Consider the following 72089-nt stretch of genomic DNA (forward strand, 5'->3'; position numbering starts at 1 on the left):
AACTGTCAAATATACTTCTTTTGAAATCATGAAAAGTCATAAAGGAATTAAACCTCTTGTACCACTGTCTTGGTGACTGTTTCAAACCGTAAAGAGATTTTTTTAACAAGCAAACATAGTATTTTTTTCTGAGACTGTAATACCCTTTAGTTGTTGCATGTAAATATCCTCTTCAAGTTCTTTATGCAAAAATGTAGTTTTTCATCTAACTGCTCAAGCTCCAAATCATGCATGGCCATAAGACCAAGTAAAAATCAAATTGAACTATACTTCACAACTGGGGAGAACACATCTGTGAAGTCCACTCTTGGAATTTGACTGTAACTCTTTGTAACAAGCCTTGCTTTTTATCTAAGTTCTTCAACTTCTAGAGTTCCTTCTTTCTTTTAAACACCCATTTACAACGAACAACCTTTTTACCTTCAAGAAGTTTCATAAGATCCCATGTTCTATTTTTGTGGAGTGATTTCATCTCCTTTTGCATGGCAAACATCCACTTTAACCGCCTTAAAATAATTAGATGGCTTTTGGTTTGCATCTATATCTTCAACTACATTTAAGGCATAAGCAAGTAGATCAACCTCGACATACTTCTTTGGAGGTTTAATTTCTCTTCTAGTTCTGTTTTTGGCGATAAAATATTATGGTGAAAAAGCAACTCTATTCTGAATTTTTGTACTGGCTTGATGAGTCGACTCTGTTGTAGATTCTGGATTAATTTGATGCTTTACCTACTTTTGATTTTATTTATTAGAAGAGTCTTTAAGAGATAAGTTAGGTAGCATAGTAGTTTCATCAAAAACAACATCTCTGCTAATTACAACTTTTCTATTTTTAGGACACCATAACTTATACCCTTTTACACCAGCTTTGTAACCAAGAAAAATACCTTTAATAGATCTTGGTTCCAATTTTCCATTATTAACATGAGCATACGTAGGACACCCATAGATATTTAAATCAAAATAGTCAGTAGGATTACCAGACCATAACTCTTGTGAAGTTTTTTTCTCAATAGCAAGGGATGGAGATTGGTTGATCAAACAACATGCAGTAGAGGTTGCTTCGGCCCAAAATGACTTCAGTAAGTTAGCATTTGACAACATACATCGAATGATCGTTCTGTTCATTCGTTTTGCAACGTCGTTTTGTTGTGGAGTATGTCGAACTATCAAGTGTGTCACGATCTCTTTTGACTTGCATAGTTCATTAAACTCATCAGAACAGAACTCTAAGCCATTGTCTGTGCGGAGGTATTTTATTTATTTTTCCGTCTGTTTTTCAATCATATTTTTCCAAGACTTATATGCGAAAAACACATCGCTTTTCTGATTCAGGAAGAACACGCAAACTTTTCTAGAAAAATCATCAATAAAAGTTAGCATATAATTAGCTCTACCTCTCGAAGGCACTCTGGATGGCCCTCACAGATCAGAATGAATATACTCCAACGTTCCTTTTGTGTTATGGATTCCTTTGGTGAATCGAACTCTCTTTTGCTTCCCAAAAATACAGTGCTTACAGAATTTTAGTTTGCGAATTCCTTGCCCATCAATAAGTCCTCTTTTGTTCAATTCTGCCATGTCATTCTCACTCATATGCCTTAGGCACATATGCCAAAATTTAGTAATATCATCATCTGACAAGGAAGAGGAAGTGACAACTGCATCACCAGTAACAGTAGAACCCTGTAAAATATATAACTTGGCAATCTTTTTCTGCCCTTTCATCACAACAAGAGACCCTTTGGAAATCTTTAAAACCCTACTTTCAGCCGTGTATCTGTACCCTTTTGAATCAAGAGTACTCAACGAAATTAAATTTCTTTTCAATTCTGGAACATGTCGTACGTCACTAAGTGTTCTGACAACTCCATCAAACATCTTAACTTTAATTGTTCTAACACCTGCGATTTTACACGGAGCATTATTTCCCATCAAAACAACACCTTCAGACACTGTTTCATAAATTGTAAACCAATCCTGATTGGGACTCATGTGGAAGGTGCAACTGAATCAAGTATCCACTCGCCACTTTAGAATCATTGATGAGCGACTAGAAGTTCATCATTGTTGTAGTCTTCTACAACATCAGCTTCACCAGAATTTTCTAGTTGTTTTCCCTTTTGATTCGCAGCCTCCCTTTTAATCTTATTCTGTAGCTTGTAGCACTCAGATTTAATGTGCCCTTTCTTCTTGCAAAAGTTGCAAGTTTTACCTCTATTTGAAGACTTTGATCTACCCTTAGATTTATCGCGAGGATTCCGTTTCTGTGTCCTTCCACGATCATCATCAGCATTCCAATCTTATCTCCCACGAACAATGAGACCCTCTCCTTGAGAGTCGGGTTTAACCACAAGATGCTTTATTTTATCATACGAGGTCAAAGAATCATAGACCTCATCAACTGTGAGAGACTCGCAGCTATATAAAATCGTGTCTCTAAAGGTTGAATAAGACGGGGGCAACGAACAAAGTAAAATCAACCCTAGATCTTCCTTATCATACTGAACCTCCATGGCCTCCAAGTTTGAGAGAATTTCTTTAAACACTGTTAAGTGTTCGTGTACAGACGCACCTTCTTTCAAATGATGAGCATAAAGACGTTGCTTCATATGCAACTTGTTTGTTAGAGTTTTCGACATACATATTTGTTCTAGCCTCTTCTATAATGCAGCGGCGGTCTTCTCCTTCATCACATCCTGCAAAATTTCGATGAACAAATGTAGATGTAATTGTGTTAATGCCTTTCGATCCTTACGCTTCTTCTCTTCATCCGTTAATGTTGAAGGCATCTTATCTATCCTTAGCAAGGCATCCTGTAGATTCATCTGCGAAAGAACTGCTTGCATCTTAATCTGCCACAACGCAAATCTGGTGTTGCGATCCAACAATGAAATTTCATACTTCAAAGACGTCATTACCGTGATTGAGATGAACAACCCGTAAGCTCAGATACCAATTTGTAAAAATAATATAATGTCGATAATGACAATATATTGCAAAGAAAAGAGAAATAAAAATAAAGAACACACAGATTTTTACGTGGAAACCCTTTTGGGAAAAAATCACGGGCAGAGGAAAAGAAAATTCACTATGTTGAATTCGAATGATTACAAGAGAACTAGACTATGTCTATTTATAGGTCGTAAAACCATATTCTAATAAAAGTGTAGTAAGATTGAAACACATTATTCTAATCTGTATAAAATAGATGGAGTTTAATAAGTTTTAAAAAACCTTATTCTAAAATAATAAAAAAAGAAGTGTAGTTCTATATGGATTTTACTTTTATTTTATTTTACCACTGTATTTTATTTAAATAAAATTCGGGTCACTTAGTTCTAACATGGTTAATGGTAATAGTGGTCATAGATGCTAAAATTTGAGTTTGGCATCAAGGTTTAAAGGTTTGATTTTTTTAGAATTAAAATTAAAATAATAAAATATATAAACATCGAAGGTTAAATGTGTTATTATATCAATTAAAATTAAATATAATTAACGAAAGATATTAATATTGTGATTAATTGTCCTTAATTGGTTATTTTCAAAATTATAAACGATTAAATTGCTCTGGTTTTTCTAGATGAACTAATTTGCTTAATTTTGAAATTATAAGAGATTAAAGAGATATTTTACCGTATAAATACACTCAAGTCCAATTCCTAAGGGCCCCTCCCAAAGACTAGTTAAAAAAGTTGACAATAATTGTGATCAATCCAGCTATTTGAGGGCCCTTTGTGTTCCTTGTCTCTTTGCTCTGCATTTTCTCATCTCTGTTTAAGATTCCCACTGCAACCCTTCTCACCATCTTTTTTTCTCTACAGGAAATATTAAAATCTTTTCTCTTCTTTAATTTCTACTTAATTTCTCACATTTCCTTCACTTTGATTTCCACTCTCCTTTTAACAGAAAAAGAAGAAGCTACCTCCTATTTTCTTTTTCTTGAATCCCATTCTCTTTTATTTGCCCAAAAAAAAACCTGCTTTTACTTTGTGTTTTTGCTTCTGTTGAAATTCCATTTATTTTAAAGTAGCAGCAGCAGCAGCTCTGCCGTGGTGTCTCTTTTTTGAAAAAAAAAAAACCTGCTTTTACTTTCTGTCTTTGCTTCAGTTGAAGTTCCATTTATTTTAAAGTAGTAGCAGCAGCAGCTCATAAACAGTGATGATTTATTGTAATTGAGGTAAGTTTGGAGACACGAATCTCTTCCTGATTCTGAATAATACTGCTTTTGGTTTAGCTATTAAACTCAATTAAAACAGTGAGTGTTGATAAAAATATAAGGTGAAAAAGAGATTGGTATTGCCAACTAATTCCTTATTTGTTGGATCATTTTTTGTGTTTCCAGTTTAATCACATTTAGCTTTAATGAATAAAATATAAATAATGTATCAAAGCTTCAGTTGAGATCCCTTCCACTATCCATTACAAAATAAGAATAATATGCAATAACAATTACGAGATAGTATTAAATCCGAAAAAGGGATAATTTCATTGAAGGCTCTTATACTAATATTTAAAAAGAGATATTTCTTCCTTATACACTTCTACTTCCTTTTCTCTCGAGAAAATTAGTAATTATTATAGTAAACAAAAATTAATTAAAATTAAATGTACTATATTAGTGAGAGAAAATCTAACATGATTGGGACGAAAGAAAAAGAGAAAAAAAAAATGGTCCTCTCTGCACTGTGTTTTTTTTGAAAAAAATAAACATAAGAAAAATAAAATAAAATAAAAAGATTCTGCTGAATTTGAATTTGTTTGGCGTCCGCTGACACATACAACACACAAAACATAAACAAAACATAATTTTGGTTTGCCAGTTTGCCCTTTATATTCCCTTATATTACAACTTTGCCATGGTTCTTCTCGGGTTGACGTGGCTTTCAGTATTGATTCCAGGATTGTTGGTGTGAACAGGTTTCGAAATAATTCTGAGAGAATCTAATCAGGATGCGGCGTTGAACATCGGACGGCTGCTTTTAGAGTAGACGTGTAGATTTTGGTTAACGGAGTAGAGGTGCTAGATGAGAATGAGCACAGGTGATTTATCTATGCTTTTTGTATCTGTATTTGTCTGCAAAAGTGATTGGATTCAGCTGCTCTCTTTCCTGGGATATGTTTAGTATCAGCGTCCATGAAATTGGATTGGATAATCACTGGTGAAATTTTAAATATTTTACTTTTAAACATAAAAATATACAAAATTATTTTAAAAATATATATTTCTTCCCCAAATTATATAAATTGAAAATTTTCCTTTTTTCAGTTTTTATTTAATATTTTCTTATTCTTTTATTTTTCAAAATTAAGTAAAGCATAACAAAAATTATTTACTTATCAAAATGAACAAAAGGAATTCGAAAAAATATTTACCCAAAAATTCATCAACGAAAAAACTTCCGTTAACCTAAAAATTAGTACCCAAAAAATCATCATTTACTAAAAAAAATTAATTCAACCTTTTATGTGACAATGATTTCAGTGTGGATCAGTTTGGTTCGCGTTACAAGGAAACATTTGAAGTGTTGGAGTGTATATCTCTTGCACATTATTTTATATATTTAAGTTTATTAAATTATATAATTTTATTTAATGTAAAATAATATTATTTAAAATAATAATACTTAAAAATATTGATATATTAATTTAAATATTTCTTTAAACTCATGTTTATATATATATTTTATTACATAGATTATTTTAAAAAACAAAGTTTGAAGTTACCGAAGGTACAAATAAGAAAAATTATTTCATATATCATGTGTAGATTGTTTTAAACTCTACAAGCAAGTTGAGGATTTGAGAAGTATATTTTAAGGTGTAATAAAAATAAAAATATATAAATAAATGTAGCATTTGTAATACTCTTAATCCACTTGTGAAGTTTAAAATTTTTACAAATAGTGTATCAAATAATTACCCTACAAACAAACATAAGCTTGACTTCATCGTTACATTTTTAAATATAAAAATTATCATAATCTTTTATCTCTTTGTATAGCCTTATAGCATATATAAAAAATTATTATATCTCTTTGCATAGCCTTATAGCACTGATTTTTCAATTGCATCGATATCCTTTCCAGATTGCCCCTTAGGTTCGTGACCCAATTCAAATCTCTTTCCAAGAATTGGGCTTACCTCACCTCGACCCCAATTTTCGTCATCAACCATCTCTGTCGCTTTTCTTCTGATCCATCTCTCATCCTCCTTTGCTACAACACCCAGTTCAATTTCGACTTTGGGATCTTGCTAATCATTGACTCGACCCAAAATTTCACTTGTCGGCATTTGGCTGTCCCTTTAGAGGAACCACTTTCCTTTGTTCCTGAAAATCGTTGGTTCAATCGGTTGTTTGGTTTGTCTTAATGTTCCCATTGTTTTGCTTCTAACTTTATTTTATGCAACTTGATAATGTTGGCAATGGAGTTAGTGTTGTTTAGTTTAATCGACAACCCTTTTGTTTATACCATATCAATCCTAGACTTGCTAATGTTGCTTTGAAGGATTTTCTTCTCACCGATTTGGTTGTGGGGACTAATAGTTTGACCCCAAATTGTCTCCAATCCCATTTCGATATGGTTTTTTCAGAGTTAATGCCTTTGGGCAGCAGAAAAAGAGAGTCGGATCCCAATGGTGGTGGCTCATCTATTGGGTGGGTTGAAAAAGAAAAAAAAGGATAGAGTGGTGGTTTGGAGGTCAATGATGGTGACGTCAAAGATGGTTGTAGCGAAGGTGTCGATAGCGAGATTCTTGGGATGGAGAAGAAGAAGTATAAACATATTGTAATGGCCTAAATTCAAGGTTATCGGAACAATGGTTTCGTAACCATAGATCTGATTTAAAGAGAAATTTATTTCAATATTTTTGCTTGAAAATTGATATGATAGGAAAATCGTATGAAAATATTGATAGAAAAATTTTACCAATTTAGTGATTAGATAGAAAAAGAAATTATTGAAGAAATTGGGTAAAAACAAGGTATCGAGACCTCTATCTCGTAAAACCGAGTCAAAAATAATTTCATAAATATTTATGAAATGTTATTAGTGTGGTATTAAAATTTCGTTAGGAAATTTTAATGTTTGGGTAGTCAATTAAATAAAAAGAACTAAATTGTAATAGGTGTAAAAGTTGCTAGAGTGATTAAATAGCTTAAGAGTCTAATGAGAAAGGATTTAAAAGGAAATTAGACCCAAAATTTATTTGGGCTGGATGGCAAGGGTATGAAATCAACAGAAAAATTGATAAATTAAGGGTAAAATTAGAATATTGCAAAATTAACTAAATAAAACTAGGACTAAATAGGAAATATCTAGATTTCTCTTCATTTCTCTTCAATTCCAGCAGCTAAAAAAGCCATAGGAGGGTTCTCTAAGCTGGTATTTCATAATTTTTGCACCAAGTGAGTTAATCCTTGCCTTTTTCTTCTAATTTTTGTGTTTCTAAGACTTTTACAACTAGGTCCTACTATTAAATTCATTAGTTTTTGATTTCATGGATGAAATTGAAAGTCACCATGGTTGAGTGATGTAAGTTTATGATGAAATAGAATGAAATTAAAGCTTTAATTTGTTTATGAGATGATTTTATTAGGCAATTTCAATGGAAATTGATTTTTAGGACCTAATTGTGAAAATGTTTGGAATTAAAGTCTATTGCTGAAATTATGATTCCTAAAGGTTGTAAACTAGTTTAAGGTGATAGAATGAAACGTTAATTGAGAAAAATCAGCTCAATTGAAAGGCTAATTGAGTAGGGATGAAATTATCATTTATTAAAAGCTTAGGGGAAAAATGGTAATAAACAGCTTGCACTAAAACAGTTTGGACAGCAGCAGTAAACTAACTTTGAAAAATCACCAAAAATTGTAGGAATCGAATTAGAAGATGAACAAAATATGAAATTAAAGCTTATTGAGTCTAGTTTCTCATAGAAGAAATATTGTAAGCAATGGATTTGTAAATTTTGAGATATAATGAATTTTTTGAGACAAGGTCAGAATGAATTCGGGTTCTCCTGTTTTGACTTTGAAAAATTATAAAAAATTTGAATAAAAATAATTAGGGACTTAAATTTATATGTCTAGAATTTTTAATGAGTCTATTTTTAATAGAAACAAACGAGAACATCATTTGAATTTTGTATAAAGAGATAATTTATTTTTAGTGAAGATGGGTCGAACTGTTAGACAACGAATAGGGGTGACTTTGAAGAATAAATCTGTCTTGATTGGCTAAACCAAAATTCTGAAAACTTTATGGTAAAAATATATATGAGTCTAGTTTCAGGAAAATTAACGGATCTTAATTTGGAGTTTCAGTAGCTCAAGTTATAAATAATTTAGTGACTATGACTCAAGTAGACACTTTGAATGAACTATAAATAATAGTTGAATTATAGAGAATGTTGCATATGAACATGAAATGTATTAAATTGATAATTAAATTTATTTATTTAGATCCGGAAGATTCAAATGCGAAGCTAAATCGAGGAAAGGAAAAGTTCGGGATTAGTAGATTTTCTGTTTACAAACAAGTATCAAGGTAAGTTCGTAACTTGAATTATATTCTTAAATGCTTGAGATTGTATGTTATTGATGTGAATATGATTTGAGTGTTCATTGTATGAAAATTAATGAAACATTGATATAGTTGATAAAATGGGAAGAAATCCGATTGAATGAAAGGAAAATTGATGGATCTCTAAAAGGAATTGACGGTAAAAGGATCTAGCAGGACGGGTGATCCTATCTGATATAGCCCTCCAAGAATATATGTAAAATGGATTTAGCTCGGACGGTAATCAATTAGGGTCAATTTAGCTTTGACTGTAATTGGATCCAAGCTCATTAGAGTAATTGTCGTTGCAGGATTTAGCTCGACCGGTAATCACGACAATACTCTATGAGTTTATATTGCATGGGATTTAGCCTGGACTGGTAATCCCGCTGCAAGGTTAAGGTTCGCGGGAGTGTGCTTTCTGAAATTGAAATGTGCGCACATGAATATGAATTGACGGACCCGGAATTGTACACTAAAAGTGTACCTCTGAAAATCCATTGAAATTCCGATAAATTCAACGGGATAAATATGGAAAAATAACAAGGAAATGGAAATCATGGTATTGACGAGCTCATCAATCATGGTATATATGTTATTGATACATGGAAATTATTGTACTAACTTGAATGTTGAGTTTGTGCATGTTAGGGTAATAATGCATTGAATGGATATATGAATGTTTATTATATTGTATTGAAAATATTAGGTAAGTATAATTCTTGTTACATGAGCTTACTAAGCACAAAGTGCTTACCCCGTTTTCTTTTTCCTTGTTTTATAGTGTTAAGAGCTCGGAGCTCGGATTTGGTGGGAGACACATCACAATCATCAACCTCGTGGATTTCTAGTATATAAAGAAACTTTATTTTGGAAATCAATGGCATGTATAAGCTAACAAAGTAAATGTTAATGTGAAATGAATGTAAAGTTAGCCATTAGTATGGTTAACAAACACAGTTATAGATATGTGATGACGTTATCTTATATAAATGCATGAATCTATCATGAAAATATGTTGAATTGATTTGGTTGATGTGGATTGGTCTCGATTTAATATTACGAGGAAGGTTAGATATTTATAAAAGGGCTATATTGAATATAAAAAAAAATTTAATTCGTAAACTCCGGTAATGCCTCGTACCCTATTCTGATAATGAATACGGGTAGGGGTATTACATTATTGGTATCAGAGCTACGGTTTAGCCGGTTCTAGGACTGATGTAGCAAATACGGGATTAGCTATACATGCCATTTAAATTATTATTGATAGTGTGATATCTCCTGACCATTTAAAATGTGTTTTTCTTATAGTAATGTCATCCGACCGAGCTCAATCTGAGGAAGCTGGGAGTCATGTTCCGGCTTTAGTACAAAGAGAAGAAACTAGCAATAGAAGGCCCGAGACAGAGGGTCGAGGGGAGGAGGCAAAAATAGCCTTCTTTCAAATTATGAATGAATGGTTTAATCAATACTTAAGAACTAACCCTATAGTGCAGCAAGTTCAAGTTCCCCCTCCTGCTCCTCCACCGGTTCCCGAGATCCCACAAGGTGCAGTCTTGAATCATCGGAAAAGGAAAGCTCCAGAGATAAAATTGAAAATATGGGGTAAGAATTTCGAGCAAAGATTGATGATGATTCCGAGCAGGGTGAATTACGGTTAGAAAACACTACTCGGGTTCGGAAGAATTATCTTGTACACCGAAGAATGTCTAAAATGTGCCATCTCACCGCTAAAAGATACTGACTTACCATTGGTGGAATACTAAAGCTTCAGTTGTTCCGAAGAAGAAATTACATGGGAATTCTTTCGCATCGAGTTCGAAAAAATATATCGACCAGAGGTTCCTTGACGAAAAGAAAAGAATTTCTTGAATGAAACAGACAATAGATCGATGTCTGAATATGAAAGAGAATTTGTTCGATTGAGTAAATATGCTCGAGAATGGGTACAATCGGTCAAATGTGCAAACGATTCAAGAAGGGTTGAATGAAGACATTAAGTTCTTGATCGAAATTCTTGAAATTCGAGAGTTTGCTACATTGGCAGAGAGAGCTTATAAAGCAGAAGAATTGAACAAAGAAAAGAAACAGGCTGAGAGAGAAGCTCGAATTTTTAGTAAAAGACCGATGGGAAAATCCCGTTACGCTTCAAAGAAATTGAAGAAATATCGGATCGTTCTACTTGACCATTGGGTATTCGGGCAAAGAGCGAAGTTCTCAACGCACTAATCCAAGGCCTTCTACTCCATCAGTGACCAGTGTTGGCAGTGTTGGCACTCCTAAACCGAGATGCCAGTACTGTAATAAAGCTCATTTTGGTGAATGCCGATTTAAGAGTGAGGCTTGTTACCGATGTGGTTCTTTTGACTATTTCCTCAGAGATTGTCCAGAAAGGGGTGAAAAAGAAGCTGAACAGATATCGAAGTTGAGTAATCCAGTTTCGAGAGGTAGACCACCTCGACCATCCGGTAATGTCAGTGGTTGTCGAGGAGCTACAAAAGATACTGCAGGTAGGCCTGAGGCACGAGCACCTGCTAGGACATATGCCATTCGTGCCAGAGAAGATGCCTCAGCACCCGATGTTATTACTGGTACATTTTCTTTACTTGATACTGATATTACTGCATTGATTGATCCTGGTTCTACGCATTCATATATATGTGTTAAACTTGCAATTGTTAAAAATTTATCTGTTGAACCTATTGAATTTGTGGTTAAAGTCTCGAACCCCCTAGGCCAGTCTGTGTTAGGGGATAAAATTTGTAAAAATTGTCCACTGATGGTAAGAGGTTATTGTTTCTCGGCTGATTTGATGTTACTGCCATTTGATGAATTTGACGTGATATTAGGCATGAATTGGTTAACCCAGCATGATGCGGTAATAAATTGTAGACAAAAATATATTGTGCTAAAATGTCAGAATGGTGAGTTCTCCGGGTTAAATCTGATCAGACAGAGGGGTTATCTAATATGATTTCAGTAATGGCAGCACAGAGGTATGTCAAAAAGGGGTATGATGCTTACTTGGTTTATGTACTCGACACCAAGGTATCTGAGTCAAAGATACAGGCAGTTCCAGTGGTATGTGAATTTTCCGATGTGTTTCTAAAAGAATTACCAGGATTGCCACCAGAAAGAGAAGTGGAATTTTCTATAGATTTGATTCCGGGAACTACTCCGATCTCCATAGCTCCGTACCGGATGGCTCCTATAGAATTAAAAGAGTTAAAGACACAGTTGCAAAAGCTTGTTGACAGGGGTTTTGTCTGACCGAGTCATTCACCTTGGGGTGCTCCGGTTCTGTTTGTGAAAAAGAAAGATGGGTCTTTGAGATTGTGTATCGACTACCGGCAGCTTAATAAAGTAACCATAAAGAATAAGTACCCATTACCTCGGATTGATGATTTATTTGATCAGCTGAAAGGTGCTACTATGTTTTCAAAGATTGATCTTGATCGAGTTATTATCGATTCTGGGTAAAGGAGTCGATGTGCCAAAAACCTTTTAGAACCGTGTATCGGCATTATGAGTTTCTAGTTATGCCGTTTGGGCTAACTAATGCACCCGATATTCATGGATTTGATGAACCGGATATTCGACCGTACTTAGATAGATTTGTAGTAGTATTCATTGATGATATTTTGGTTTATTCTCGGGATGAAGAAGAACATGCGAACATTTGAGAATTGTGTTGCAAATTCTACGAGAGAAGCGGTTGTATGCTAAATTCAAGAAATGTGAATTTTGGCTTGAGAAGTGGGTTTTCTTGGACACATTGTATCTGCCAAGGCATCGGGTAGATCCAAGTAAAATCTCATTATTGTCAATTGAGTCCACCGAAGAATGTATCTGAAGTTAGAAGTTTCTTGGGTTTAGTTCGTTATTATCGGAGGTTTGTACAGGGATTCTCTATGATAGCTTCTCTAATGACTCGATTATTACAGAAAGATGTAAAGTTCGAGTGGACTGATGAATGTCAACAAAGTTTCAACCGATTGAAAGACCTATTAACGAAAGCACCTATATTAGTGCAGCCTGAACCGGGTAAGGAATTTGTTATTTACAGTGATGCCTCATTAAATGGTTTAGGTTGTGTTTTGATACAAGAAGGTAAAGTAATAGCCTATGCTTCAAGACAACTTAAACCACATGAAAGAAATTACCTAGTACATGATCTTGAATTAGCTGCTATTGTATTTGCGCTGAAGATATGGCGGCATTACTTGTATGGTGAGAAATGTCATATTTATCTTGATCATAAAAGCTTGAAATATTTGATGACACGAAATATTTGAATTTGAGACAGTAGCAGTGGCTTGAACGATAAAGGACTATGATTTGATTATTGATTACCATCCGGTAAGGCTAATGTTGTAGGTGATGCTTTGAGTGGAAATCTCTGTTTGCTTTTACTGAGCTATGAATACCGGTTATCATTGATGATGATGGTTCAATCTAAATTGAATTGAGAGCTAAACCAAAATTTTACAAAAATATGTGAAGCTCGGAAGAATGATGAGAAGTTACAAGTTAAACGGAGCACGATGTGAGTCGGTAATGATTACGAATTTGATTGGTTCGATAGTTGTTTATTATTCGAGGTAGGGTATGTGTACCTCGAATTCGAGCTCATCTGAAGATTCTACGCGACGCTCACAATGTATTATGTCTGTACATCCGGGAGTAATAAAATGTATAATGATCTCAAAAAGATGTCTTGGTGGTCGGGAATGAAACGTGATATCTCGAGTTTGTATCAAGGTGTTTAATATGTCAACAAATTAAAGTTTGAACATCGGTACCTTGAGGTTACTTGACCAATCACTATACCGGAATGGAAATGGGAAAGAATCACTATGGATTTTGTATCGGGCTACCTTTGTCTCAGGAAAAAGATGCTATTTGGGTGATTGTTGATCGATTAACAAAGTCAGTTCACTTTATTCCGGTACGTATGGATTATTCTTTAGATAAACTAGCTGAACTGTACATATCTGAGATTGTTAGGTTACATGGAGTACTTGTCTCCATTATATCAGATAGAGATCCCCGATTTACGTTTCGTTTCTGGGACAAATTGCAAGAAGCTTTGGGTGCTCAATTGTATTTCAGCACAGCATTTCATCCTCAGACAGATGGTCAATTTGAGCGTGTAATTCAAGTATTGGAAGATATGCTCCGATGTTGTATACTAGAGTTTGAAGGTAATTGGGAGAGGTATCTACCTTTGATTGAATTTGCTTACAATAATAGTTATCAGTCTAGTATTAAAATGGCTCCATATGAAGCTTTGTATGGTAGAAAATGTAGAACACCGTTATATTGGACAGAGCTCAGTGAAAGGAAGATACATGGGGTTGATTTGATCCGGAAATGAAGAAAAGTAAAGGTTATTCGAGATAGTCTAAAAGTAGCTTCCGATCGTCAAAAATCATATGCCGACCTTAAGCGAAAAGAGATTGAATTTCAAGTCGGTGACAAGGTATTTCTGAAAGTGTCTCCTTGGAAGAAAGTTTTTCGATTCGGTCAAAAGGGTAAATTGAGTCCAAGATTTATCGGGCCTAATGAAATCATAGAAAGAATTGGACCGATTGCTTATCGATTGGCATTACCACCTAACTTGATAGAATCCATAATGTTTTTCATGTATCTATGTTACGACGATATCGATCGGATCCTTCACATGTTATTTCTCCAATAGAAGTAGAGATTCAACCGGATATGACTTACGGTGAAGAACCGGTCAAGATATTGTACACGGAGACAAAAGAGCTTAGAAATAAAAAGATAAATTTGGTGAAAGTATTGTGGCAAAAGTGCGGGATTGAGGAAGCAACATGGGAACCGGAGGAGGCAATGAGGAAACAATACCCAAACCTCTTTCTTGGTAAGATTTTCGAGACGAAAATCCTTAAAAGGGGAGAGTTGTAATGGCCTAAATTCAATGTTATCGAACAATGGTTTCAGTAACCATAGATCCGATTTAAAGAGAAATTTATTTCAATATTTTTGCTTGAAAATTGATATGATAGGAAAATCGTATGAAAATATTGATAGAAAAATTTTACCAATTTAGTGATTAGATAGAAAAAGAAATTATTGAAGAAATTATTGAAGAAATTGGGTAAAAACAAGGTATCGAGACCTCTATCTCGTAAAAGCGAGTCAAAAATAATTTCATAAATATTTATGAAATGTTATTAGTGTGGTATTAAAATTTAGTTAGGAAATTTTAATGTTTGAGTAATCAATTAAATAAAAGGACTAAATTGTAATAGGTGTAAAAGTTGCTAGAGTGATTAAATAGCTTAAGAGTCTAATGAGAAAGGATTTAAAAGGCAATTAGACCCAAAATTTATTTGGGCTGGACGGCAAGGGTATGAAATCAGCAGAAAAATTGATAAATTAAGGGTAAAATTGGAATATTGTAAAATTAACTAAATAAAACTAGGACTAAATAGGAAATATCTAGATTTCTCTTCATTTCTCTTCAATTCCAGCAGCTAAAAACGCCATAGGAGGGTTCTCTAAGCTGGTATTTCATAATTTTTGCACCAAGTGAGTTAATCCTTGCCTTTTTCTTGTAATTTTTGTGTTTCTAAGACTTTTACAACTAGGTCCTACTATTAAATTCATTAGTTTTTGATTTCATGGATGAAATTGAAAGTCACCATGGTTGAGTGCTATAAGTTTATGATGAAATAGAAAGAAATTAAAGCTTTAATTTGTTTATGAGATGATTTTATTAGGCAATTTCAATGGAAATTGATTTTTAGGATCTAATTGTGAAAATGTTTGGAATTAAAGTCTATTGCTGAAATTATGATTCCTAAAGGTTGTAAACTAGTTTAAGGTGATAGAATAAAACGTTAATTGAGAAAAATCAGCTCAATTGAGAGGCTAATTGAGTAGGGACGAAATTATCATTTATTAAAAGCTTAGGGGAAGAATGGTAATAAACAGCTTGCACTAAAACAGTTTGGACAGCAGCAGTAGACTAATTTTGAAAAATCACCAAAAATTGTAGGAATCGAATTAGAAGATGAACAAAATATGAAATTAAAGCTTATTGAGTCTAGTTTCTCATAGAAGAAATATTGTAAGCAATGGATTTGTAAATTTTGAGATATAATGAATTTTGTGAGACAAGGTCGAATGAATTCAGGTTCCCTATTCGAATTTGAAAAATTATAAAAAATTGAATAAAAATAATTAGGGACTTAAATTTATATGTCTAGAATTTTGAATGAGTCTATTTTAATAGAAACAAACGAGAACATCATTTGAATTACGTATAAAGAGATAATTTATTTTTAGTGAAGAAGGGTCGAATCGTTGAACAACGAGCGAGGGTGAATTTGAAGAATAAAGCTGTCTTGATTGGTGAACCAAAAATTCTGAAAACTTTATGGTAAAAGTATATATGAGTCTAGTTTCAGGAAAATTAACGGATCTTAATTTGGAGTTCCGTAGCTCAAGTTATAAATAATTTAGTGACTATGACTCAAGTAGACACTTTGAATGAACTATAAATAATAGTTGAATTATAGAGAATGTTGCATATGAACATGAAATGTATTAAATTGATAATTAAATTTATTTAATTAGATCCGAAGATTCAAATCTGAAGCTAGATCGAGGAAAGGAAAAGTTCGGGATTAGTAGATTTTTACTGTTTACAAACAAGTATCAAGGTAAGTTCGTGTAACTTGAATTATATTCTTAAATGCTTGAGATTGTATGTTATTGATGTGAATATGATTTGAGTGTTCATTGTATGAAAATTAATGAAACATTGATATATTTGATAAAATGGGAAGAAATCCGATTGAATGAAAGGAAAATTCGATGGATCTCTAAAAGGAATTGACGGTAAAAAGGATCTAGCAGGACGGGTGATCCTATCTGTTATAGCCCTCCAAGAATATGTGTAAAATGGATTTAGCCTGACGGTAATCCGAATTAGGTCTCAATTTAGCTTTGGTGGTAATTGAGATCCAAGCTCATTAGAGTAATTGTCGTTGCTGAGGATTTAGCTTTGACCGGTAATCCCGACAATACTCTATGAGTTTATATTGCAGGATTTAGCTCGACCGGTAATCCCATTGCAAGGTTGAGGTTCATGAGTGTGCTCTCTAAAATGGAAATGTGCACACATGAATATGAATTGACAGACCTTAATTGTACACTAAAAGTGTACCTCGAAAATCCATCGAAATTTCGATAAATTCAACGGATAAATATGGAAAAATAACAAGGAAATGGAAATCATGGTATTGACGAGCTCATCAATCATGGTATATATATTATTGATACATGGAAATTATTGTACTAACTTGAATGTTGAGTTTGTGCATGTTAGGGTAATAATGCATTGAATGGATATATGAATGTTTATTATATTGTATTGAAAATATTAGGTAAGTATAATTCTTATTACATGAGCTTACTAAGCACAAAGTGCTTACCCCGTTTCCTTTTTCCCTGTTTTATAGTGTTCAGAGCTCGGAGGTCGGATTTGGTCGGAGACACATCACACTGTCAACCTCAGGATTTCGGTATATAAAGAAACTTTATTTTGGAAATCAATGGCATGTATAAGCTAACAAAGTAAATGTTAACGTGAAATGAATGTAAAGTTAGCCATTAGTATGGTTAACAAACCTGGTTATAGATATGTGATGACGTTATCTTATATAAATGCATGAATCTATCATGAAAATATGTTGAATTGATTTGGTTGATGTGGATTGGTATCGATTTAATATTACAGGGAAGGTTAGATATTTATAAAAGGGCTATATTGAATATAAAAAAAATAATTTAATTCGTAAACTCCGGTAATGCCTCGTACCCTATTCCGATAATGAATACGGGTAGGGGTATTACACATATTGGGCCATGTACGTCAAAAGTAAAAAATATTGGGTCATTTATTAAAAATAGAAAAGGAAGGACAAAAAAAAAACAGTTACTTAACTTTGCCTCGTCTAACATGGCAAGTTAGCTGGCCAAGTTAGCGGTTCAGTTAAGCCTGTGAGGGAAAATGTTAATGGGTGACTGATTTGTCACTTTTTGATAACGTTAGTGACAGATTAGTTATTTTTCGAAAGTTGAGTAATTGAATTGAAATTAGAGTGACTACTTTGTTAGCTACATCAAAATTGAGTAATTGTTGGTGTAATTTACCCTTATTATTATTATTAAGGATGTGGTAACATGGTTCAAACTCATGCCAAACAAATGTTTAACAAGAGCTTTAACTATCAGTCCAGTCAAGTCAAGTCAAGAAATTATTATTTGTTGATATAATGTTCAATAGGGAGGAGAACAATGAGGAAGGTGTGGTGGTTTGATGGAGGTCAGTTAACCTAAAGAGGCATGACAGGCTACCTAGGGGGCACCCATGACCAACTCTCCGACTCCACTCGGAGGTCCTAGCGGTCAATAGTCAGCCTTTACGAAACCTTGCTATTCATCTAGCCCCTATTCTCAACAGAGGAGCCCAACTAATTACTCCCTTCTGATAAACATGGACCTCTTGTTGCCATAGACAATTCACCCGCTTAGCTGACATTCTTGAAAGGCACCCACTTTTTAGGTTTGAACACATCCTTGAAGACCATAGGTCGCATCTAAGCATAACAACCTCTACTGATTAAATTGAATAATAAAATGGGTCTCATTATGCCTATCTTTTATGCACCTCATGGCGATGATCACTTATCTTGCCATGTCACATTAGTAGACAAGATGATCTCCCGTATAAATGCCCTCACGACGATGAATAAGGGATCGACCTTTTTGAACCCTTAAGCAACCTTTTGAACACTTATCCTCCTCAGCTCTCTCTTTATCTTTTTATCTTTTTTTGCTCTTCGCCTCTTTAGATAAACCAGCCTCCATTGAGCCACTACACCCTGCTCCTTATTAAATATTTTAGCAACATTATTATTATTGTAAAAATTATTTTGTATTTTATGTTTATTGAATTTTATTTCTAGGGTCACTTTAACCCAGGTTAAACTCTTAAATTAAATTACAAAATGTAACAAAAAAAAATATGTATTACTCCATCAGCACTTTATTGCAAATTTGGAAATTTGATTCACAACTTCAATTGTTTTGGTTTCAGATTTAAAGTTGGAGCATTTTGTGTGAAGCAAGGAGACCTACCTTTCAACTCTGCTTTTTTAAAACATTCCCTATATTATATCTTCATCTTCATCTCAAGTGGTAAGCTTCAACTTTTTCGTCACCATCTTTCATTTCTTTTTGTGGTTCCCGTGAACTGTATATTGTCTACCATTTTGCTTAAGCTTAGCAGAATTGTTGTTTCAATTCAGATTCACGACAATGGCGGGAGAGTTCTTCTCGGGTGCTGCTTCTAATGCCATAGGAACACTGATGGTTGACTATTTGGTGAAGCCAATAGAACGTCGTCTTCGCTACTTATTTCGTTTCCATAAGTTAATTGATGACCTCCACCAACAGCAAAACAATCTGAATAGAGAACAAACTCGAGTTGAAGAAGACGTTAAGGAGGCAAAATTGCAGATTCAAACTCAAGTAATTGAGGACTATATAGGTGAATGGTTGACAAATGTAGAAAACGCCTTGAAAGATGTACAGAATTTGGACAGCAGAGTTGAAGAAAATAAGAGATGCTTCAGTTTGTGTCCTAATTGGTGTTGGCGATATCAATTAGGCAAGGAGATTGAGAAGAAGATAGTGTATATCAGCAAACTTGTAGAGGACTCCCATTTTAAAAGAATCGGCCATCGTGCGGAGCTTCCTGGTTTAGAATTCTTCACATCTAAAGATATTTTGGCTTCCAAATCTTCAACTAATGCATTCAACAAGATCAGGGAAGCATTAGAGGATGACAAAGTTAACATGATCGGAGTGTGGGGGATGGGAGGGGTGGGCAAAACCACCTTAGTCAAAGAAGTCGGTAAAAAAACCAAAGAATCAGGATGTTTTCGTAAAGTTATTGAAGTTGTTGTGTCCCAAAATTCAATCATTGAAAATATTCAAGATAAAATAGCAGATTTCTTGGACTCACAGTTCGAGAAAAAAACTAAAGAAGGGAGAGCAGGGGAATTATGGCTTCAATTGGAAAAAGAAGAAAAGGTCCTCATAATCCTTGATGATATGTGGAATGAGGTCCACTTGAAAGAGATAGGCATTCCGCTAAATGAAAATGGGAAGGGATGTAAAATCATTTTGACAACACGTCGCAAGACAGTATGCGAATCCATGGAATGTCAAGTTATTATTCCGATGGATGTTTTGGAAAGTGATGAAGCATGGGCTCTATTTAGAATGAAAGCTAAGCTTAATGAAAGAGTTCCAAGGGATATTCTTCAGGAGGCTCAGAAAGTTGCAAAAGAATGCAAGGGTCTACCGGTAGCGATTGTAACGCTAGCAGCGGCTCTAAAAAGTACAAAGACAAGTAAAGGATGGGAAGTGGCCGGCAAGAAACTTGAACGCAGTAAATTAGTGGAAATCGGTAACATTGGAGAAGAAGAAAAAAATGCCTACTTGTGTATCAAGATGAGTTATGAATACTTGAAGAAGGAGACGAACAAGAAATGCTTCTTTTTGTGTGGTTTATATCCAGAGGATCATTCAATTAAAGTGGAAGATTTGGTGCGATATGCTTGGGGTTTGGAGTTATTTGGCAAGGCTGACTTAATTGGAGAAGTGAGGATTCAAGTTTTGGAAGCCATTGATTACCTCAAAGATTCTTGCTTGCTGTTAGAAGATGAAGTTGAAGATGAAGATGGAGATGGTGGAAGGTATGGTCCTTAAACTCTAGAGCTTATTCCTCTTGATTAATTGATATTTTTGTAGAATTAGGAGTAGAATTGTCTTTAGAAGTCCAGCAGCTCAGCCAAACAAAACAATCTTTAGACTGAATTGGAGAATTATTATTTGTTTATAAATAATATCATTTACATATAAGTGTGAACTTCAAATTAACAACTGTAAGTCATCGATGAAAATACTTTTAAGTTCTTCAAATAAAAATATTAATAGAATATTGACAAGTAAATTGATATAATCGTCATGTTCACAATGAATTATTGATGATGGATCAAATTTTAATAAAATTTTAAACATACATAACTTGTCATATTTTTAATCTTTTCATACTATTATATTATTATTTATTTTATGTGATTTATATTTCATAATTTATAAAAATAAAATAAAATTATAATACAAATGTATTCTCTTTTATTTTGGCTTGATTAGGTACGTTAAGTTACATGACATAGTTCGTGATGTTACTCTATGGATTGCATCAGAAGAAAAAAGTGATTTTATGATCAAATCTAGATTGGAGTTACTAAATAAAAGCTCTGAATCTTGTGAAGGAATCTCATTGTTGGACAGTGAAGAGAAAAATTTTCCTGATAGATTGATTCTTTCGAAGCTTGAGATCCTATTGCTTAAGAATTGTAATGTATAAGGTACATGTTTTCTAGGAATGAGAGAACTGAAAGTTTTAAGTCTTACAGTTGCATATGATTATACGGGGGTTATTTCCTTATATGCTCTTTCGTCCTTGAAAAAACTTCGTGCTCTACATTTGGAGAATTTTGAGGACTTTTCGTTCCTTGGAAACTTAAGGACACTTGAGATTCTAAGTTTGCGTGGTTCAAAATTAAATAGTTTGGCAGATGAATTAGGGAGCTTGAAAGATCTAAAGATGTTGGATCTAACCGATTGTGTAGTTTCCTCAAGCTTTCCCCTTAATTTCATTCGAAGGTTATCTCAGCTAGAGAAGTTGTACCTACCAAAATCAAACATGACAAATGATATCTTTCTCGTGATAAAATTTTTGACCAGATTAACGAGACTATATCTTTGCGTATCCTCTCTACATTTTCCACCAAACTTTGAGTTTCCTGAATTAGAAAAATACAAAATCTACATAAACAATAATACAAGCTTCAATGGTATTTTTGGCGCTACAGGATACTTGGAAATTGCGGAAGTGTTTCCTTATAATGCAGTTTCCCAATTACTTGGGAATTTAGAGTCTCTTCAAGTGAAACGTATTAAGGATGAGTGCGTAAAATGCTTGACTAATAAAACACAACAAAAGGTGTCGGTATCAACGATCTTACAAAACCTAAAACTAGTGAGAATTGACGACTGCAGGAATCTAAAAGTGGTATTTCAAATGGATGAGGTGGAAGAAAATGAAGGTCCGCAGTGTCCGCTCATTTCAAATTTAAAGATTTTACATCTTGAATGATTGCCAGATTTGAGTTCCATATGGGAATTGCCAACCCAACATGTAAGACTTGTAAGCTTAGTTGAATTGATTATAGATCAGTGCCCACGTTTGAAATCACTCTTTTCACTTTCTCTTGCTCAAAGTCTCGTACTCTTGGAAGAACTTCATATAAGCTTCTGTGATGAGTTGAAGCAAATAGTGACAGAATTAGAAGGTGACGAGGAAGAAATATCGTCCGCCATCAATTCTCGTACTTCTTTGTGTTTCCCAAAGTTAACACAGCTCTGCGTAACTCGTTGTGATGGTTTGGAGTATATTTTTCCGATGTCGCTATCACCACAAGGGCTTCAGGGTTTGACTTACCATAGGGTATTGCCCTCAATTAAAACAAGTGTTCAGAGTTGCCAATGACAATATGCTCAAACATGAGCAGTTTTTGAGATCGTTATCGTCCTTTTTAGTGTATGGTTGCCCTCTATTAACTGATTCGGGTGTTCATTTAGAAGCTGAGAGAGCTGCCGTATGGGTACATTCTTTTTCTCCCTTTCTAATTACATTATTGAATTTCATTTATTTATGATTTTCATAACTCAGTTTTCATATTGATTTTACAGCAAAATGTTTAAGATATTTTAACCATACTACAATTGACACTGTTATGTATGTGGAAGTAAATAATACAAAAATAATAATTATTGGCGGTTCAAAAATATCATTAGTTTTTTTATATAAGATATTTTACACTTATTTATTTATTTATAATTTTACTGAGTTTTACTCTTTTTTGGTTGTGAATAAGAAAGTAGAATGAATCTCATTCTTTTAACTTTCAGTGAAAACAAAGTTAAAATATAAAAGAGAGTTAAGCATATCCATATGCACAATTATATATTTATTTGTATTCCACAAATGCATTATTTTATTACACAAATAACACTTTTATGAGTTTGATTACTTTAGCTTTTCATTTTTAAGGAAGCTATATTTTTACGTTTTCATTAAATGACATTACTCTAATTGATATATCTATAATTTGTGTTTTAATGATGAATGATCAATGTGAATTATACAATCAGGATGTTCGATTGTCAGCATTCAAGGATTCTTTCAAAACTTCCAAACAACTTCAACTAAAATCAATTGAGGATCATAATCTGGTTCCAGAAGCTAAGGAAGATGGACTAAATGGAGTAACTTCACTTGAACTTCTGAATTGCAAGGATCTTGAATGCTTGGTTGATACCACCACTACTGCAACAAAGAATGGGCCAACTTCAGCATTCACTCATTTGGAGACATTATATATGGAAAAAATGGATGGGTTGGAAGCCTTATGCAAGGGTCAGCCTCCACAAGGTTTCCTAAAAAACTTGAAACATCTGAATCTCATCCGATTTCCAGAATTGAGATGGATATTCAAAGGCTCACCCCACTCTTTCACCCTCCAAAGTCTTAAGGTTGTAAAGATATATGAATGCGGAAAATTGAAATCCCTTTTTTCATCTTCCCTTATTCAAAGCCTAGTGCTTTTAGAACAACTCAAGATAGAATGCTGCGACGAATTGGAAACTCTTTTCGCTGATCCGGAAAATGATGGTGAAATAGAATCAAAGCATTCTTCCCTTCCTCTCCACTTGCCCAAATTGAATACTCTTTGCATCAAAAAGTGTTCAAAACTGGAATATGTTGTCCCACAAAACTATATTGTCAAAGCACCATCTTTGAAAAGAATGAAAGTTAAGGATTGTTCCAAAGTGATGAACCTTCCCATTCAACAAGCCAACAATCAGCTGGAGTTAACGTTATAGGTACACTTTTCTTACTTTTTTTTCCTTCTCTGGATTTTCTATTTGATTTTTCTAATTATTAAACTTTTTCATACCATGCCCCTCCCAACCTTAAAGTTGAGCTTAAAAAATATATAAAAATAGTTGTATTCGCTGTGTATAATTATCATATATCTTGTTGGTAACTATTATGCCAATCTGTTGTTATATATATTTTTTACGAGACCAATGTGTTATTATATTAATCTAATATTTTATTTATTCTCTCATTAATTAATGATTTGTTTTCATTTATGTGATGAATTACGATTAGGGGATTGGATTATCGGCATTTAAGGAATTGTTATGCAATACAAATGATCTTATTCTCAAAGATTTTGGAGATCACAAAAATCTTGTCCCAGATCTTGTAGAGATGGAACATTTAGACGGATTAACTTCCCTCTCTATTAACAATTGGAGGGGTGGTGAATGCTTGGTTGATATATCACAAGCAATGATGGATTTCAAGTACAATGACCAATCTCCCAAGTGTTTCTTGCAAAATCTCAAAATTTTGAGAGTTGTTGATTGTGGAAATTTTTCAAAGATATTTCAAATGGATGATGGAATAGAATCAAACGCACATTACTTGCCGAACTTGGAAATTGTGAAGATTAAGGATGCTCGAGTTTAGAATATGTCTTCCCACATGCTTCAGTTGGAGTTTTTTCTCATCTACGAAAGATAAAACTTGTTGGATTGAGAAACTTGAGGAGTATTGTTGGAGGAAACAACTTTTTGGAAGCACCAATTTTGGAAATTTTACGTTTTCTAAAGAAGTTAAGAAGTGTGTTTCTTTAAAGGTATTTTTCGTTTTCACTTTATTTATTTATTTATTTATTTTTAAAAGAAGTTTTGTCTTTCATTTTATTAAAATCTAATTTCCTTAGAAAAGTGGAAAGTCTCTAATGCACAATCTGTCAATTCATGTAATTAAAAGTTAAAAAGAAGACCAAATATGAGAGTGCAATACTTACTTGGTTGATATTGAAAAAACTTCAAAGAATAACACTATCCTGTGCTTTTGTGCAGGAGTTGAGCTTCTCTATGGAAGATATAGATGGTGAAGATGTCAAGTCATGCAATATGATAAACACTCAGTTGAGACAAAAATCACCAGATTTCGAATATATAACTTTGGAGACTTTTGAACCATTGTTTCAACTTCAAGATGGATACATGATCTCAAGTCTAGAGAAATTGCATCTTTTTAATGTGATTAGGTTGCGAGATATATGGAAGGGTCCCATCCAGGTTGCAACCAATCTCAGAGAACTAAGGGTTTGCCGCTGTAATAATTTGACATACATCTTTCCAGTTACACTCATTCCACATTTACCACAATTAAGCATTCTAAGGATAAAGTCATGTGTGAACTTGAAGAAGATAATTGGAAATGATGACATTTTAGCATCTTCATCATCACAAGGTCCTCAGTTGGAGATGAAAATGGTATTCCCTCAGTTAAAGAAAATAAAACTTAAAAATTTGTCAAAGCTCGAGAGCTTCAGCCCTGTGGGTTATCATCTAGAATTCCCATGTTTGCAGTCGCTTGACATTAAGCAATGTTCCAAGATGATCACAAGTTTCAGTGCAGATTATTTAATGTTGAGTGTGCATGCTAAAACTGATCAGGTATTTATAATCCTCCCAACACTCTTTTACTTGAGTTTTTCCACTATTGTTTCTAATATATATAAAATTGAGTAATTTTCATTTTATTTTTATGTTATTCTCAACGAAATTTAATTTGTTATGAAATGAAGGCATCTCAGCTAAATGATACCAATCCCTCACGAGAAGATATATCCTGGGAAAGGAATAGACCTACCTTACTACCTCAGTATAAGTTGAAGTTGAAGAAATTTCACCCTGTAAGTGAAAAATGTTGCAGAAATCATTCTTCAGCCTAAATCACGTAGATTGTACGACTAGTCAACATTAGTTAATTAACTAGGTAAATATGGCATGACCTTTTACCTTTCTTCTCGCCTTGGTTTTTTTTTTCTTTTTATTTGTCTTTTTAGTTCTAATTATTACTTATTTTTTTTATTATGTTTTAAGGAATAATCTACTCATTGCTTTATTTTTTGTGCAGAGTTTGATACATTTGCTACTTTGAAAAGCATTTTAAAACATAATGTTGGACAATATTTACCAATTGGTTGATTTTTGTTGCCATGAATAAATTAATTTGTTGATTTTGTTCGACAGAAATAAATGAGTATTTAAAAGCTAAAGTCTGACAGTAATATTTGGTCGTCCCAAGCATATGTTGGGTTTTTCACACAGGAAGAAAAACAGAACTAATTTATTCGGGTAAAATATGAAGCTCTTTTGAAGCTAGAGCAACAAAGCAATAATTCCGGGTAAAATATGTGTTAAGTTTCAACCAAATGATCAATGAAAACAAAGCAAACAAACTTTGTGTTTGAAAGCTCAAAAACAGAAGCATAACTCAGAGGTTGAAGGAGAAAAAACTTAAGTTGACTTCTTCTCATTCATCTGAAAGTTTAACGATAAAATGTACATATATTAAGCTATTACATTGAAAAAGCAATAAATTTTCTGAAAAGTAACTTGCACAAAAATAGTTCAATAGTAACTCACTTGACGATCTAAAAGTCGCTTAGTCCTTGACTCACTTTAAGCAGACAAAACAAAAAAGTTGTCGAACAAATATAGGTCAACTGGTACAAAAACATACTTCATCCGGATAACATATGTTGTTTTGCATATTGCTGTACTTCATCCGGCTAACTTACATATGCTGTTTGTTGCCACCTTTTAACACTTCTCCTTGGCTACAAAACAGCAAACTCCAATTTCCTTCCTTAAACACTCAAACCTTGTAGCAACCAATGGCTTGGTCAAAATATCAGCAAGTTGATCCCTCAAACAACAATGGACCAAGCTAATTTCCTTAGTCAATTCTGCTTCCCTCACAAAGTGATATCTGATCTTGAAATGCTTCGTTTTGCCATGGAACACAGAATTCTTGGCTATTGCAACAGCTGATTGATTATCTACATAATCTTTGTTGCTTCTACTTGACTAGCATTCAAATCCTCCAACAGCTTTCTAAGCCAAATTGCTTGATTAACAGCGATGGCATTTGTAATATACTCACCTGCGTGGATTGAGCTATCATCATTGTTTCTTTGAACTCCAGCTAAAAACTCCTGAACCTAGAGTGAAGAAGTATCCTGATGTGCTCTTCATATCATCAACTGAGCCAGCCCAATCACTGTCTGAATAACCAACCAGCTTCAATTCTTCAGCTCTCTCAAGCATCACACCATAGCCTAAGGTTCCTTTGACATACCTTAAGACTCTTTTAGCAGCCTTGAAGTGAGATGTGTTGCAGCAATGCATGAACCTCGATAGAAGGCTAACAGCATACATAATATCTGGCATTATTGTTGTTAAGTAGAGTAGGCAACCAACCAAACTCCTGTACCCCTTTTCATCCACTCGATCATGCTCACTGGTGCTTGACAATTTCTCTCCTAGTGCAACTGGAGTGCTAGCAGACTTGCACTTTGACATGCTGAATTTGCTTAGAACTTTCAGTGCAAATGCTTGCTGGCTTATGAAAATGCCATGCTCATTCTGATTCACTTCCATACCAAGGAAGTAGGTCAACAAACCAAGATCAGTAATTTCGAACACATCTTGCATCTGCTTCTTAAAATCCTCAATTAACTCACTTCTGCAGCCAGTAACTAATAAGTCATCTACATAGAGTGAGACTATCAACAAGGTTTCTTTCTCAGCCTTCTTCATATAAAGTGTAGGCTCACTGATGCTCTTCTCAAATCCTAGCCTTGACAGGTATGCATCAATCCTGTCATACCAGGCCCTTGGAGCCTACTTTAGGCCATACAAAGCTTTTTTGAGCTTGTAAACTTTATGTTCTTCACCAGTAACCTTAAATCCGTCAAGTTGTTCTATGAAAATTTCTTCCTTGAGAAATCCATTCAAAAATGCTGATTTGACATCTAATTGATGGACTTTCCATTGCTTTTGAGCAGCCAAGGCAAATAATAGCCTTATGGTATCTAACCTTGCAACAGGTGCAAAGGTTTCAAAGAAATCAACCCCTTGTTGCTGACTGTAGCCCTTCACAACTAGTCTGGCATTGTGCTTGTTCAGTGACCCATTTGCATTGTTCGTGGTCCTGAACACCCATTTGACACCAATAACTTTTCTATTTGCTGGCCTATCAACCAGCTCCCAAGTATCATTCTTATGGATCATCTTCAGTTCAGCTTCCATAGCTTCTTGCCAACAGCTCTCCCTTGTTGCTTCATCATAGCAGGAAGGCTCAACCATGGTTACAGCACACCTTTCATAGATGTCTGCTAGTGTCCTAGTCCCTCTGACAGGTACATCATCATAATCACCTTCAGCTTCAGCTTCAATCTCAGTATGCTGCAAGTCAAGATCATTTCGGTCCTCCTCAAGCAAACTAGCATTAGTTCCATCCCATTTCCAGTAGCTTACTTCATTAAACTTCACATCTCTGCTCACTACAATTTTTTTGGTCAATGGATCAAAGATCCTATAACCCTTCTTCACACTGCTGTAGCCTACAAACACCCCTGGCATGGACCTTTTTTCAAGCTTAGTCATTTTTTCTGCTGGAACCAGTGCATAGCACAAACAACCAAATACCTTCAAGTGTGACACTGTTGGTTTTTGTTCAAACCAGGCTTCAAAGGGTGTTTTACCCCTCACTGCGTTAGTTGGCAATCTGTTCAGCAAGTAAACAGATGTGTTTACTGCCTCAGCCTAAAAATTGTTAGGCATTTTAGCCTCAAACAAAAGGCACCTGGCCATATCAAGAACTGTCATGTTCTTTCTCTCACAAACACCATTTTGTTGTGGTGTGTAGATGGTTATTAGTTGGTGTTGAATTCCAGCATCATCACATATCTTTTGGAACCTTTGAGACACATACTCAGTTCCATTATCTGACCTTAAGCTTTTCAGCTTGCAACTGGCTTTGTTCTCAACCAGTGCTTTGAACTTGCAAAAGTAGTCAGCAACATCTGACTTTTTCTTTAGAAAGCCTACCCAACAGAATCTGGTGCAATCATCAATGAATAATGCAAAATACCTGTTGCCATTCAAGGAGGTGGTTTTCATAGGTCCACAAATGTCTGTATGGACCAGCTGGAGCCTCTCTTGAGCTCTCCATGCTTTGTTGACTGGAAAGGGCAGTCTGGTTTGCTTGCCAAGTTGACACACTTCACACACATCCTTCTTTGGTTCAATATAGGATATGTCTTTTACCAGACTCATTTTGTGCAGCAGGCCAAGTGACTTGTAGTTCACATGGCCTAGCCTTCTATGCCACAAACTTTATTCATCAGCCTAAGCTACACATATCTTTGGTTCTAGCTGATTCACATCTAAAGTGAAGCTTCGATCATTCATGGCTACTGTTACTAACACCTGGTCAGCAGCATCTTTAATCACACAAACCTTGCCTTCAAAAATAAGAGAATACCTCTTCTCTAGTAGCTGACCAACACTCAGCAAATTTTGGTCAATGTCAGGTACATAAAGAACCTCAGAGATAGTTTTGTTACTTGACTTTGTGCCAATCACAGCCTTGCCCTTGCCTTTGGCCTCTATGAGTTTACCATTGCCGATTCTGACTTTGGACATGAAACTGGTGTCTAGCTCCCTGAACATACTTTTGTCTGAAGCCATATGATGTGTACATCCACTGTCAATTAACCAATTTTTGCTGACCTTACTTGAGCTTGCAAAACAAGAAGCTGTGAAGACATGCTCTTCCAATGCTTTCACATTCTCAGCAGCTTGAGCTTGGTTCTGGTGCTGTGGCTGTGCTTTTGGCTTGTTTTTGCACACTTTTTCAATATGTCCAAGCTGTTTGCAACCTCTACATTGAATGTCTGGTCTGTAGCAGCAGTATTTTTCAAGGTGAGTAGTCTTCTTGTAATGAGCACAAGGTGGAAACTTCTTTTTTGCAGCATCCTTCTTCCCTTTCTCTTTCTTTTCTTGCCAATGCTTCTTGCCTTTGTAACTTGAGCTTGAGCTTGAGCTTTCTCTACACCTGGTCTGAAAAGCTCCCTCAGAGTGCTCTTCCATTCTATTTGCTCTTCCTTGCTCTTGTGCATAGAGAGCATTTATCAACTCTATCAAGGGAATGGTTGATAGGTCCCTCGAGTCTTCTAAAGAAGAGATTTTTGATTCATACTTCTCTAGTAAGGTTGTTATGACTTTCTCAACCACCATTTAGTCACTAAACTCATCTCCAAGCAGTCTTATGTTGTTGGCTGTGGCCATAATCCTGTCAGCATACTACTTGATGGTCTCTGAGTCCTTCATTCTCAAATTCTCAAAGTCCCTCCTAAGATTGATTAGCTGCTACTGCCTTGTCTTGTCTGACCCTTGAAACTCCTCCTTGAGTTTGTCCCAAGCCTACTTTGGTGAGTCACAGGCCATTATCCTTGTGAAAATAACATCTGTAACTCCACTCTGAAGACACGACATGGCCTTGTACTTCTTGGTAGTGTCCTCATTATGCTACTTGATTTGAGCTATGGTCGGATTAGCTCTCAAGGGAGGTGGCTCTGTGTCATTTAGAACAACATTCCACAGGTCATGTGCCTGCAGATATGTCTTCATTTTCACAGCCCAAATATTGTAGTTTTCACCAGCAAAAACAGGTGGTGGTGGTGGTGGTGGTGAAAAACTCATCTTTGCAGCAACCAAACAAGCCAACAAAAAATAGCTCCTGCTTCTTTTCTTTCAAACACTTGTCACTCACAAACAGAACACAACCAAGGCCCTCAAAGATAACAGGCTCTGATACCATTTATTGGGTTTTTCACACAAGAAGAAAAATAGAACTAATTTACCCGGGTAAAATATGAAGCTCTTTTGAAGCTAGAGCAACAAAGCAATAATTCTGGGTAAAATATGTGTTAAGTTTCAACCAAATGATCAATGAAAACAAAGCAAACAAACTTTGTGTTTGAAAGCTCAAAAAGCGAGCGAAACTCGAGAGGTTGAAGGAGAAAAAACTTAAGTTGACTTCTTCTCATTCATCTGAAAGTTTAACGATAAAATGTACATATATTAAGCTATTACATTGAAGAAGCAATAAATTTTCTGAAAAGTAACTTGCACAAAAATAGTTCAATAGTAACTCTTTGACGATCTAAAAGTCGCTTAGTCATTGACTCACTTTAAACAGACAAAACAAAAAAAGTTGTCAGAACAAATATAGGTAACTGGTACAAAAACATACTTCATCCGGATAACATATGTTGTTTTGCATATTGCTGTACTTCATTCGGCTAACTTACATATGCTGTTTGTTGCCACCTTTTAACAGCATATTTTATTTACTAAGTACTGATTTGTTCAGCTATATGTCTATTCTTTTTCATTGTATTGGGCAGGATTCTACTTTGAGGGATTACACACTATGCCAGCCCTCTAATTTAGGGGACTGTTGAAGGTTGGTCAGCATGCAGCACCAAGAAGCTGGCCACACACACCGAGCCATGCAGGAGCAGCAGAACCATGTGCAGCTGCTGTCATTTAGTTTATCTTAGCTCATTTTGTTCTTTTTGGTTGTTGTAATGTAATCTTGTTTATTTTGAACTATGTTAGTTTGATGATTGATGTAATTAGGTGGTGATTGAGCTGAAAATCAGCTTTGCCTATATGTACAAGTTAATTTAAAAAGTTTCAATATTTTTAGTGGTGTTAGGTGAAAGTTTAAGTAAAAATTTGCTTGTATTGCTTAACTTATGTTTCATATATGTAATGGTATTATGCCAACTTGAAGTTTCTTAATGAAAAATCATCAGTTTTCATTCATATGCTCCACCATTTCTCTTGCTTTCGATTCTGTTCTTGTTCTTAAGCAAATTTCTGCTTTTGTTTCTTCACCAAGTCACGAGGCTTGTTGCACAAGCTTTCGACTCTACTTGCTCAGCTTTGTTCTAAACACCAACAGGGACTGCCTCATCTATACCGTAACGGTGGTGCCACTAATTTGCCTTCAATCCAAGAGACTTATAGTCAGTACATGGTGAGTAGGTGCTCCATCTTGACAGGGCAAACATGTTTACAACAATGCTACATAGTTCACTTAAGTTTTTTTATAAGAGCTTGTGTTACAGAAGGGACTGAGGCAGTGGCAAGGGATGTTGATGATACACTTGGAGAGGGGAGTAACAACCCAAGAACGATTAGCCAAACTACCCATGAATTACGCAGGAGCATGAGAGAGAGGAAGGCACCTAAGGCCTTAATAGATTTTGTCCGTTTCTGATAAACTTAGCATATAAATAAGACTGGTCTGTAAAGGAAAATCCATGAAAATCCTTGGAAATTTTTCTATTCTCAATCTACTATCTTCTTCTCTATTTCTATTTTATTTTCTCTACCTGCATCCACAACAGCTTAATCTGAATTTCAGATCTTACTTCAAGTGGTGAAGAGTGGGAATTAGCAAGTTCCATTACTGGCTATTTCAAGCTATTTAGTAAAACCATTAATGTCTTCTCTAGTAACAAGAGTCCTACTGCAAATGTATATTTTCCTGAAAGATGTCATGTTTAGATACTGTTGATTGAATTGTGCAAGAGCCCTAATACTTTTCTTAGTTTATTGGCAGCAAAGATGAAAGTAAAGTTGTATAGATATTGGAGCAATGCAGTTTAGCTTTGGCAGTATCATCTATATCTTAGATCCCCTAACTGTCGAAGCTCACTGAATCCCGACACTCGACAGGAATTAATATGCACACAAGCTTGGTTACAGATGCAATCAGATGGTATGTATGTGCATTATCTTTGATTTTTCCCACACAATATCAATTTTGATTCATTATATATCACTAACAATATCTCGTTGGTATTAATGTATTAGTTCCTACTCACTCGTTAAGTACTATATATCACTAACAATATCTTCCCTTTTTAGTCACTATCATAATTTATTTTTAAGAATGGGAAGTAAAAATTTTCGCTTTAATTTTTACTAGAGTTATTACTCATATTTCTAATTTTAAGTTTAATTTTGTATTAAGTATTTTTTTTTTAGGTTTAACTATTGTAATACATATGTAATAAAGGGAAAGGATTGTATGAAACAGTGACGCCACGACATCTGTATCCCTTTTTAATAGTTTTATCCCACATCAGTATTCTTATCCTGAATTTCAGGATTTTATCCTGAAAAAATCAAATTCAAATTAAAATACTGAAATTCAGGATAAGAATACTATCCTTTCTCATGTAATAAATAAGTTTTTTCTTTGTGTTATTATATTGATAACCAAACAAGACATTAATGTTAACTAAATCAATAGAAAACGGCTTAAATAGTAAAGAAAAAAAATCATAAAAGTTAGTTTAATGAACCCTTGAATCATCAAATATGGCTTTTCAACAAAAACCAATTTATTTGTTATCACTGCTAGATGGCAAATTATTAGGTTTAACTTTAAGCATTATGTGGATTCTTTGGTTCCATGGGAGCCTTTTTGCATGGCAATTGAAAAATGCTTCAGCTGCTCATATCCTTGCTTTTTTTTACTCTTTTATGTAAGATTGGAATGATATTTGACGAACTTTTGATAAATTTCAAGAGCCTGGATCAATTTCTGGTGTTGTTGTTTCATGCTAGTCAAAGCCGCCTGTGGGATGGGTGAAGAGCAATATTCATGCCACGTTATTTAGTGAGGAGAATGTTGCGGGCTGGTCTACTGCAGTCTGTTATGCAGAGGGTGCAGTGGTTAAGCGTGTATCATCAGGTCATGTTGTTGGCTCCAAAAGTTGCTGAATTATGTGAGGGAGGCGTTAATGTTAAAAGTTAAATTGCAATTTCCATTCATGAATCTAGAGAATTTGAACAGTTGAGTTTAAGATTCCTATGTATTGAGTCTGTGCATTTATGATATTTAGAATTGAGTAGTTGGATTTACACTTATGGCATATTCTAACCATCAAATTTGTATAAAATAAATTTAAACTACCTAGTGTAGTAGGGTGGCAGCCAAGTATATTTTAAAGATCAAATCTAACAATTAGTGATTATTCTATTTGTAAGTTGTAGATTCAATTTGCACTCTAATTTGATCTAAGAATATTTCAAAGATTGTCTTCAACTTTAGTCTATTTTCAATCTTTGCACTTCCTTTAGACTCTTAGTAGCACTAGAAAAGTAATTCATACTCTTATTAGGTACTAGCAATTTGGGGTAGACATAGCGGAGCACTTGTTATCATTTTGCTTCATTTATCATAATCAGCCTTCTATTTTCCTTTTTTCCTTTTAGGGTTGAAATGAATGAATTTTCTATCCAAATAATGATGATTTTTTTCCCTTTCATCATCTCTAAATCAAGTTATTGCCCTTAAGCTCTTTTTAAGGGATAATAGGGTACTGGGGAGTGTGTACCCATTCTTTTCTAAGTTAGGTCGCTTAAGTTGTTAAATTTAGCTTTTAATATTTTTATTATTATTATTTTGAAACATTTTGATTCTCAATCATTAAATTTTAGTTAAATTATTTTCCTATGTAAATGTTGGCTAACCATTAAAATTTAACAAAATTGATGTGATAACATGTAGGATAATACACATGTACTTCATAAAAATTTAAAATATATAAATTATTATAAATTATTTTTTAAATCCACATAAATGATGAAATACAAGTGAATTATCAAGCAAGTTACAACATCAAGATCATTAAAACTTTAACGATGTAGATAATTTTTTGTCCAAAAAACAACAATTTGATTACATTTTAAAGATTAAAAATAATAACAAATTATGATAAAAGTGATATAAAGAATAAACGTTAGGGTCATTATATCTACATTTTATTCGCTTCATATATTTTTTGTGAATTAGTTGTAATTTTCGAATCAAATTATTGAAATTTGGGAAATTGTCTACCATTTCACCACTAAGGCATCTTGAAAGTGAATCATATTCCATGAATATGATATCTATCTAGTGTGATGTACGGTATATATGACAAAGGTGGAGTGTTGGAGTATTTCTATTGATCGGTCATGTCATATAGGCCTGAGTTGAAAGTCCTTGCTTCGATTTGAAGCATCTAGGGGATGTCTATATATAGATTGTAGAAGGCCCAAATTGCCTAGCCCAATACCAAACCAAATTAGACCCGATTACAAACAAGCCCAAACCACCAGCAGAAAAAAGGAAGCAATAAACCCTAGGTGCCTCCATTTGCACTGCCTCCATCCCATCACCTGCAAAACAAAAACAGAGAGCAGAAGCAGCAACAGAAGCAGAAACGTAGCAAACAGTAACAAAACAACAATAGGACTTTGCATAATCAGCTATAAAGAGCCATTCATTTTCGTTGTTGAAAAAAGAGAGAAAGGAACAAAGAAAAAGCAATGTAAAAGGGGGGAACCGAACAAAAAACAATGAAAAAAGGGGTTCGTTTTTTGTCATAAACTCATACACATCAATTGAAAAGAAAAAGAGAAATCAAAATGCTATTTTTCTCTACAAAGGTACATTGTTTTTTTTTTCTTATATGTTTAGATATAACATACCATAGAAGATACATAGATATTTTCAAAGAAAAGAGAAGAAAAACATTACCTTTCTTGAGATTGGAGGAAGAAACCGAGGGTTTATTGTCTTTTGTTTTATTTTTTAAGAGTTTTGAGTTTTAAAACGAGGAAGGGAAGGCCAAATCGGCCAAAAAAAGGGTGACTTGGGAACGCCGGCCACCGTATATGGTGGCGGTCCGACGACGGCGGTGAAATGGGTTCCTTTTGAAACCCTAGCAAATCTAAAAATGAAGAAAACGGGAGGGGGGCTGCTATTCGTTTCTGGAAAAGAAAGAAAATGGAAGATTCTTTTTTTAAAAAAAAAATGGGCGTTTTATAGGTTAATAAAATGACGCCGTTTTGGCAAGAAGGAATAATTCCTATTTTCGTCCCTCTACTTTGTGCGTGTATGGCAATATAGTCCTCCCTTTTTTTATTTCGAATTTACCCACCAACTCTTGTTTTAAGCCCAATTTAGTCCCTTTTTTAGTTATTTAGTTACTTTGTTATTAAAATTTTTTTACTTTCTTTACTTTTATTTTTTATCGTTAACAATTATTATTATTATTTCCTTTTACTTATACGTTATTGTTACTAACATATTAACCATTATAATATTATTTTTGCCACTATTATTTTCCTTTCATTTACTTACTGTTTATTATTATTAGATTAAGTTGATATATTGTTATTATTATTGTTATATTCCTATTTATATTTGTTTTCTTATTCTAAAATTACTATTATTTATTTATTTTTATTTTATATATTATATTATTAGTTTTTACTATTGTTAGTATTAGTTTTAGCTTTAATTAATATTTTTAACATGCATATGTATATATATACTTTTATGTACTATTATTAATAATTATTTTAAACATTATTATTATTTTAATACGTGCATATATATTATGTGTATATAGTTTTTTAATATTATGATTATTTCTAATATGTATATATTATGTATTTATCTCTAATACTATATATTATATATTTCTAATACTATTATGCTATTACCATTACTACTACTACTATTATTATTATTATTATTATTATTATTATTATTATTATTATTATTATTATAATCACTATTATTATTTATCGTTATTATAAATATATTGTTTTTGTTCTTATTAATATATTATTATTACTGTTTTCCACCTTATTATTATTACTAGAACTATCATCTTGTTATTAGGTTAATTAATTTTATATAGGTATTATCATATTATTCTACATATTCTCTCTGTATTTACTTATATTATTACTTATATTATTATCATTATTATCATTATGATTTATTACTTTATTATTATCATTATTGCTACTATTATATTATTATTATTATTATTATATTTTTACCCATTACTCTTTAAATACACTTATTATATTTTATTCTTCACTCATATTATATATTATTTACTTATTTATATACACACATACATATATACACTTTCACACATCATTCCAAAATTATTACTTGTATTATTACTATTAATATTATTAGTATCATTACTATACTATCATTCTTTAGTTTTACATAATGATTGTTTATTTATTACTAGTTCTTTTTAATTTCGAATATTTCCTAGCTTATTCGTTATTTTCTTTTTATTCGTTTCATTCATTTTATTTCAGCTCTTATTATCATCGTTCGCATTTGCTTCTATGTTTATTCTGTTATGCCTATCAATATCCAAATTTGAATTTATTCATGCATTCTTTATTATCTCATTTTATTGCAACTTATGTTATATTAACCTTGCCCCGAAGAAAACAATTTTTTTCATAAAAAGCGATACTCTGTGTTTGAAAATTCGAGAAAATTGTGCCCTAACTTACTGGGTTTCGAGTTTTCTCGTTTAACCTAAATAACAGACTACTCTTTTAAATCGCAATACGAGTTTTGAAAAATGCTTATTCTCGGAGATACGAGGTATTGTGCCCTAACTCACCAGGTATGACATTTTGTTACCTCGAAATAAGATTTTTTGCAAGTAAAGGCAATATTCGGTGTTTGGAAATTCGAAGAGACGTGCCCTAACTTACTAGGTTTCGATTTTCCTTGTTCACCCTAACTAACCGAATATCCTTCCGAAATACACGAATTTTTAGGTAAAAGACAAGCTCATTCTCAAAAGTTTGAGATGTTGTGTCCTAACTCACTGGATATGACATTTTGTTGCTTCAAAACGAGAAGGTCTTTAACGTTCGAATGTTTTTTATAAAAAGAAGGATTGTATTTCAAAGTCTTTCAAGTTTTTTATTTTTCGATACTAAGACACTAATTAATCAACTAGGTACCAATTTTTGGGCGTATCGAGGGTGCTAATCCTTCCTCGTGCGTAATCGACTACCGAACTCATTTTCTAATTTTCGTAGACCAGAGATTATCGTTTTAGTAAATCTTAACTTTTATTAAAATGATTAATTTGAGGTGACCCGATCACGCCTCATCAAAAAGGATTGGTGGCTACTCTCATTTTTCGTTTTTATTTTCAAATCCAAGTCGATTCCCGTTTTTCAAAAAAAATGGTTACGACAGCTTGGCGACTCCACTGGGGACCTAATAAGAGAGTCAAGCCACAAGTTGATTAATTTTTGTCTTTTTGTCGAAAATTAAAAATTTGGTTTTGATATACGATCTTTTCATTACATTTCACTTGTTTTTCGTACGGTTTTCATCATTTTATTCCCATTTTCTTTAATCGCTTCAAGTTTTTATACATATATCCTTGCACATTGCATTGTATGACCGTTGTGGTCACACACTTTGAGTGGGAGTGAGAAACTGTTCCTCTGTGAGGTTTTCACCTCCGTGCAGGATAGCGGATTACTTTCGGGATACATCCGTACCTATGTCTTCGTGAGATTTTCATCTCCATGCAGCCATAGGGAAATGTATTCCCCTGAACTGAACTCGGTCTATATGAACCTATAATAGGTGAAGATCGAGGAATCTGCTGGTTTAGGTACCCTTACTCTAGAACCAAACTATATATAGAGAGACCTAGGAGCCCACCCTAGGTAGAGCCACTCCAAACCCCTAGGGGTTACCCAAATTGCTTTATTTGTTATTTATTTATCCTGTACTAACGTGTTTTGTTTTTGTTTTGTTTATAATTGCAATGCATTACATCATCATAGGAAGGAGGTGTTGATTCATATTTGATTGCTAAATAGAACAGTTTGTCATAAGAAAATGAATTTTTTGATAAAGTAGATTATAACACGGTTGTCTAAATATGGTCCAAGTAAACACAATGAAAGAAGGGTGATAGTCCGTGAAGAAATACAAGACTTTGCTTCATTGCCTGAGGATGCAAGCTAACAAAGATTATTCAAGAGTCGTTACATCTTAAAGGAGCTAACGAGTATCGCAGGGACAAGTGATCAATGAGTCGCGGCCTGGATTAAGCAAAAAGGAGTTAATATAGACATCTCTTGGGGAATTTACAAGACTCAACCATAAGATCCGGATATGAAGAGGAAGTTAGGTGTCTTCACTTGGAATATGAGAGAAATGCCGTATATGTAGTCTATTTTATGTAAAGGAATTTGTTTTCTAGAAAAGTTGTTCTAATGAAATTGAATTCAGAATCAATGCCTTCCTTTCTTTTGCATTCATTTCATGCATCTGCATTGCATTGCATTATTTGTATTAGACTTTCCCTAAAAGAACCTTAATTAGGTGAAATTATTTCAGTTAGCCTGGGAACCGACAAAGGTCAAACAACTAGGCATCTTTACGGTACACGAAAAAGGATAAAAGATATGGATCAAAGATTAGAAAGACTTGAACAACTTCAAAGAGAGACGTAAGACCTGCTACAACTGCAAATGTAAGAGCAACTGACAAAGATCCAACAAGATATAAGGGACCAAATGCTAGAGGCCTAAAGGAATACGATGAATCAGTTGTCTCAATTACTAACTAAGGGGCTAGGAAAAGGAAAAAACTCCATGATCAATGCTGGGGAGAATAATGAGGAACCTCTATACCCTCTGGGTTTCACCCCAATAAACGATCAGACATGTCCGCAAGATGTACCTATTGCTATCAGATCACAACATTAGGTCGGTACCTCGGTACCCATGAACTACCCGATGGACTCAGGTTCCAATCTAAGGAATAGTCTAACCAATCATGAAGTTCCTGATCTAGATGAAATGGAAGGAATAGAAAAAGCAAAGGTTGAACTGGTAAGACAACTTGAAGATCGATACAAGTAGTTGGAAGAAAAACTTAGAGTGATGGAGAATGCTGATTACCATCGCGGGGTCGATGCCAAGGATCTGAGTTTGGTACCTGATCTAGTACTTCCGCCAAAATTTAAGACTCCAAAGTTTGAAAAGTATAATGGGACTAGTTGTCCTGAAGCTCACATCACAATATTCTGTCGAAGGATGACGGGATATGTTAATAACGACCAATTATTAATTCATTGCTTCCAAGACAGCCTAATCGGGTCAACAGCTAAATGGTACAATAAATTAAGCCATGCTAAAATCAATTCATGGAAAGACTTAGCACGGGCTTTCATGAAGCAGTATGGCCACGTGACTGACATGGCGCCTGACAGAATTACACTGCAGAGTATGGAAAAGAAGCAAAGTGAGAGCTTCAGGCAATATGCCCAAAGATGGAGAGAGGTAGTGACACAAGTCCAGCCGCCTCTTCTGGAAAAGGAGACCACGATGCTTTTCATTAATACTCTGAAAGCCCCGTTCATTACCCATATGTTGGGAAGCACTACCGTGAGCTTCTCAGCATAGTAATGTCCGGCGAGATGATTGAAAGTGCAATCAAGAGCGGGAATGTATATGTAGGAGAAAGCGCAAAGAGGTCAACCCCAAATAGAAATGAAAATGAAGTGAATAATATGAGCAAAAGGTACCCCAAATTGGTCAACATAGGCCAGCCGAGGCAGGAATCCAACTCGAGACCGAATACAGAAAGGCTCCGGTTTACACCAATCTCAATGTCATATAAGGAGTTGTATCAGAATCTCTTTGATGTACATGTAGTGTCACCGTTCTACTCGGAACCAGTACAACCTCTGTTCCCAAAATGGTATAATGAGAATGCTCAATGCGAGTACCACGCGGGAATAACGGGACACTCAATCGAAAACTACACTACTTTTAAAAAGTTGGTCGAAAGGTTCATTGAAATGGGAGTTGTAAAGTTTGACGATTCCTCAGAACCAAATCGCTCTGACAATGCAGTAAATACGATTTGAAAGTGAGGGTAAGAGAGTTGCAATGCCTTGAACAAGTTAAAATTCTGGAAGGAATATTGGGGAATCTGAATGACTTATCCGAAGAAGGAACTAGGGAATAAAAGTTTTCAAACCCTTGCATTACTTGGAAGTGTTTTGAACAATGGGACTGTGGAAGAGATCCTTTTATTTTTAGAGTTAATCTAGAGTAATATTCAAAACAAGCTTGTTGCTTTAAGCCTAGAAGCAATTAGACCCCTTTTGTGAAATAGGCTTGTGTCCTAAGTCTTTATTTCAATAAAATGCATCTTTTTGAGCAATATTCTTTGATTTCATATTGTACAAATAATCGTTCTTAGATTCATTTGTTCTTTGGACTTTCTTTCAAATATTCATGTATACTTTATCCATGATCATACCATACAAATAATCATCCTTAGAATCATTTATTCTTTGGAATCTGCCTTCAGCGGGTCCCCAGATATCAATGATGTGAGTAACACTGTCATTGACTCCGAGTCTCCTTTTGAGCAAAATATATCTCAACACTTTTAAGATGACAGGGACGTAGACTACTCTCTGATTTGTTAAGGATGGTAGAGTAAGATGAAATCAAATCCTCTCTTACAAAAAGTCAGTGGACAGTAGGCCTAGGACAAGAGAAAGAGGCAAACATCGGAGTCTACATCACCATAAAGGCAAAGCGAGACGTCATTGAGTCACTTCCAAGAATTTAAAGATTTTTTGCACGATCGTATCAAGATACGTATGGCTACTAAGACATGAAGATGTTGCAGGGTTTTGAATGACATATGCTAATGGGTTTACGATGGCCAGGCTAATCATGAGATTTGGGTTCTGCTGGCACACCATAGAAAGAGATTGCATCAGTATGCCATAAATGCCAAATTTATGGAGAGAAATTCATGTGCCCCTTCATTCTTTCGACTTTCTCTATGTGAGGCATGGAGGTTATTGGGTCGATGTCATCGAAGACTTCTAGCAGGCATCAATTACTTCGCCAAGTGGGTGAAAGTCGCTTCATATGCCAATCATCAGATCCAAAAAAAAAAAAGATCATGGAAAGGTGACTGTGACTTGTAAAGATTGGCATAAGAAGTCATCAAGTACCCTCTATGCTCATCGAACGTTGGCCAAGACCTTCGTCGGGGCAACATATTTCATTAGTCTATGGGATAAAAATGGTTTTAAAGAAAAGATTCTTTGTCTCTGAATCTTGACAAAGTTGAAGTTGGATAAGGGAAAAATGGATCCAATCCAGATATGGTCAGTTGAGTTTGAAGAACCATCTGTCATGGTCCAATAAACGATGTGAACTTATGACGAAGAGGTTCATCCTAGAAAATTCCACTAGGGGAACTTGATATTGAAGAATATCCTTCCTATACAAAAGGACTTCAGAGGAAAGTGGATGTCAAACTAAGAAAGACCTTATACAATAAAGAAGGCCTGTTCTGAAGGAGCATTGATTCTAGTCGAAATGAATGGTAGAGATTTGCCCAATCTGGTGAATTCAAATCCAGTCAAAGAGCATTCTACCTAAAAGGAAAGAGGCCAAGGTGAAAACCCGCAAATGGCACCTCAAAAAAAAAAAAGGGGAGAGGCCAAGGCGAAAGCCAGCAAATGGCGCCTTGAGACCAAAGGGGATTTGAGTTGAAAACCCAAAAAGGGCAACTCAAATTTGGATCAAAATGGGGCATACATTAGTCTTGCTATGCCTGAATTAACAATGAAGAAGTATGCTACGTTTTGGGGCATTGACAAAGTACTCCGGATCCCCTAAACACATATTGAGCTCAGAAAAATCCTCAAGAAGTTGGTACAGAGAAGCTCAAGCTGCAATATCTGGGGCATCTAGCTTCCATTTTTCCCATTTTGAATTTGTAATCTTTGATTCTTTTCAAGATATGTCCGAATAAATTTTCTTTTTATTGCATTGCTATCATTGATTAACTTATTCATTTTGAGTTAATTTCCTTCTTATTGCATTTGTAATCTTTGATTAATTTATTCATTTCGAGCTATGCTCCCAATCAATTTTCTTCTTGTCCATCGTTTTGATATTTTTCAAGCATTTTGCATTGAAATAAATATTAATGGACCAATAATACTTTCACAAAAGAAGTTCTGCATATTATTTTAAGAGCTTCTAAACAGTATAGGAGCCTGAAACAGGACCATTATTCAGAACTCACCAAGCCTAAGGGTTGGAAATATTTGAGCCCAAATTGAAATTATCTCATTGGGTTTTCTGTCAAAGATATTGGTTGAGCAGAAAAATTACATTGGTGTTATAATCCTGGCAAAGAACAAGTAATAAGATTATTCTCGGGAAAAGAAAAATGATACTTTGCATTCATGCAAATATCAGGCATATACATCTGGTCATTACACCTAAGGAATAGTGTAACAGATTAAATTGATTGAAGATGATGCAAATCATATACCTTTGAGTGGCAGCAGAATGGATAGAAGAGATCAAATGATTATTCCCCTGAAATGCAGTGAGAAGTACGAACCTTATGTCCTAGAAGGTACAGTGGAAGAAACTCTGAAATCACAGCGGGCAAGCTTGCTGAGCAAAATGTGATTGTTTCTTTGACTTTTCTGTCAAGAATACCAACCAAACAAAATGGCAACGTAATACGTCAGTGATAATGTCCTGATGAACAACGAGCGATGATACCTTAAGCCTTTTTAAAGGGATCATTTTCATTCATATGTCAGTCATAACACATCTAATTAGGAGCATTTGATTCATTTCGATCATAGCATCTTAATTATTTGACACATTCATAACAACATCTAGTTAGGAGCATTTGATTCATTTTGATCATGGCATCCTAATTATTTGACATAAGCATTACATTTAGTTAGGAGCATTTGATTCATTTCAATCATAGCGTCCTAATTATTTGGCATAAACATAGATGCATGAAACTGATTTTACAGATCATGTTCCTAAGAGGACGGTGCAGTAGAATCGGTGAATTCACAAGCCTTATCTCCCTATGCAGTAGGGTAACAGGCTGAATTTACAGATCTTAACCCCCTAAGCAGTAGGGAAACAGATCGAAGACGAAAGGTTTTAAACCCCTAAGCATTAGGGTAACAGACCAAATTGCAGATCTTATCTTCCTAAGCAGTAGGGAAACAGATCGAAGACAAAGGGCTTTAACCCCCTAAGCAGTAGGGTAACAAGCCGAATTTACAGACCTTAAACCCCTAAGCAGTAGGGTAACAGGTTGAATTCACAAGCCTTATCTCCCTAAGTAGTAGGGTAACAGGCTGGATTTACAGATCTTAACCCCTTACGCAGTAGGGAAACAGGTCGAAGACGAAGGGCCTTGAACCCCTAAGCAGTAGGGTAACAGGTTGAATTTACAGATCTCATCACCCTAAGCGGTAGGGAAACAGATCAAAGGCGATAAACCTTAAACCCCTGAGCAGTAGGGTAATAGGCTAAATTTTCAGATCTTCTCTCCCTAAGCAGTAGTGGAGCAGATCAAAGACGATGAGCCTTGACCCCTAAGCAGTAGGGTAAAAAGCTGAAAATTATAGATTTTATCTTCCTTGAAATGGCACTGGAGAGGTTAGAAGTCACAACAAATCTCCTCGAAATTTCAGCGGAGTAGATTGAAGTCAGTGTCTCATCTCCTTGAAGCTGTAATGGAACAGACTGAAGATAGCAAATCTTATTTCCCTAAAGTTGCAGTGGAATAGAGTGAAGCCACGAGTAAACATATCTTATCTCTCTAAAGTTGCAGTAGAGTAGACCATCACAAACCTTATCCCATTGAAGTTGCAGTGGAGCACATTGAAGATACTTGAAGAAAAGAAGCGCCAAGAGAGGTCAAGACTCGGCAGATTCCGGCAAATTTAGCCTTCTTTAAGTCTTTGCTCTATTCTCGTTACATGACAACGAGCAAAGAGGGGCAGCTGTAGAAGGCCCAAATAGCCCAGCCCAATACTAAACCAAATCAGACCCGATTACAAACAAGCCCAAACCACCAGCAGAAAAAATGAAGCAGCAAACCCTAGATGCCTCCACTTGCACTGCCTCCATCCCATCACCTGCAAAACAAAAACAGAGAGCAGAAGCAACAATAGAAGCAGAAACGCAGCAAACAGTAACAAACAGCAATAGGACTTTGCATAATCGGCTATAAAGAGCCATTCATTTTCGTTGTTGAAAAAAGAGAGAGAAAGGAACAAAAAAAAAGCAATGTAAAAAGGGGAAACCGAATAAAAAGCAATGAAAAAAGGGGTTCGTTTTTTGTCATAAACTCATACACATCAATTGAAACGAAAAAGAGAAATCAAAATACTATTTTCTCTACAAAGGTACATCGTTTTTTTTTCTTATATGTTTAGATATAACATACCATAGAAGATACATAGATATTTTCAAAGAAAAGAGAAGAAAAACATTACCTTTCTTGAGATTGGAGGAAGAAATCGAGGGTTTATTGTCTTTTGTTTTATTTTTTAAGAGTTTTGAGTTTTAAAACGAGGAAGGGAAGGCCAAATCGGCCAAAAAAAAGGTGACTTGGGAACACCGGCCACTGTATACGGTGGCGGTCCGACGGCGGTGGCGAAATGGGTTCCTTTTGAAACCCTAGCAGATCTAAAAATGAAGAAAAGGGGAGGGGGCTGCTGTTCGTTTCTGGAAAAGAAAGAAAATGAAAGGTTCTTTTTTAAAAAAAAAAAATGGGCGTTTTATAGGTTAATAAAATGACGCCGTTTTGGCAAGAAGGAATAATTCCTATTTTCGTCCCTCTACTTTGTGCGTGTATGGCAATATGGTCCTCCCTTTTTTTATTTCGAATTTACCCACCAACTCCTGTTTTAAGCCCAATTTAGTCTCTTTTTTAGTTATTTAGTTACTGTTATTAAAATTATTTTTACTTTCTTTACTTTTTTTTTTTATCGTTAACCATTATTATTATTATTTCCTTTTACTTATACGTTATTGTTACTAACATATTAACCAATTTAATATTATTTTGCCACTATTATTTTCCTTTCATTTACTTACTGTTTATTATTATTAAATTAAGTTGATATATTGTTATTATTATTGTTATATTCCTATTTATATTTGTTTTCTTATTCTAAAAATTACTATTATTTATTTTTATTTTATATATTATATTATTAGTTTTTACTATTGTTAGTATTAGTTTTAGCTTTAATTAATATTTTTTAACATGCATATGTATATATATACTTTTATGTAATATTATTAATAATTATTTTTAAACATTATTATTATTTTTAATACGTGCATATATATTATGTGTATATAGTTGTTTTTAATATTATGATTATTTCTAATATGTATATATTATGTATTTATCTCTAATACTATATATTGTATATTTCTACTACTACTACTATTATTATTATTATTATTATTATTATTATTATTATTTATCGTTATTATAAATATATTATTTTTGTTCTTATTAATATATTATTATTACTGTTTTCCACCTTATTGTTATTACTAGAATTATCATCTTGTTATTAGGTTAATTAATTTTATATAGGTATTATTATATTATTCTACATATTCTCTCTGTATTTACTTATATTATTACTTATATTATTGTCATTATTATCATTATGATTTATTACTTTATTATTATCATTATTACTACTATTATATTATTATTATTATTATTATTATATTTTTACCTATTAATCTTTAAATACACTTATTATATTTTTATTCTTCACTCACATTATATATTATTTGCTTATTTATATACACACATACATATATACACTTTCACACATCATTCCAAAATTATTACTTGTATTATTACTATTAATATTATTATTATTATCATTACTATACTATCATTCTTTAGTTTTACATAATGATTGTTTATTTATTACTAGTTCTTTTTAATTTGAATATTTCCTAGCTTATTCGTTATTTTCTTTTTATTTGTTTCATTCATTTTATTTCAGCTCTTATTATCATCGTTCGCATTTGCTTCTATGTTTATTCTGTTATGCCTATCAATATCCAAATTTGAATTTATTCACGCATTCTTTATTATCTCATTTTATTGCAACTTATGTTATATTAACCTTGCCCCGAAGAAAACAATTTTTTTCATAAAAAGTGATACTCTGTGTTTGAAAATTCGAGAAAATTGTGCCCTAACTTACTGGGTTTCGATTTTTCTCGTTTAACCTAAATAACGGACTACTCTTTTAAATCGCAATACGAGTTTTGAAAAATGCTTATTCTCGGAGATACGAGGTGTTGTGCCCTAACTCACCGGGTATGACATTTTGTTACCTCGAAATAAGATTTTTTTCAAGTAAAGGCAATATTCAGTGTTTGGAAATTCGAGGAGACGTGCCCTAACTTACTGAGTTTCGATTTTCCTTGTTCACCCTAACTAACCGAATATCCTTCCGAAATACACGAATTTTTAGGTAAAAGACAAGCTCATTCTCAAAAGTTCGAGATGTTGTGTCCTAACTCACTGGATATGACATTTTGTTGCTTCGAAACGAGAAGGTCTTTAACGTTCGAATGTTTTTTACAAAAAGAAGGATTGTATTTCAAAGTCTTTCAAGTTTTTTATTTTTTGACACTAAGACACTAATTAATCAATTAGGTACCAATTTTTGGGCGTATCAAGGGTGCTAATCCTTCATCGTGCGTAATCGACTCCCGAACTCATTTTCTGATTTTCGTAGACCAGAGATTATCGTTTCAGTAAATCTTAACTTTTATTAAAATGATTAATTTGAGGTGACCCGATCACACCTCATCAAAAAGGATTGGTGGCGACTCCCGTTTTACGTTTTCATTTTCAAATCCAAGTCGATTCCCGTTTTTAAAAAAAAATGGTTACAACATAGATTATATTAAACATACATAGATTACATAAAAAAGATGGACAATCTAACCTATTTATTTCTCGATTCAATAGAAGAAAAAAAAAGAGATGAATAGGATCCCAAATAACAAGAGATATGTAAAAAAAAGACTTGATTATACCAATTCCTAATCCTAAATGTAACGTAACGATGTAGGGATCCATATATAAACATAATTGCTATTTAGATACACTCGAATGAGGCATGAATATCATTGTCCTTTAAGTATAGGTCTTATAAATTAAAAATTTCACTTTTCTTAGACTCTAAAAAATTCACTAAAAAATAATTTCAAAAACAAAAGAATTTAAATGTAAATTGCATTTCTCTTTTAGGTTTAATACACAAGTTCACCCTCTCAACTTAGTTCCTATTATCTTAATGAAGTATAATAACTTATAAATAACGGTCTCAGCTATTCTTTAATAACGTGAGATTTGTGTAATTATTTAAAATACATAAAATTTCCAATAGAATAAGAAAAAGAAAAGTAATCTTTTTTGTTTTTCTTGTTTGTTTTTGCTCTTGCTTAAATGATCTACTTGTTTTGGCTCTTTCTTTGTCATTTATTGTGATATGATAAATTTGGAGTTGGTCTGTTTAATTGGAAGATTTTATCACCAGTAGGCTACCTTTGTAGTTAAGGTGCTTTGCCTCTTTGAGAATTTATGATTATATTTCTATACTATACTAAACGCAATCTTACAATCTTAAATTTTTATACCACAATAAAGTGTATAAATGGATAAGCATTAAAGTTTCAATAGTTTATTTCAAATGTGATCTCCAAAAAAAAAAAAATGATGAATTACTATCATCACCCTCTTCCATCAATTTTCCACTATTCTTGCTGATTTTATCGTTTTCCCCTGTGAATTTGCTTGATATGATGACAGCCGAAAAGGAAAGTAGAAATGATAATGAAGCAATGAAAGGAAGTAGAAAGACTTCAATAATGAAGCAATGAAAGGAAGTAGAGAGACTTCAATAATTCAGAACCGACAAGGAATCGATTAAAGAAAAGCTATATCAAGACTAATAAATAATTTACATCAAAGAATAAATTTATAAAGAAGGACCTAGAAATGTTATAATAACATTAAAGTATGATCTATTGAGTGGGCGAGCAGTTAGAATTGTTCCCAAAAGTAAGGCAACCCTTCTTGAAGAATATTAAACATTCAAGCAAATAATATGGAATCTCTCTATATACTTTTGATCATAGCGGGGAGATAGTATTTTGGCTTTTCTTGTTAGTTAAGCTATCAAGTTAGAATAATTATCGGATATGAATTTGTTGGGTAAACAAATTAGCGAATAAATATAAATATAAATAATTTATATTAAATACAAGATTTTAACATATAATATAAATAAATATATTTATATTTTAATAAAATTAGCAGATCTAAATAAAACAATTAAATAAATAGGATATTGAAAAAAAATGAGAAATCAAATAAGGGAATCGAGTTTTACTAAATGTTAAGATCTATTTTCATAATTTCTTTAAGACAAATTTGACCACTCTTATGATATTTGAAAAAACATTAGTTGATTGTCTTCTAAAATACAATAACAAAATAATCGAAACAGGAACACCTTTACAATGTGTAAAAAAATTAATTAGACATTAGAATGTCATAGCTTTAACAGGGGTTAAGCAAAATAGCAAAGCTAGCTGGAGGTCAAAAATTTCATGTGATATGAGCATATAAGCACGTCAAAGCCGTGAGAGTCAATCAGAGTGAGAGGCATTTCTCATTTGCCAACCACTACATCATCCCACAACAGTTGAAGCACAGTAGTCGATGGGGTTGGCAATAAGCAATTACTTTTTAGTAAGTACCGGAAATTATCCTAATGTTTGTGAATGTGTCTCAAACATCTAAGTCCGAAGGTAAGAACTTTACCAATCAAATTAAGGGGCGGTGATGAATTTGGCCTACATAATAAAATAGAGTCAGAAATTTGTTTTAAAGAGCTAGAATTAAATTATATATTTTTACGATAATAAATATATAATTTTATTATTTTAATAGTTTATATATTTATAATTTTAAAAGATTAAATTAAATTTTTATTATTTTTAGAAGGTTAAAATATAATTTTATTATTAATTTAAAATTTTATAAATTATAAAATACTTAAATTAAAAGTTTAATCCTTAGATCTGTTAGTGGCTCTCCCATTAATTAGGAGGAGCAGTAGTACAAACATGTAGTTTGCAGTAGTGTGAAAGGCATAGAGATTTCTTCTTAAAATAATTTTAAAATATTAATTAATTATGAAAATGAGACGAATAAAAAACTATTTAAGAAAATGACCTATTTATTATAGTACTCATCGATGTTGTCACTATGTTAGACAGCACTAACTTACTTTTTCTTTAATCATGTTTTAATTATTATTTAAAAAATAAGTTTTTAATGATGTTGTTTGATACAATCGTGATATCAAATTAAAATGTAAATATATAAAACGTTCATAAACTTAATGAATCAATTATCCTTTTCAAATTAATTAAAAAAATCCCAAAACCAAATTAATTTATTTTCAACTTTTAACCTATTTACATATTAAATAAATTTAAAATTAAATTATCCAAATATATTCTTAAATATTTTTTGAAATTATCTAAATTTAAACATTCAAATTTCATTCCCGTAAATTAAATAAACTTGGTCAAAAAGATTACTCCCAAAACACCTGAGGCTCATTTTCTTTTTCTTTCTTTTTGTAGGTCCTTTTATGATTTATTTATTCTCAAACAATGATTTGATTGTTTTATTTTGCTTTTCTCTATTCCCTTTCTACCTTTGTTGCTTTCTTCTTATATCTGTCTACCATTTTTAAAAGAGGTCTAATTCGCTTCCAGTCCCTTTACTCTTTATAATTTTGAGATTTAGTCCCTCTACTGGGTAGCATACGTTTTGGGGAATGTTGCTGATACATGTGATAAATTATATTTTGGTATTGGTTTGTTAAATAATTTTGTAGATTTAGAGGTTTGAAGTTGGTAGAAAAGTTTAGAGGGAAGAGCATAATGTTTGTGGTTGTGGGAGATTCATTAAGTTTAAATCAATGGCAATTATTGACATGCATGCTACATTATGTAAATAATTATTTTGCTTGAAAAAGTGACTCGAGACGTATTTTACCCTATATATACACTTAAGTCCCATTCCTATGGGCCCTTTCCAAACACTTGCTAAGAAAGTTGACAATATTTGTGATCAATCCTGCTATTTGAGGACCCTTTGTATTCCTTGTTTCTTTGTTCTGCATTTTCTCATCTCTGTTTAAGATTCCCACTGCAACCCTTCTCTTCAGGAAAAATTGAAATCTGCTCTTTCCTCTGTTTTCTTCTTCTTCTTCTTCTTTAATTTCTACTTAATTTCTCACCTTTCTTCTTTGATTTCACTCTCCTCCTTTTAACAGGAAAAAGAAGAAGCTACCTCCTATTCTCTTTCTCTTGAATTCCATTCTCTTTTCTTTTCTTTTATTTGCCCAAAAAAGAAAAAAAAAACTGCTTTTACTTTGTGTTATTGCTTCAGTTGAAGTTCCATTTGTTTACAGTAGCAGGAGCAGCAGCAGCTGATAAACAGTGACGAATTGAGATAAGTTTGGAGACACGAATCTCCTCCTTATTCTGAATAATACTGGTTTTGGTTTAGCTATTAAACTCAATTAAAACAGTGTGTGTTGATAAAAATAAAAGGTGAAAAAGAGATTGGTATTCCCAACTCATTCCTTTTTTGTTGGATCATTTTTTGTGTGCAAGCTAGCTAGTGTCTTACCAGTTTAATCACATTTAGCTTTAATAAACAGATAAATAATGTATCAAAGCTTCAGTTGAAATCCCTTCAACTATCCATTACAAAATAAGAATTATATGCAACTATGATTGCGAGATACTATTAAATTCAAAAAGGGGATAATTACATAGAAGGCCCTTATACTAATATTTAAAAAAAGAGATATTTCTTATACACTTCTACTTCCTTTTCTCTCGAGAAAAATTAGTAATTGTTATAATAAACAAAAATTAATTAAACTTAAATGTACTATACTAGTGACAGAAAATCTAACATGATTGGAGGGAAAGAACAAGAACAGAAAAAACAAAGTTCTCTCTCAGGCGCTGTGTTTTTTCGGTCTTCGAAAAAAATAAACATAACAAAAATAAAAATAAAATAAAAGATTCTGCTGAATTTGAATTTTGTTAGAGTCGGTCGACACATATAACACAACACACAAAGATTAAATGTACATTTAGATTAAACTTTTAAATAAAAATTAAATGAAAGTATAATAAAAATTATTTATTAACCAAAATAAAAAAATCTAAAAAAGTATTTACCAAAATATTCATTAACGAAAATTTAAAAACTTTTATTAATCCAAAAATTAAAACTAGAAAATCATCATTAACCCAGAAATTTAGTTCAACTTTTTATGTGACAATGATTTTAGTGAGGATCAGTTTGGTTCATACATGGGCATTACAAGGAAAAACTTACAAGTGTTGGAGTGTTGGTAACTTTTTAATTTCACATCTCTTGCACATTATTTTATATATTTAACTTTATTAAATTATATAATTTTAATTTAATGCAAAATAATATTACTTAAACATTTACACATTAATTTAAATATTTCTTTAAACTCAGGTTTATATATTATATTGTATTACATTGATTATTCTAAAACAAAGTTTGAAGTTATCAAATATACAAATAAAGAAAATCATTTCATATACCACCTATAATTTTTTTTAAACTCTACGAGCGAGTTGAGAGTTTGAAAAATATATTTTAAATTGTAATAAAAATAAAAAATAATTATATAAATAAATATAACACTTTTCATACTATTAACCCATTTATGAAGTTTAAAATTCTACAAATATTGTATCAAATTATTATCTATAAACATAAGCATGACTTCACCGTTACATTTTAAATATAAAATTATCATCATCATCTTCTATCTCTTTGCATAGCATTATAGCATATATAATAATAATTATTATTATTATTAAGGATATGATAACACGATTCAAGCCTATACTAAATAAATATTTGACAAGAGCTTTAACCATCAGTTTATTCAAGTCAAGACATTATTATTTGATGTGGTGGAAGGCTAATTATTGACCGTTAGGGTCTTCAAGTGGAGTCAGATAATTAGTCATGAGTGCTCCCCAAGTAGACTATCATGTCTCTTTAGATAAATCGGCCTCCGTCGAGCCACCACACTTTTCTCCTTGCTCTACTTCTTGTTGAACATTGTATCAACTTTATTATTATAAAAAGTATTTTGTATTTTATGTTTATTAAATTTTATTTGTAAGGTGACCTTAATCCAGGTTAAACTCTTAAATTAAATTACAAAATGGAAATTTTTGTTTATTAAAGCTTCAAATTTTTCGTCACCATCTTTCATTTCTTTTTGTGGTTCACGTAAACTGTATATTGTCTACCATTTTGCTTAAGCTTAGCAGAACTGTTATTTCAATTCAGATTAACGACAATGGCGGGAGAGTTCTGCTTGGGTGCTGCTTCAAATACCGTAGGAACACTGATGGTTGACTATTTGGTGAAGCCAATAGACCATCGTATTCGCTACTTATTTCGTTTTCATAAGTTAATTGAAGACCTCCACCAACAGCAAAGCAATCTGAAAAGAGAACAAACTCGAGTTGAAGAAGACGTTAAGGAGGCAAAATTGCAGATTCAAACTCAAGTAATTGAGGACTATGTAGATGAATGGCTGACAAATGTAGAAAATGCCTTGAAAGATGTACAGAATTTGGACAGCAGAGTTGAAGAAAATAAGAGATGCTTCCGTTGATGTCCTAATTGGTGTTGGCAATATCAATTAGGCAAGGAGATACAGAAGAAGACAGTGTATATCAGTAAACTTGTAGAAGACTCTCACTTAATTTGAACGAATCGGCCATCGTGCGGAGCTTCCTGGCTTAGAATTCTTCACATCTAAAGATATTTTGGCTTCCAAATCTTCAACTGCTGAATTCAACAATATCATGGAAGGATTAGAGGATGACAAAGTTAACATTATCGGAGTGTGGGGGATGGGAGGGCTGGGCAAAATCACCTTAGTCAAAGAAGTCGGTAAAAAAACCAAAGAATCAGGATGTTTTCGTAAAGTTATTGAAGTTGTTGTGTCTCAAAATTCAATCATTGAAAATATTCAGAAAAAAATAGCAGATTTCTTGAACTTAAAGTTTCAGAAGGAAACTAAAGAAGGGAGAAGAATTATGGCTTCGATTGGACAATGAAGAAAAGGTCCTCATAATCCTTGATGATATGTGGAATGAGGTTCACTTGAAAGAGATAGGCATTCCGCTAAATGAAAATGCGAAGGGATGTAAATTCATTTTGACAACATGTCGCAAGACAGTCTGCGATCCATGGAATGTCAAGTTATTATTCCGATGGATGTTTTGGAAAGTGATGAAGCATGGGCTCTATTTGTGATGAAGCATGGGCTCTAAAGAGTTTCAAGGGATATTCTTGAGGAGGCTGAGAAAGTTGCAAAAGAATGCAAGGGTCTACCGGTAGCGATTGTAACGCTAGCAGCGGCTCTAAAAAGTACAAAGACCCGTAAAGGATGGGAAGTGGCCCGCAAGAAACTTGAAAGCAGTAGATTAGTGGAAATCGGTAACATTGGAGAAGAAGAAAAAAATGCCTACTTGTGTATCAAGATGAGTTATGAATAGTTGAAGAAGGAGACGAACAAGAAATATGCTTCTTATTGTGTGGTTTATATCCAGAGGATCATTCAATTGAAGTGGAAGATTTGGTGCGATATGCTTGGGGTTTGGAGTTATTTGGCAAGGCTGACTCAATTGGAGAAGTGAGAATTCAAGTTTTGGAAGCCATTGATTACCTCAAAGATTCTTGCTTGCTGTTAGAAGATGAAGATGAAGATGGTGGAAGGTATGGTCCTTAAACTCTAGAGCTTATTCCTATTGATTAGTGGATATTTTTGTAGATTTAGGAGTAGAATTGTCTTTAGAAGTCCAGCAGCTCAGCCAAAGAAAACCATCTTTAGATTCAATTGGATGAGCTTGAGAATTATTATTTGTTAACTTCAAATAAAAAATACTTTTAAGTTTTTAAAATAAAAAAATTATATTATCTAAATAAGTAATTTTATTATTTCAATTTAAAATAAAATTAATATTTAAAAATAGAATTCAGGTTGTATTAATCTATTAATTTATTTTAATTTCAAATTAATAAAAATCCTCTATTGAAGTATGTTAATAAAATAAAATAAAAATATAGTTGACTAACCTACAATTACATCTAAACTTTTAATTTGATGATAAATTTGTTAAAAGAAAGTTATTAAAATCTTACAAAAGCTATTAGTTTAAATTACAAGAAATTTCTTACTTTTAAGAACATATTGACAAATATTATTAAACGTTCAAGTTTGAAATTATGTGTTTTAGATGTTAAAATTTATATTATTAGTAAAATTGAAAACTTCATTAATATCATAATATATTAATAAATTTATTAGTTTTAAAGATAAATATTTATAAATTAATAATATAACATATTAATAAATTTATTAATTTTATGATGAATAATTATAAATTAATAATATTTTATCTATAATATATTAATGAAATGTATCAAATACTTTAAGTAATATTTCTTTTTAAAAAGTTTGGATTCATAAAATTTCAAATTAAAATAAAATATCATTTAAATTTAGTAAAATAAAATAATGTAAATTTTATTTCCTAATCACATAAAATATTAATGCTTAAATATTAGTTCAACATATTTTTATATAAATAGCATGTTGTCAACACATTTTAATACAAATAGCATGTGGTACAAATTTATGTTGTAGATTCAATCATTAATCTCTTAAGAGTTAGCTAAGCAAAAAATTATGTCAATGATGCCAATATCAAATCCAGTCCGAATCTCTCAAATGGTAAAATGATCAATTGTCTAATTTATTCATAACATATTAACAAAATAATTTATTGTACTAAATTTTTTAAAAATGTCAGTAATCAAATGGATATGAAAATATATAAACAATTAATATCAAATATTAATAAAATAATACTTTGGACAGATATAAATTTTGAACATCATATTATGAAGTAAATAAAATTTATCAAAAGTTATAGATTTCAAAATCATATTAAAAAATCATAATATTTTGATAATAAATATTTTAAAATTTATAAATATTTAGTAATACATATTTTATACTATAAAATATGATTATTTTAATAAAATTAATAAATACGAGTATTTTATTTAGCCATTATATATTATGTTCTTCCTATAATATATAACTTCAAAATAAGTTTTAATTAGATATTTATTATTATTAAATCTTTATTATTAGAGATGTTCATAATTTGAATCGGGCTAGGTTCGGTTGAACTTATCTATGATTTTAATAACTTTATCTTTCACCAAGCCAAGCCAAGAGGGACTCAAAATATGGATATAAAATTTTGCTCAAGCTTACCCATGTTTATAAATAGCTAATTCATGCTCATTTTAGGTTGCCCATAATGTTTAATATTTAATATTTTAAATTTTTTTCTTATTAGTAAAATTTTAAACATACACAACTTGACACATTTTTAATCTTTTCATACTATTATATTATTATTTATTTCATGTGATCTATATTACATAATATATAAAAATAAAATAAAATTATATTACAAATGTATCCTCTTTTATTTTGGCTTGATTAGGAATGTTAAGTTACATGATATAGTTCGTGATGTTACTCTATGGATTGCATCAGAGAAAAAATAGTTTTATGATCAAGTCTAGATTGGAGTTACTAAATAAAAACTCTAAATCTTGTAATGCAATATCATTGTTGGACAGTGAAAAGAAAAAATTTCCTAATGGATTGATGCATTCGAAGCTTGAGATCCTATTGCTTAAGAGTTGCGATGTACAAGATACATGTTTTCTAGGAATGAGAGAACTAAAAGTTTTAAGTCTTCCAGTTGCAGATGGTTCTACAGGGTTTATTTCCTTATATGCCCTTAGGTTCTTGCCAAAATTTCGTGCTCTGCATTTGATGAATTTTGAGGACTTCTCGTTCCTTGGAAACTTGAGGTTTAATATCTGAGGGTTTGGCAGATGAATTAGGGAGGTTGGAAAAACTAAAGATATTGGGTCTAATCAGTTGTACAGTTTCCTCAAGCTTTCCCCCTAAAGTCATTCGAAGGTTAAATCAGCTAGAGGAGTTGTACCTTCTAGGATCAAAGATGAGAAATGATATCTTTCTCCAGATAAATTTTTTGACCAGATTAACGAGACTATATCTTGAAATTTTTTGACCAGATTAACGAGACTATATCTTGAGGTACCTTCTCTACATTTTCCTCCAAACTTTGAGTTTCCTGAATTAGAAACATACAAAATATGCATAAACCGTAAAAGGAGAATTTTTTTTAACTCGATACCGAACATTGTTGATTTTACTTCTGATGAAGCAAGATCCTTGGAAATTGATGAAGTGTTTCCTTATAATGCAGTTTTCCCAATTACTTGGGAATTTAGAGTCTCTTCAAGTATCAGGTATCAAGGATGAGTTTGTAGAATGCTTGACTAATAAAACACAACAAAAGATGTCGGTATCAACGATCTTACAAAAGCTAAAACTAGTGAGAATTTACGACTGCAAGAATCTAAAAGTGGTATTTCAAATGGAGGAGGTGGAAGAAAATGAAGCTCCGCTCCTTTCAAATTTAAAGTTTTTACATCTTCAAAACTTGCTAGATTTGAGATGCATATGGGAATTGCCAACCCAACATGCAAGACTTGAGAGCTTAGTTAAATTGAGAATAGTTCAGTGCCCACATTTGAAATCACTCTTTCCACTTTCTCTTGCTCAAAGTCTTGTAGTCTTGAACGAACTTTACATAAGCTTCTCTGATGAGTTGAAGCAAATAGTGAGAGAATTGGAAGGTGACGAGGGAGAAATATCATCAACCATCAATTCTCATACTTCTTTGTGCTTCCCAAAGTTAACAGAGCTCAGTATATATCATTGTCCTGGTTTGGAGTATATTTTTCCGACATCGCTGGCATCACATGGGCTTCAAGGTTTGACTCTTGAGATATGTGGTTGCCCTAAATTAAAACAAGTGTTCAGAGTTGTCAATGATAGTATGCTCCAACATCAGCAGTCCTTGAGATCATTATCGTCCTTTTCAATTGATGGTTGTCCTCTATTGACTGATTCAGTTGTTCATTTAGAAGCTGAGAAAGCTTCCATATCCGTACATTCTTTTTCTCCCTTTCTAATTACATTATTGAATTTTTTTTTAAATTTTCATAAAGGATTCATAACTCAGTTTTCATATTGATTTTACAGCAAAATGTTTAAGATATTTTAACCATACAACAATTGGCACTGTTATGTCTGTGGAAGTAAATAATACAAAATAATAATTATTGGTGGTTCAAAATATCATTAGTTTTTTTATATATAAAAATAATATCACATCAACAACCTTGTTAATTTTACACTTTTTTTATAATTTTACTGAGTTTTACTTTTTTTTTTTTTGTTGTGAATAATAAAGTAGAATGAATCTCATTCTTTTAACTTTCAATAAATCAGAGTTAAAATATAAAACAGAGTTAAGCATATCCATATGCACAATTATATATTTATTTGTATTCCACAATTGCATTATTTTATGACACAAATAACACTTTTATGAGTTTCATTACTTTAGCTTTTCATTTTAAGGAAGCTATATTTTTACGTTTTCATTAAATGTACATTATTCTAATTGATATATATATATATATATATATAAAATTTTGTTTTAATGATGAATGATTTACGTGAATTACAATCAGGATGTTCGATTGTCAGCATTCAAGGATTCTTTCAAAACTTCGAAACAACTTGAACTAATAGCAATTAAGGATCATAATCTGGTTCTAGAAGCTAATGAAGATGGACTAAATGGAATAACTTCACTTTCCCTTGAGAGTTGGAAGCCTTATGCAAGGGTCAGCCTCCACAAGGTTTCCTCAAGAACTTGAAACATCTGGAAGTTATAGGATGTTACAGGTTCCAAGTGGCGGATGAGCTCCTTCATAACAGAGAAGAAAATCAAGAGCACCCACTTTCAAATTTACAATCTTTGATTCTCTGCGATTTACCAGAATTGAGATGGATATTCAAAGGCTCACCCCACTCTTTCACCCTCCAAAGTCTTAAGGTTGTAAACATAGTTGGATGCCGAAGAGTGAAATCCCTTTTTTCACCTTCCCTTATTCAAAGTGTTAAACTTTGGCCTGAAATGCAACATTAGACCAGCATTGAAGCTGAAACAGCGGAGCAACAGCATCCTGTTTATTTTGTTCATTTGTAACTTTCTTAGTTACTTTGTAATGTGATTTAAATTTAGTAGGATTTGTTGAAGATTTGAACGTGATGTAATAGCTGGTTTATCAGCTTCCTTTTGTGTGTAGTTTTAGCTTAACTTAAGTCATATATTAGCGGTAGCAGTTAGACATTAGGTAACTGTCATATTTTATTATATGAACATATATACTTTTGCTGGATGAAATGGAAAGTAAGAGAATTTCATTTCTTCTTCAAATTTTTGTTTTGCTTCTGTTTTATGGTCGTTTTCTCTTTGCAAGTCTCAAGTCTTTGAAGCTCAAACTTCTTGTTGAAAAGTCAACAAAGGTAGGAAGCAACTTGTTAAAAAGGTGAAGCAAGTTGCACCGAATGTTGAAAAGTTGAATGGGATAATTGCAATTTTGGTCCCTAATTTTTTAGGCCATTTGCAAGTTAGTCCCCGAACTTCAACTATAAATAGGCCTTTTCATTTTCATTTCAACCATCCCAACCAATCTTTCTCTCTTAGTTTTCTCTTCTCCCATTTGAGAATTCTTAAGGAATTCTATTTGTTTGTAATATTTTGGAGATAGTAAAGTTATCATCCGGTGTTAGTGCCGAGGGCGTAGGTATAATTTACGAACCTCGTTAAAACTCTTGTGTTCTTTCTTGTCCTATTTTTCTTTCAATATTTGAGGGTATAATAGTAGTATTTAATTGTGCTATTAAATTACTATAAAAGGGATATTCGACTAAGGAAAGACTTGGTATTTAAGAGATCCTTGTGATCCACCTCTCTCCCAGGAATTGAACTTTGTGTGATTTTTAGTACAATAATTTACACGCTTCGACCCTATTGAAACAACAAGTGGTATCAAGAGCGAAGGTTAATCGTAGTATGCTCTGTGGTTGCGCTTTAAACGATCTTCCACATCGTAAAAGATTTCCTTAGGTATATTGAAAGATTATGGAGAAAACGGTCGGTGTAGGAGCTTCAACATCGTCCATGTGGACAAGACCGACAATTGCAAATGCAAGATTGGCCGTGGAGATCTTTGATGGCACGGGCCATTTTGGTATGTGGCAAAGTGAGGTTCTAGATGCCCTTTTCAGCAGGTCTAGACATTGCCATTGATGAAGAGAAACCAGATGATGTACAGAGAAAGATTGGAAGGCGATCAATCGGTTGGCATGTGGCACAATTCGATCATGCCTTTCTCGAGAGCAGAGGTATGCTTTTTCAAAGGAGACTTCGCAAATAAGTTGTGGGTGGCACTTGAAGAAAAATTTTGAAGAAAAACAGTCAAAATAAGCTCCACTTGAAGAAAAGATCTGCTTTCGCTTCACTTACGTCCCAAGTACCACAATGAATGATCACATCACCAAATTTAATCGTTAGTCACCGATTTGGTGAATATGGATGAGACATTCAAAGATGAAGATTTGGCTTTGATGCTGTTGGGGTCACTTCCTGAGGAGTTTGAGTTCCTAGAAACTACTCTACTTCATGGCAAGAGTGATATATCTCTGAGCGAAGTCTGTGCGGCCTTATACAGTTATGAACAGAGAAAGAAGGACAAACAGAAAAAACTCAATCGAGATACAGAAGCTTTAGTAGTCCGAGGTCGTTCATACACTCGGAAGAAAACTCAAAAGGGGAGATCAAAGTCAAAGTCCAGACTCGGGAAAGATGAATGTGCCTTTTGTCATGAGAAAGGCCACTGGAAGAAAAATTGTCCAAAGTCAAGAATAAGGAAAAGTCATGTAGATGCTTGTGTTGCAAAGCATGATACCGTGACTCAATTATCATGGTTGCATCATCATCGTCGTTCCATTCAGATGAGTGGATATTGGATTCGGGTTGTACCTATCATATGTCCCCTAACCGGGAGTGGTTCTCTGATTTAGTAGAACTAAATGGAGGAGTTGTTTATATGGGCAATGACAATGCCTCAAGCTGTTGGGATAGGTTCAATCCAATTAAAGAATCAAGATGGATCAACCGAGTTCTAACGATGTTGATGCGTGCCCGTTTGAAGAAAAATCTCATCTCATTGGGAGCCTTGGAATCCAATGGTTCGATTGTTACTATGAGAGATGGGGTTTTGAAAGTGACATCTGGCGCACTTGTGATATTGAAGGGCATCGGGAAAAATAACTTGTATTACTACCAAGGTAGTACAGTTATTGGAGCGATCATTGCAGACTTCCTAAACAAAGAATTGGACTCAATGCGGTTGTGGCATATGAAGTTGGGACATGCCGTGAAAAATCCTTGCAAATTCGCAAAGCAAGGATTGTTGAAAGGTGCAAAGGCTTGCAAATTAAAATTTTATGAGCATTGTGTTCTAGGAAAGCAAAAGAGAGTGAAATTAAAGATTTGCTATCCATAATACAAAAGGTATTTTGGAATATGTTCACTCGAGATGTGTGGGGCCTTCAAAATACTTTCGTTGGGAGGAAAACACTACTTTGTTACTTTTGTTGATGACTTTTCCGAAGAGTTTGGGTGTATACCATGAGAACTAAGGATGAAGTGCTTAGAGTTTTTCTTAAATGGAAAACTATGATCGAAAACCGACCGGCAAGAAAATCAAGCGGTTTAGAACGGACAATGGAGGGAATATAGAAGTGATCCGTTCTTCGATGTGTGCCAAGAGTATGGTATTGTTCGACACTTCACGATCGAGGATACACCACAATGAGAATGGAGTGGCAGAGCGTATGAATCGAACATTGCTTGGAGAAAGTTCGATGTATGTTGTCCAATCTTTGGGTTGGGCAAGCAATTTTGGTGAGGTCGTGACATACGCCGCCATCTTGTTAATCGCTTGCCATCATCTGCATTAGAAAGAAAAACTCCTATGGAGGTATGGTGCTGAAAACCGGCTCTGATTATGATTCCTTACATGTGTTTGGATCCACCGCATATTACCATGTGAAGGAGTCAAAGTTAGATCCGAGGGCAAAGAAAGCTCTCTTTATGGGAATCACTTACGGAGTGAAGGGATTTCGTCTTTGGTGCTTAAGCACAAAGAAAATGATCTCAGAGTGAGATGTTACCTTTGATGAATCGCCACATTGAAAAAGGTAGCGATAAAGATATTCAGACGAGCGATACTCCACAAGCAGTGGAGTGTACTCCAAAACAGTGGAGTTTGAGCGGATGGGGATTTTCCCATTAATAAGTCTAATTCTCCACCACAATGGAGGAATTAGAGGTTGAAGAGGTTTTGACCCAAGAACCATTAAGTACACCAGAACCAGTTGCAGTTGCAAGGCCAAGGAGAGAAATTCGTAAACCTGCTCGATTTACTGATATGGTGGCCTACACCCTTCCCGTTGTTGATGATGATATTCCTATCACTTATCAAGAAGCAATGCAAAGCTTAGAAAGTGATAAATGGAAAAGCGCCATGGATGAAGAAATGCAATCTCTCCTGAAGAACAATACTTGGGAGTTGGCGCAATTACCGAAAGGTAAAAGGGCAATCGGATGCAAGTGGGTATTCGCAAAGAAAGATGGATCTCCTAGCAAGAAAGATGTTCGCTACAAGGCAAGGTTAGTAGCTAAAGGCTACGCTCAGAAGGAGGGAATTGACTACAATGATGTTTTTTCCCCTGTTGTGAAGCATTCCTCCATTAGAATTTTGTTGGCCTTGGTAGCACAGTTGAATTTGGAGCTAGCTCAACTTGATGTTAAGACGGCTTTCTTGCATGGTGAGTTAGAAGAGGAGATCTATATGACTCAGCCCGAAGGATACAAAGATGCTGGTGGTAGAAATTGGGTTTGTAAGCTGAACAAATCGCTATATGGATTGAAGCAATCCCCGAGGCAGTGGTACAAGCGATTTGATAGCTTTATGAAAAGGCAGAAGTACACAAGAAGCAAATATGACAATTGTGGCAAAAGCTACATGACGGATCTTTCATTTATCTACTCTTGTATGTTGATGATATGTTAATCGCTTCGAAGAGCCAAAAAGAGATAGATAAGCTGAAGGCTCAGTTGAATCAAGAGTTCGAGATGAAAGATCTAGGTGAGGCTAAGAAGATTCTCGGCATGGAGATAAGTAGAGATAGACAGAGAGGCAAGCTTTGTTTGAATTAGAAGCAATATCTGAAAAGGTATTACAATGTTTTGGTGTAAATGAAAACACAAAACATGTAAGTACCCACTTGCTTCTCATTTGAAACTTAGTGCTCAATTATCTCCAAACGAAGAAGAAAGAGAATATATGGCAAAAGTCCCATATGCTAATGCAGTTGGGAGTTTGATGTATGCGATGGTGTGTCTGGCCCGACATTTCACAAGTCGTTGGAGTTGTGAGCGGTATATGCATGATCCTGGAAAGGGACATTGGCAAGTCGTGAAATGGATTCTGCGGTATCTTCAAAAACCGTAGATGTTGGTTTAGTTTTTGAGCAGGATGAAACACTTGGTCGGTTTGTAGTTGGATATGTTGATTCGACTTTCTTGGTGATTTAGATAAACGTCGTTCAACTACGGGTATCTGTTTACTCTTGCTAAAGCCCCAGTGAGTTGGAAGTCTACCTTGCGATCTCTGATGGTGTGTCTACTACTGAGGCGTAATATATGGCGATTCTGAAGAAGCATTAAGGAGGCTATTTGGCTTAATGGATTGTTGAAAGACTTGGGAGTTGTTCAAAGTCACATTAGTCTATATTGTGACAGTCAGGCGCTATTCATTTAGCGAAAAATCAAGTCTATCATTCAAGAACCAAGCATATCGACGTAAGATATCACTTTGTGCGGAAGTCTTTGAAAAGGAAAATTCTACTTGAAGATTCCACAGCAGATAATCCTGCAGATATGATGACCAAAGTGGTAACAACAATCAAGTTTAATCATTGTTTGAACTTGATTAACATCCTGAGAATTTGAGCACCTTCAGTGTATGGCGCCGAGAGCGCATTTGGAGGCACTACAAAAGATAACTTTATCGAATTTGGGGAGTTGAAGGAAGTGTGTGAAGATGCGATTATCCTAATCAAATCTTCAAGGTGGAGATTGTTGAAAAGTCAACAAAGGTAGGAAGCAACTTGTTAAAAGGTGAAGCAAGTTGCACCGAATGTTGAAAAGTTGAATGGGATAATTGCAATTTTGGTCCCTAATTTTTAGGCCATTTGCAAGTTAGTCCCTAACTTCAACTATAAATAGGCCTTTTCATTTTCATTTCAACCATCCCAACCAATCTTTCTCTCTTAGTTTTCTCTCTTCTCCCATTTGAGAATTCTTAAGGAATTCTATTTGTTTGTAATATTTTGGAGATAGTAAAGTTATCATCGGTGTTAGTGCCCGAGGGCGTAGGTATAATTTACCGAACCTCGTTAAAACTCTTGTGTTCTTTCTTGTCCTATTTTTCTTTCAATATTTGAGGGTATAATAGTAGTATTTAATTGTGCTATTAAATTACTATAAAAGGGATATTCTGACTAAGGAAAGACTTGGTATTTAAGAGATCCTTGTGATCCACCTCTCTTCCTTGGGAATTGAACTTTGTGTGATTTTTTAGTACAATAATTTACACGCTTCCGACCCTATTGAAACAACACTTCTTTCATATTTTATCCTAGTTTATTACTTTGTTGCTCTATTTCCAAACAGAGCTTCATACTTCATGCGGATTATTGGTTCTGTTTTTCTTCCTGTGTAAGAAAACCTCAACAGAAAGCCTAGTGCTTTTAGAACAACTCCAGATAGAATGCTGCGACGAATTGGAAACTCTTTTCGCTGACCCGGAAAATGATGGTGAAATAGAATGAAAGCGTTCTTCCCTACCTCTCCGCTTGCCCAAATTGAATACTCTTTGCATCAAAAAGAGTTCAAAACTGGAATATGTTGTGCCAATCGCTTTGGCTCAAGGTCTTCCTGCTCTTGAATCGCTTTCGGTTTCTTGGTGTGATGAGTTAAAGCAAGTATTCGGCATGCCAAATGAACAAGATGGAGTTCAACACCATGGTTGCATGCTACTCCCAAGTCTACAATATCTAAAACTTAGTTGGTTACGAAACTTGACAAGTTTTGTCCCACAAAACTATATTGTCAAAGCACCATCTTTGAAAATAATGAAGGCTGAGGGTTGTTCTAAAGTGATGAACCTTCCCATTCAACAAGCCAACAATCAGCTGGAGTTAACGTTAGAGGTACACTTTTTCTTACTCTTTTTTTCCTTTTCTGGATTTTTTTATTTGATTTTTCTAATTATTAAACTTTTCCATACCATGCCCCTCCCAACCTGAAAGTTGCTTAAAAAATATATAAAAATAGTTGTATTCGCTGTGTATAATTATCATATATCTTGTCGGTAATTGTTATGCCAATCTGTTGTTATATATATATTTTTATGATACCAATATGTTATTATATTAATCTAATATTTAATTTATTCTTTCATTAATTAATGATTTGTTTTCATTTATGTGATGAATTATAATTAGGAAACTGGATTTTCGGCATTCAAGGGAATTGTTATGCAATACAAAAGATCTTATTCTCTACGATATTGGGGATCACAAAAATCTCGTCCCAGATCTTATAGATTTGGAACATTTAGACGGATTAACTTCCCTCTCTATTTGCAACCGGCAGGGTGGTGAATGCTTGGTTGATATATCACAAGCAATGATGGATTTCAAAGTACAATGATCAATCTCCCGAGTCTTTCTTGCAAAATCTCAAAATTTTGAGAGTTGCTAATTGTGGAAAATTTTCAAAGATATTTCGAATGGATGATGGAATAGAATCAAACGCACATTACTTGCCAAACTTGGAAATTGTGGAGATTAATGAATGCTCAAGTTTAGAATATGTCTTCCCACATGCTTCAGTTGGAGTTTTTTCTCATCTACGAATGATAGTACTTGTTGAATTGAGACACTTGAGGAGTATTGTTGGAGGAAACAACTTTTTGGAAGCACCAATTTTGGAAATTTTACATAACCGAGGATGTTCAGTGTTTACAAATTTTATTTTTCCTAAAGAAGTTAAGAAGTGTGTTTCTTTAAAGGTACTTTCCTTTTCAGTTTTGTTTTTTTAATTCTTTTTTTTTTATTCCAAAAAGAAGTTTTGTCTTTCATTTTTATTAAAATCTAATTTCCTTAGAAAAGTGGAAAGTCTCTAATGCACAATTTGTCAATTCATGTAATTAAAAGTTAAAAAGAAGACCCAATATGAGAGTGCAATACTTATTTGGTTGATATTGAAAGAACTTATAATAATAACACTTTCCTGTGCTTTTGTGCAGGAGTTGAGCTTCTCTATGGAAGATATAGATGGTGAAGATGTCAAGTCATGCAATATGATAAACACAGAGTTGAGACAAAAATCATCAGATTTCGAATATATACCTTTGGGGACTTCTGAACCGTTGGATCTTTTTAATATGATTAGGTTGCGAGGGGTTGCAACCAATCCTAGAGAACTAACTATTCACAACTGTAATAATTTGACATGCATCATTCCAGTGATGTTCATTCAAAATTTTCCACAATTAAGCTTTCTAGAGATAAAGTCATGTGAGAACTTGAAGCAAATAATTGGAAATGGTGACATTTTAGCATCTTCATCATCATCACAAGGTCCTCATCTAGAATTCCCCCGATTAAAGCAAATAGTACTTGAAAATTTGTCAAAGCTCGAGAGCTTCAGCCCTGTTGGTTATCATCTGGAATTCCCATGTTTGGATTGGCTTGACATTAAGCAATGTTCCAAGGTGATCACAAATTTCAATGCAGATTATTTAACGTTGATTGTACATGCTAAAACTGACCAGGTATTTATCCTCCCAACACTCTTTTACTTGAATTTTCCACTATTGTTTCTAATATATATGAAATAGTGTAATTTTCATTTTATTTTATGTTATTCTCAATGAAATTTAATTTGTTATGAAATGAAGGCATCTCAGTTAAATGATATCAGTCCTTCACGAGAAGATATAATCTGGGAAAGGAGAAGACCTACCTTACTACCTTTCTTCTCGCCTTTATTTTTTTTTCTTTTATATGTCTTTTTAGTTCTAATTTGTACTTATTTATTAAAGACAATGTATACTTGTCGAAACCATTTTTTTCGAAAAACGGGATCGACGAAAATGAAAGAACGGGAGTCATCACCAATCCTGTTTGGTGAGGTGTGATCGGGTCACCTCGTAAAAGTGGTTGTTTTTAATAAATGTTTTGATTTATTTAAACAACGATTTTGGTCCGCGAAATTCAGAAAAACGGGTTCGGGAGTCGATTACGCATGAGAAAAGATTAGCACCCTCGTTACGCCCAAAAATTTGTACTTAGTTGATTAATTAGTGTCTTAGTGTCGAAAATTGAAAACTTGAAAGACTTTGAAATACAATCCCTCTTTTGTAAAAAAAACACTCAAATATTAAAGACCTTCTCGTCCCAAAGTGATAAAATGTCACATCTAGTAAGTTAAGACACAACATCTCGAACTTTGGAGAATTAGCTTGCCTTTTACTTAAAATTCGTGTATTTTAACTTTTTGAAAGGGTATTCGATTATTTATAGCAAACGAGAAAAATCGAAACCCAGTAAGTTAGGGCACGATATCTCGAACTTTCAAACACTGAATATTGCCTTTGTTTGCAAGAATCTCATCTCGAGGTAACAAGATGTCATATCCAGTAAGTTAGAACACAACACCTCGTATCTCCTAGAATAAGCACTTTTATTCAAATACCCATATTACGATTTTAAAAGAATATTTTGTAGTTTAGGTTAAACGAGAAAAATCGAAACCCAGTAAGTTAGGGCATGATTTTCTCGTATTTCTAAATACAGAATGTTGCTTTTTATGAAAGAACTATTTTAATGTATTGGGTAAAATTAAGGTAACACAAATTCGTTATAGAAATATAAAAAGAAATTATGATGATAATACACATAACAAAACGATGAATGCGCTAACACAAATGACAATGAGGAATATGAGAATATAATAAACGAGTAAATAAAATAAACGAACTAATTATCAATAGCAAGGAAAACTACAAAATTAAAACAATAGTAAATAAACATGTAATCAAATAGCACATAAAATGGTTTAAAAATATGAACAATATTAATAATAATAGTAATAAATAATCTAAAGTTTGGAGTTAAAAAGTATAAATAAATAAATAATAATAATAAAATGATAACAAAAATGATGATGATGATAAAAATATAAAGTTTAAAAGCTATATAAAAGGGTATAAATAAATAAAATAATAACAAAATACGATTATTTAAAAGAAATAATGAAAATAATATAATAAATAGAGATATAACAACAATAGAAATAGATATATAAAAAAAATTAGATAAATAATAGTAGTTTTAGAATAAGAAAATAAATATAAATAGGAATATAATCATAATAGTAATAATATATCAAATTAGTATAATAATAATAACCAGTGAGTAAATAAAAAAGGAAAATAATAGTGGCAATAATAATATTAAATTGGTTAAAACAATAACGCATAAGTAAAAGAAAAATATAATAATAATAAGAATAATAAGAATAAGAATAATAATAATAATAATAATAATAATAATAATAATAAATATAGTAATGATAATAGTAATAATAATGGTAATAATAATGAATAGTAATAATAATACATTAATAAGAATAATAATAATATGTTAAATTAATTAATTTAATTACAATATTGAAAATAACAAAAAAAGGGGACTAAATTGAACTTAAAGTAAAAGCTCGGGGCTAATTCGGAATAAAAATACAAAGGAAAGTACCAATTTGGGCGCACGGATAACGAGGACCAAAATGGGCGATATCCCATCCTCTCAAAACACACAACACTAAAAGGGACCAAATTGAAGGTCAAAATAAATTACAGGGCTAAATTATAAATAATAAAAAATCTAATTTCAAAACTATAAAAATCGGAGGGGCTAAAAGCGAAATTAGCCCTTTTATCGAAAACACGCGGATCCCTTGAGGCGGGTTGGGTCGGCGCGCGGGTCGTCTCAAAACGACGCTGTTTTGGGGTTTAAAGACCCAGACTAAAACGACATCGTTTTAGTCCTCTATTTAAGTAATTTTTAAAAAAAAAATTATTTCAACATTTGTGTTTAAAAAAAAACTTCTTCCCTATGTTTTTTCTCTCTGCAGACTCTTTAGTCCGGCCAGGAGTCCGGCCGATCAGCACCGTGGCTCGCCACCGGCGCCGCCGTCGCCAGCCACAGCACGCGGTGGCCAAAAATCCAAAAGGTACCCTTTTTTTATACTTTTTGATGTGTTTCTTAATATGTGTATGTATGTGATTGGCAAAAAAAGAATAGGTAGGTTCGAAAAGAAAAAAAAATAAGAAAGCAAAAATAGATAAATAAAAAAAAACCTTCAGTCGAATCTACTCCTCTGTTTTTTTGTGTTTCTTGCTGCGATTTAAGTCTCTTGATTGTATTTCTGCTTTTTTCGTGTTTGAAAGTCTGTTCTTATTTTAATAGGGAAAAAAAGATCCCGAAATTTACAAATTTAGAGCTTTTATAGCCCTGATTCAATGCAATTATCCCTGCTGTCATTTCTTCTCTGGTTTTGCAGGTGCAAATGGGCGACAGTAACCAGGGCGGTGAAGCAGGTGGCGATGGGTGATGGTGGCAGTGGACAGGTGTGCTGGTGGCAGACAGTAGGGGTGGCACACCTGGGGGCTAGGGTTTCTTGGAAAAGTTTAAGATGGGCTAGGGTTTGTAATTGGGCTGATTAGTTTTTGGGCTAGTTGGGTTTTGGGTTGGTGTTTGCCTTTTAGGGATATTGGGTTGGCTGATGGGTTTAGCTAATGTTGGGTTTGGGCCTTGTTTTGGGTTAGTGGGTTTAATTTAGGTGGGTTAGGTTTAGGATAAAATGGGCCTGGGCAAAATTGGTGTGTACAATACTTATTTGTTGATTATGTTTTTCAATGTCAGATCGATGGAGTACTTGCTTCTTTTATGGAATAATCTACTCTTTGCTTTATTTTTTGTGCAGAGTTTGATGCACTTGCTACTTTGAAAGCATTTTAAAACATAATGTTGGATAATTACCCATTGGTTGATTTTTGTTGCAATGGATAAATTAATTTGTTAATTTTGTTTGTCAGAAATAAATGAGTATTTAAAAGCTAAAGTCTTGACAATAATATTTGGTACGTCTCAGGCATAGTTTATTTACTAAGTACTGATTTGTTCAGCTATATATCTATTCTTTGTCATTTATTGGGTAGGATTCTACTTTGAGGGATTACACACCAGCCCTCTAGTTCAGGGGACTGCCTCATCTCTACCGTAGTGGTGGTGTTGCTAATTTGCCTGCAATCAAAGAGAAGTATGATCAGTACATGGTGAGTAGGTGCTCCATCTTTAAGGGGCAAACATGTTTACAACAATGCTACATGGTTCGCTTAAGTTTTAAATAAGAGCTTGATCTGAATTTTAGACCTTGCTTCAAGTGGTGAAGAGATGGAATGGGCAAGTTTCGTTACTGGCTATTTCAAGCTATTTATTAAAACCATTAATGTCTTCTATAATAACAAGAGTCCTACTGTAAATGTATATTTTCCTGAAAGCTGACATGTTTAGATACTGTTGAATGAATTGTGCAAGAGCCCTAATACTTTTCTTAGTTCTTTGGCAGCGAAGATGAAAGCAAAGTTCTATAAATATTTGAGCAATGCAATTTAGCTTTGGTTGTATATCTATATCTTAGATCCCCCAACCGTTAAAGCTCACTGAATCTCGACACTCGACAGGAATTGATATGTATACAAGCTTGGTTGCAGATGCAACCAGATGGTATGTATGTGTATTATCTTTAATTTTTTTCACACAATATCAATTTTGATTCATTATACATCACTAACAATATCTCGTTGGTATTAATGTATTAGATCCTAGTTGATAGAAACTAACCAAATTCTAGAGAAATATTTAAAAGGTAATACACTGTATTTCTTAGCTACCTTTCTCAGTACAAAGGCATAGACTATATACACAATAGGAAAAGTTAACTCCTGTTAACAACCCTTAACAATAAAACTAATTCATTCAACAGCCTAACTACCTAATTATGAAACACGTGTGAATTATTCCATACTATAACATTCACCCAGCTTCCTCGAGTGGCAGGACCCGAAGAAGATGACGAAACCGAGTGAATAAGGCAACGGACAATGGTTTAATAAGAATATCAGCCACCTGATCACAAGCTGGTACTTCACCAACAACCAAATTTCCGCTAGCCACCTTCTCACGAATAAAAAACAGATCAAGTTCAACATGTTTGAACTTGGAATGCAGTACCGAATTAGCTGCAATAGCTACTGCACTGGAATTATGACACCATAATGTCGGAGGATCAACAGAACAAAGTTTAAGTTCGGTCAACAAAGATACAAGCCAGGCAATGTCACTCGTGGCTGCAGCTAAACTCCGATATTCAACTTCTGTCGTAGATCGAGAAACAACTTGTTTCTTAGAACACCAGGATATAGGTGTAAGACCAAAATATACACAGTACCCAGTTGTAGACCGGCGATCATCAAAATCAAGACCCCAGTTTGCATCAACATACCCTACTAGGGACAGGCGATCAGAACTATGAATTACTAAACCATGAGAGATAGTGCCACAGAGATAACGTAAAATACGTTTTAATGCCATCATATGAACTTTAGTGGGAGCATGCATGAATTGGCAGATCTGATTAACGGCATAAGCAATATCCGGTCGTGTTAAAACAATATACTGAAGAGCTCCAGCAAGACTACGATACTCAGTAGGATCAGAAAGGCGTTCTCCCTCATCTTTCGACAACAGAGATGAACTGACCATTGGGGTATGAACACTTTTGGCATTAGTCATAGAACTCCAATCAAGTAGCTCACAGATGTACTTTTGTTGACATAAATGCAGAGTGCCAGAGGGCGACCGACTAACTTCAATACCTAGAAAATAATGAAGGTTACCCATACCCTTTAAAGCAAACTTGTTGTGTAACTGTTGCACAAAACAATCAATCTCGTCAGCTGAACTGCCAGTAATAACAATGTCATCCACATAGATAAGAATATAGAGAGAAAAGGCAGAGAAAACTTTGACAAATAACGATGCATCTGATTTAGACAAAACAAACCCCGTAGATACTAGATATTGCTTTTGTCAAACCAGGCACGAGGAGCTTGTCATAAACCATATAGAGCTTTAGTTAATCGACACACCAGCTTTTCACCATTTGGTCCAACTTGAACATAGCCAGGTGGTTGCTGCATAAAGAC

At 33.6% G+C, this 72089-nt stretch overlaps 4 protein-coding genes and 1 long non-coding RNA gene across 6 annotated transcripts; 4 read left to right on the forward strand and 1 right to left on the reverse strand.

Annotated features, from left to right (window-relative positions):
- Positions 1–3687: 3687 nt before the first annotated feature.
- Positions 3688–17294, forward strand: LOC108482374 (uncharacterized). The gene is made up of 6 exons (XR_008285962.1): positions 3688–4185; positions 4926–5048; positions 8470–8554; positions 9354–9419; positions 9884–11163; positions 17068–17294. It is a non-coding gene; the product is annotated as an uncharacterized LOC108482374 (long non-coding RNA).
- Positions 17295–18386: 1092 nt separating this feature from the next.
- LOC128289374 (disease resistance protein At4g27190-like) lies at positions 18387–21210 on the forward strand. 2 transcript variants are annotated; one of them, XM_053025122.1, is made up of 3 exons: positions 18387–18808; positions 18919–20373; positions 20834–21210. In XM_053025122.1, the coding sequence occupies exons 2-3, from the start codon at positions 18929–18931 to the stop codon at positions 21048–21050; spliced, it is 1662 nt and encodes a 553-aa protein (XP_052881082.1). In that variant the 5' UTR covers positions 18387–18808; positions 18919–18928; the 3' UTR covers positions 21051–21210. The 2 variants fall into 2 exon arrangements, with proteins under 2 accessions (XP_052881082.1, XP_052881077.1); XM_053025117.1 differs by having other exon boundaries at positions 18387–20373.
- Positions 21069–24287, forward strand: LOC108481150 (putative disease resistance protein At4g19050). The gene is made up of 5 exons (XM_017784315.2): positions 21069–21792; positions 21850–22176; positions 22286–22350; positions 22901–23578; positions 23925–24287. The coding sequence occupies exons 1-5, from the start codon at positions 21069–21071 to the stop codon at positions 24285–24287; spliced, it is 2157 nt and encodes a 718-aa protein (XP_017639804.2).
- Positions 24288–24810: 523 nt separating this feature from the next.
- Positions 24811–25874, forward strand: LOC128289375 (uncharacterized). Its single transcript, XM_053025124.1, has 2 exons — positions 24811–25288; positions 25420–25874. The coding sequence occupies exons 1-2, from the start codon at positions 24833–24835 to the stop codon at positions 25564–25566; spliced, it is 603 nt and encodes a 200-aa protein (XP_052881084.1). The 5' UTR covers positions 24811–24832; the 3' UTR covers positions 25567–25874.
- Positions 25875–29032: 3158 nt separating this feature from the next.
- Positions 29033–29923, reverse strand: LOC108481149 (uncharacterized). The gene has a single exon (XM_017784314.1). It carries the CDS (start codon positions 29921–29923, stop codon positions 29033–29035), a length of 891 nt encoding a protein of 296 aa, XP_017639803.1.
- Between the last annotated feature and the right edge of the window lie 42166 nt (positions 29924–72089).

This window comes from Gossypium arboreum, chromosome 1 (assembly GCF_025698485.1).
Source record: "Gossypium arboreum isolate Shixiya-1 chromosome 1, ASM2569848v2, whole genome shotgun sequence".
NCBI lineage: Eukaryota > Viridiplantae > Streptophyta > Magnoliopsida > Malvales > Malvaceae > Gossypium > Gossypium arboreum.

Coding starts and splice junctions, on each gene's coding strand:
- LOC108481150 (XM_017784315.2), top strand. CDS start 21,069: ATGAGAGAACTGAAAGTTTTAAGTCTTACAGTTGCATATGATTATACG. Junction 22,177..22,285: donor ATCACCACAAGGGCTTCAGG/GTTTGACTTACC, acceptor CGTCCTTTTTAG/TGTATGGTTGCCCTCTATTA. Junction 23,579..23,924: donor AAGTTAAGGATTGTTCCAAA/GTGATGAACCTT, acceptor AATTACGATTAG/GGGATTGGATTATCGGCATT.
- LOC108481149 (XM_017784314.1), bottom strand. CDS start 29,923: ATGGTGGTTGAGAAAGTCATAACAACCTTACTAGAGAAGTATGAATCA.
- LOC128289375 (XM_053025124.1), top strand. CDS start 24,833: ATGATCTCAAGTCTAGAGAAATTGCATCTTTTTAATGTGATTAGGTTG. Junction 25,289..25,419: donor TGCATGCTAAAACTGATCAG/GTATTTATAATC, acceptor TATGAAATGAAG/GCATCTCAGCTAAATGATAC.
- LOC128289374 (XM_053025117.1), top strand. CDS start 18,929: ATGGCGGGAGAGTTCTTCTCGGGTGCTGCTTCTAATGCCATAGGAACA. Junction 20,374..20,833: donor GAAGATGGAGATGGTGGAAG/GTATGGTCCTTA, acceptor TGGCTTGATTAG/GTACGTTAAGTTACATGACA.